The following is a 71,002-nucleotide window of genomic DNA, read 5'->3' on the forward strand; positions in this document are numbered from 1 at the left end:
GTTGTCTATTGGTGCTGTATTGGCTTTTCTGGTCCCACAGTGACTAATGCCCAGCATCCTGCTGCATGATGCTCACTGTCACACACAGCCAGCTTCATCTTTGCCTGTCTGAATCGCTTCTGATCCCTCTGCTTTTTCTCAGCTCCTTCTGATAGGCAGTTCACACAGTGGGAAATGAGTGGGTAGAAAAAAACACTCAAAAGCTAGACCTGTGCAAGGATCTCTGGTGAATTGGGAGGCATTCCACCTCACATGGCACTGCTTGAGTTTCTCTTCTGTGGAGAAAAGTGTTTCATCTTTCACAGATGATGGCTACATTCCTATTAGACTTGACAACCAAGGAAGAAACTAGACACTGACTTTCTAGATACTTTTATCTACATGTGAGATTAATTTTCCTATCCCAGTGAAAAGCTGAAGCTGCCATAGGAAAGAAAATGAGTGTTGTGTCACAGTACCAGGATTACAACAGCTTCAGAACCTGGGTTTTGATTTCTGATGGGAACAGGAAAAATTTAGGATGAGTTAAAAGATACAGAAACCAGAAATTAAATGAACTTAGGAAACACATATTGAATGAGATCTAGAGCTAAAAGGAAACCTCACAGTGGTTATTGGCATTCAAATTCAAATGCAGTCCAGAGTTTCTTTGGTCAATAACTACCAACCTTGATAGCTGCCTGCAAGAACATAGTGCTTTCATTTTGAATAGCAATACCTCCTACAGTCAAGGTTAGACTTCCACATGTGCACTGACACCTTCTGGTTTGAGGAGATGAGCATCTACTGTCCAAGGTTATTGATGTGTGTGTTGGAAGGTCACCCAAACCTGGGCATGCAGATTCATACACCAGCCTGATAGAGATGCTCATATCATGCCTAACTCATCGTCTCCTGGTTGTTTTCTCCCTTTCCTGAGGACTCCTCCATTCCTGACTTAGTAGTGGCCAAACTTCACAAGGAATCTAAGCTATGCACCAGCCTTCTTGGAGCTTGGTGATTAAGGTTATCTCTTCAGAATGGGATTTTCACTGCTTCTAGGAAAGAAAGCCCTTAGTCAAAACCCCCCAATTCCATATGTCCTAAACCATAGCAGTTGTATGAGAGCACTCCAGCCCCACGACACCCATGACCTGTAGATATTCTTTAAAGGATACTCCAGTGTATTTCGACACCTATTGCAAAAACCAGGGCTCTATTCTGTACTCTGGTCAGGGAGTGACCAAAGGTTTATGGGAGTTGTGATACATTCCTACACTTGGTACTTTCTGATAGCTTTCCCCAGGCAGTTCCCGCCTGAACACATCAGCATGGACCTACGTTCAGTCATTAGCAACATTCACTCTGAATTACCCTTTAGACTGCCTAAGGTTCCCCATTCCGTTCATCTTTATGCCCAAATCTTCCATAGAATTGCCCTGTTTGATTTTTTTAGGCACTGCAGGACCTGCATGAGAGTGCTCCGTGTGCCCATTTCACTGAAATGCCTCAGCTCCTCTGAAAATCTGGTCTGAGGGCTTTCAGTGTTCAGCATAACACAACCAAAAAAGATTAAAATCCTTGTCCTTTTGCCCATAGGCATGTTTTTTTCCTATCAGCTCTGCTCTTTATTTTCAGCAAGCTCTTTCTCTCTCTTGTAAATTGTCTTGCTGGTTTGGCCTTATCTTTGGCTAGAGGATAAGAAAATTCTTCTGTCTGATGTTGATCAGCCAGCAGGGAATGCTTATGGCATCAGCTAGCCAGCCTCTACTTTACCTCCTAAGAAAGAAAACAAGAAATTCTCCAAGCCAGCTTCCCACAGCAGGCAGGGCCTGGAATTTACAGTCTGTTTGAACTCTCCCAGATGGTAACACACCAGGCTGCTGCAATACCACAGTCCATGGTTTGTCCAAAGGCACTTCCTCAGACTGATTTATTTGTTCTCTCAGCGTCAACAAGATTTTGTGTTGTGTCTCTGCTCTCTGGTATTTTCCATCCCGTTTCAAAGGCTGGACAATTTATGCCACATGCCATTCTTGTCCACCCAGGAAAACACACAAAACCCGGGGAAAGAAAAAAAAAATGAAATCAGATATATTTGGCGTCTTGTCTTGACTAGTAATTAATGAATTTGCAAAATTTAGCCAGATCCAGTATGTGCAGAAAGCTTGCCTGGGGAACACTCTCTGTGCTGGTAGGTCTGTGAATAGCAAATTGACAATCTACAGGTAAAGGAATATATGTCTAAACCTGGGAATGTAACTTTGCAGTCCTTGCTTTCATGGGTTTTATTTAATTGTGATGTATGCAGCAGTCATAACAGCTTTGGCACAAAATCATTTGTGTCTAAATTAAATGAAACACACTGCTCAGAAATAACACAGATACAGAGTTTGGGAAACACTTCAGATACACTTTTAGCTCATAGGCTCAGCCTGACACTAAAAACAAAGGAGGCAGAGTGTGTGTGTGTATGTGTATATACATAAAAAAAACCCTATCATATCAGCCCTTGCCTGCACAGTTTCTGATAATTCCATCAGGTTTAATGTATTAGCAAAGAAAATGAGGAAGTGACTATCAAAGGGTGAAAGGATAAATGGCAGTGCTTTCAACTCAGTGAGACGTCAGGAAGCCCCATCATCTGCACAGTTTAGTTTTGCTTTGACGGTCTCCTGGGAGGCTCTTGAAGACACTGTGAAGTTGATACTAGCCTTATCACAAGGAACCAGGAAAACAGTTTGGAAGAACAAAAGCAAAGCCAGAATATATTTATGAAGGAAGACAATAAACTGAAAGGAAGCAAAAAGCTAAAAAGCTTTCAAAGAGGGCTTTTCAACCAAAAAAAAAAAAAAAAAAAAAAAAGACACACAGCCCCTCTGCATTACCTCATTGTAGTACACAATTTGACTCAGAATGCAAGATTCCATGTATCATGTGTTGCTGAATTCAAATATATTCTCTTATCTAATAATGGAATCAAGGACACAATGGCATAAAGGGAGGCAGAAATATAGAACAGAAATTTTCCAGATCTATCATGCTGGATTTACAGTCATTAAAGTCTGCTAAGAATGTTTCTAAAGCCAGTTCTCCATTTTGTGTCTCTGTTAGAAATTGGTGTGGGTGTGTGTGTGCAAAAGAGAGATAGCTAATTTACCTATTTCCTATGCCAGTCTACAAGAGTCCTTTTCCTTTTCTTCTTCCTTCTCTTTCACTTCTTCTGGTACTATATGACCAATTTAGATGCCACTGTCTCTGAAAATCCACCTGTGGGTACCAAAACCCATGAAATTAAAGGAACCTTTCAAATCTAATTGTGACTTCTAAACCCCTCAAAACATTTGTTAATCCATCTGAGAATTAAATCTCATTAATTCCTGTGTAAAACAGCCAAAAAATTATAATATTTTCAAGGCAGGGATTAGGAAAGAGACATAAAGTTGGTTTCTTTCATCAAGTATGAAACTGGACTGGTAACAAAACCAAAAGCTTGAGCATCACCATCTGGATCACTCAGCTGCTAAAAATTCACAGTACCACAAATCTACTTCTTGCCCCAAGATTCCTACCATTACTTACGTTTCTGTAATTTTCCAACACAGTTATTGTATGAGTTCTAGGTATTAATTGAAGTATTGTATGTCATATCTCAGATACTTTTAAGCAATTTTTTTAGCATTGTAGTACATTTTGTTTGTTTTTTTTTTTCTTGCCACATGATCTGCCTAAAGCTATTTCTTCTTTGTTGCTAAACATAAACTCTGAACAAAAGTTATTTTCTCTTCCAAAACACTAATTTCAAGACAGTTTCATTTTTGTATAAGAAAAAGCTGTGGGCGACTGTCCCCATGAACTTTGAATGTCTTTCAAATCTTGACTGAGAACAGCTCATACCACCTATAAATCTAGCTGCTATCCTGTCCGATTAAAAGCTGCACTTCTTAAATTAAACTCGTACGGTAGGCAGGCTGTAGAACATTTTAGTTTCTATATTTCTGTGCACTCTGTAAATCTCACTTCTCTTTTCCCTTCTTCAACAATTTGACAAGACATTTGTTCAGCATTTAAGCTGCATGTCTAATGAGAAATATTGGGATTTCCTAGTTGGACCAAACCCAAGACAACCTAGTCTGGTATTCTATCTCCAAAAGTGACCTTTTTCATGCAAATGGGAACAATATGCTAACCACACCAGAACTCTTCCTGCCTTCTATAAGACACTGGCTCAGACATTGACAAAATACATATTATGGTTTCCAATAAATTCATGTCAAGAGAATGAAAACTTTGGTAAATATTCTGCATTCTGTGAAGTAATTTTGTGGACCTGTGATGTTCTGTCACAGCCTCCTGTGTGAAAAAGTGTTGTTAATTTCTTTATTATCACATTAAGTGTCCCCATTGTTCTTGTGTTTTAGGACAGCAGAATTTCCTCATCTACCATCTTCAATCTACGTCTTATTGTCTGTATTCTATATTACCTACTATTATTATTTTATATTCTATTATTGCCTATATCTATACTTGCCTCTACAACTGTTTCCACATCTACTTATGCCACTTACTCATTTTGTGATATTCTAAGATAATTTATTGCAACTGCATTTACCCAAAGTAAACAAACGCACCCCCAAATAATTAATCAAGCCCAAAGATCTTTCATTACAGTTTTCCATGTCTGGAATAAAAGTACTAATTAATTGGGTAACATGTTAGGCTAGTAGCCTACTTGGATCTGCAGAAAAATTTATCAGCAAATGTGTGAAATACCATCAGACACCCACAAAAAAACCAAAAAAAACCAAAAAAAAAAACCAAAAAACCCAAACCAAACCAAACAAAAACAAAAAAAAAAAAAAAAAAAAAAAAAAAAAACAAACAAAAGAAACACAACAAACAACAACACCCAAAAAAACCCCCCCAAAAAAACCCTTGCCATATGAAGCCAATTTAAATCTTCCAAAAATTGTTAAAGATCAATTTAACATATTGGTAGGTTTTGTCTTTTTGGTTTGTTGGGGTTTTTTTGACCAGTGTTTAGAATTGAATTACTTCAGTAAATGCTTCTCTTTCTTTAATTCACTGCCTTAATAGGGTGCCTGAGAAATGGTTTTTATAAATATAATCACACATCACGCAGTATCTTCATCATTTCTTAGTATATATAGAGACTTTGGGGTGATTTGATTTCATAGGTAAAACTCAGTTAAATTCTAAAATGCTACACAGCAACCTTTTTCTGTTCAGTGTGCAGAGGTTCTTTCCAAGGACCATCTAAAATATTCTAGAGTATTTCCAGAAACTCAACAGATTTTACAATTGTGTTAGATATTATGATTTAAATGGACAATGAAAATAGAACACCTCTGCGTATTCTATACATTTAGTACATTATGTGCCTGTAGTAAACTAGGCATACAAAGCTTGGAAAGGTGTTTTTGTTGGGTTTTTTTGTCATAATGCATCAACCACAGGGATGTCATTTGCATCTTTACCTGAATGAAAAGTCAAAAAAAGCCCAAAGAAGTATTTTGGCTTAGGAACAGGATGAGTAGTCTGTGGTTGAATAGCACTAGTGTCATAGGTTTTACTTTCATTACAATGTCTTGACAACAGAAGCACTTAACTGCAAATTGATAGAGAAACTAGCAAAGCGCAGGAGAAAAGTGTGGGTCAGAGTGTCCCAGTACCTGAGTACAGATTTCATCTGACTGCAGGAGCTTGCCATTTTAATCAGCTTTTTTTTTCCTGTGGAATCTCAACACACAATCAGCTTTTGGTACTTCTACAGCATTGTCATTTAAAAATTTTGCGCTGTATGTGTGTTCCCTAAGGATATCCAGGAAGCATCCCTCCTAATAATCCCACAGGAATTTTCCTTCCTTCCTTCTTTCCTTCCTTCCTTCAGACTTAGCCTACCTATGGCTAATGAGAGAGGACTATCAGTATTTCAGGGCTTTACTAAATTTCTTTGTCATACAGGGTGCTCAGAGACCCAGAAAACTTGGAGGAAAAATGTGCTGTGTATAATTTAAATTCAGTTCAACATCAACTTGATGTGATAAAAAGATCACAGAAGACTGCATCAACAAGTTCCAGCAGCCAAGGAGGGAGAAATACACCCACTCTTAAGGAAATGTCTCTTAAATTAAAAGAAGTTTTAATAACACTGATTTTTTTTTCATTCTGCAGCATGTAAAATAAATGTAATTTCAAAATGCATTGCATATTCATGCAGCTGTATTGAGGTGTCCTGGGCAAAAAAAAAAAATACAGACTAGCCCAGGGACAGCTGTAGCACTGACACAAACACCGGAAGAAAGGTGGGAGTCATGTAACCCACCTCCTCTTCTGAATTCTTTTGCCATCATTTCTGACAGAGCTACCTCTCACCCGATCAGAAAAATTCCATGGGCAATTTAACTCATCCCAGAGCTTCACAGTGTTTATCCTAGGGATTCATCTCATCTGCCACAGTTACACCCTCACTTCTGACCTATCCATCATGGAAAAAAAGAACGATATTTCTTACAATAATACAATACAATGGTACAATAGTTCTTTTTCCTTATTTCATGTTTATTTTAGGTGTGGTTCCACCTTGGGGTTCTCTCATGGTGTGATCTTGAGCTTCTCATGTCCAGCTTGTACTGACATATATATTCCTAGTATCCTGATTTTATCATGCAACTGCATCGCCCTTTGTTTCAATACCCTGCTATCCTGAGTTTTTCTGGAACACCTCACTCCTGGATCTCTGATATTCACCTGGACAGTCCTGCTAAGGGCTTTGCCTCACACAGCACTTCCTTAGAGACCCCAGTTTTGTTACCCTCCCAACACACAGACTACTGCAGTTCCCACTCCTTTTCTTTTGTACACTTCTGCACAGCAACAATAAATTAGTCATTTATTATTAATGTTCTTTTGGGCATTTTTGGCAGAAATAATTCTACAGTGTTATGTGGCTTCAAAGATGAAAATCCTTGCTGTAAACAAAATGTTCAGTGTGGGAATAGAAGGGTTTACCTCACTGTAGGGAATATTTTGCGCCTCGTGTAGACCTCTCTGTTTAAATATCTAATTGTTCATATTTACTCTCAGAAAATTAAAGATATCTAAATTATGGGAGAAGTTGATAAGGGGGTTTTGGTGGTGTTTTTTTGGTTTTGTTTTGGTTTTGTTTTTTTTAAATAGGATTTCTTTAAAATAGAAAGTGGGAAAGGGTTTGAAAATACAGGTATTGGTGGGAAGGTATTACTGTGTCTATAAACTTCATTAAAATGTCAGTGAATTTAAAGGGCATCTCCTCTTTGACAGGGTAAAAGAATAGATGCCTTCTGAGAAAAAATTCTGGTTGTTCTATGATACTGGACAGAATATTTCCTCCTATATGACCAGGACACCAAGAAAATGGAAAAATAAGATATTTTAAGATGGGGAAAAGAAAAATAACAAAAAAAGACAATATCTCTCTTGATTTTATTGACTGTCATTCCATGATCATGAATTGAGATTCGATATTCTGAGCTATTTTAACTAGTTTTTGTTATTAATTTCCCAATGCAACTGGCTAGAGCCACAAAATCAGCATCACGTTATCCAGCTCTTCCTCCTGGAAGTGCAGGAGGATTGTTTTTCTCCTTCTGAGCATCCAGTTATCCACTGTTACAAATGGTTCCAGGAAAATTCAGCACATATAAGAGTTACCCACTCTTTTGAGAGAAAAAAAGAGTGAGAAAGCAGCAACTCCCATTGCTTGCAAAGTAGGGATGCTGCCAGGGGATATTCCTGTGGTGCTGGAGAAGGTTCTCCCTTGGCTGAAAACTCCATCAGCTTTTAGCACAGTTCTGCAAGAAGCTGTGGCACCTCAAAGTGTTTTAACCCCCTTGAACTAAGCCCCGTGCTTCAGGGAACTGTTCTTATCAACAGCCTGGCTGTGTCTGGTCACAAAGACACTCCAAGAAATTGCAGTGTTTGAGTCAACGCTGGCTTTCAGAAACTGTTTATGCTCTGGATTTGAAGCAGACAGTGGAGCTGTGGGTGGTTTTCTTCCTTAGGGCACAGTGGCATCTAGTGGTCCTACACGGAGTGGATGAGGGAAATAAAAAGTATATAAAAAATAGGTGCTTTTTTGTCCTTTTCTTTTTTTTTTTAGAAATTATTTTTAGGAACATAATTCTTGCAACTGTATGGGTTTGTGAATACATTCATAATGTGTTCAATTGCTTTCTTCACTAGAGATATGAGCAAGTGCTCCAGGAAAGGGAATTTGAGCACTTATGCTGTTCAGTTACTTAATTTTAACTCCACTACATCACGTATTTTTAAGTTGACTGGAACGGGACTATTATATTTACACAGAAAACTGAGTTTGGGGTTTGGCTAATGCTCATAATTAGAGTGAATGGAAGTTTTAAGTAGTAATAAATTTGAGAAATTTGGCACTTAAGTTATACATATTTTTATGATATCTTCAACTTGTTAAAATTTCACACACCAAAAATATTCCTATTCTCTTTCCAGGGATTCTTGCCCGCATTTTTCATGAGGGTGAGTGATAAAGAGCATTTCCACTACTGGAGCTAAAAAAAGAGAGTGAGCCAAGCAAGTGTTTTGAGATTATTACTTCAGAGACATTTAGTTGGAGAAATGGTCTGTAACTAAATATATCTAACCCTCTGAGAAGGAATTATACTCCAAAGTTATCCATTTTGTCTTAAGGATATGATGCAATATATCCTTACACAGTTGTTTTTATGCAGAGTCTGATCCAGCTGAAAAGCAAAATACTTCAGTTTCATTTTGAGATCAGTTTGCTAATTAGGATCCTGTTTATTTTCATTATTACGATGAAGATCTAGGCAACGTCCATGGGCATCTTTCTGGTTCTGATAGTTTGCTTAGCTAGTGCCTGGCAGAAAAAAATAAAAACAACTGCTATAATGAGATTGGCACTGCACACTTGGTGGCTTTAAAATGAATGTCATTGGGAAGCAATTGGATGCCATTCACATTAGCATTAATGTGACTTAAGTGAGCACAGCCATGGGAGAAAACACGTCCATATGTAAATGAAGGGAGGTTCTACACTTTATCATGTAAATAATAATGAGGAAATCACAATAAACCAATACCAAGTGGTTTTGTGGCTGATGGAAGTAGTACCATGGGTCCCATCAGTTTCAGACAATTTTTTGACTTGCTGTATTTATGATTCTATATGTTAGGTGAAAGAAAAAAACCCAAACCCTTACTGCTGTAGGAAATACCATAAAAACAATGCCTTGATAAGGCATTTTTAAAAAATCCACTAAAACAAGCTATGAGAATTAGAATAAGGACCTGACAGAAACCTGAATGCTATAGGACACAATGCACTTACTGAGTCAAAATAGAAGCTGGAAAATTAACTATTCCTATAGGGCTGAAGAAGAAATGGCTGTACTTAGAACATTCTTTCTTTCTCAAAACTACATAGATCTTAAATGTGAGCAAATTGATCGTTGGCAAATACCTATTTCCATAACAATTATTGTTGAAGATGTGCAGTTAAAGACAGAGTCACAAAATGTTACTTCTTGCCAGAAACACAAGTTCTCCAGCTGTGAAAGGGAGGAGCAGCTACAGGGTGTGCTGAATGGAGAGCAATAAACCGCCCTCAACTTTAACTAGAATGTTCCCTTTTTAAGGTTCTCTGAAAAAATTAAGGCAAGCGAAAAGAGCGTATGTAAGTCTGGATACTTTCAGTTAAAAAAAAAAAAAGAGTTTTAAAGTAAATTAGATATCATCATGGCTAGGCTTCACGAATGAAGATTTGGGAAGGACTCTACCCACATTTGCTACAAGCGCGCTGGTGGCTAAAGAGACCAATGCGAGATAGACAAGTCCAGTTGCAAAAGGCACAGCAGAAGGACTCCTTGGATGGTATCAGCAAGACACAATTCTTTCTGCATTGTCTTTTCTCCTCGAGAGTGATCCTGCGTGTGTTCTCAAAGGAAGCAGCAGCATTACAGATAGTTTGTCTCCAGGTCTGAGTTCCAGACCAGGAAGGGCATTGCTCATTTCTACTCTCCTGGTGTCTGTGATACCTGACAGCAACTCCAGGACTGCAGTCATCAAATCAGTCTTCAGGATTGGGTGAGAACATGGTAGCACCAAGCAGCTTGTGTCATAACCAAAAAGAAGACATTTACTGCTAATATCTAATGGGGTTCTTTGCAAGAAACCTTCCTCAATCCCTTCGTTTTTCTATTACATACATAGATATATATGTATAAATATATATATGTGTACCGTTGGACTGTAATATACAAATCCTTCATACATATTTATCTTTGATATGGGCTGATACTCTGACTTGACAATGAAGGAGAATAAAAATTGGGTTTGGAAAGTCTAAATCACAGAATCACAGAACGGTTTGGGCTGGAAGGGACATTAAAGCTCATCTCATTCCAACTCCCCGCCACAGGCAAGGACACCCTCCACTAGACCAGGTTGATCCAAGCTTCATCCAACCAGGCCTTGAACACTTCCAGGATGGAATATAACTTCACTTACGAGCTGGACTGTATTGCAACTCCTATTCTCCTAGCCATCTAGAGACATTGAATGTTTGAAGAGATTTATACCTTCTGCTTGGCTCTTCTTCCCATGCAGATGGTGCCCAGTGTGCATCCACTCTTCTCCCAGAGATGGGCTGAACAACAATCAGGATGGCTTGTGTGATGGTTCCTTCTTTCTTCATTATCTTCATGGTAATAAATTTGGATCTGGTAGCCTGAAATCCATGGGAATAAAGATCATTCAAAGATACTGGAGAATATGTTTCAGTAAGCTTCATTCTTAACCTTTTTAGCTTTTTCCTGTTAAGACATTTTCAAGGCTGCTCTTTGTCAATAGGCAGACTTATGTATTCTGAGCAAACTCAAACTAAAGCAGGTCCAAATTTATTTCTAGATTGATTAATAGGAAAAAAAATCAGAGAGAAAATAAAAAGGAAAAAAACCAAATAAGCTAACATTCTGATCATATCATGTGTTTTCTATCCTCCAACAGCCTGCAAAATCTCGAGCCTTCCTATACTTCTTTCTTAATCTCTAATCTTCCCAAAGAACTGGGAATTAAAAATATCTAGTTGATCATTGAAGTTCTACAAATGTGGCTAAACCACGTGCACCAAGGGAAGGTGCTTTCTTCCCAAAAGCAGCAGGGAAGCCCTACCCTCCCAAATCTGAACTAATCAACTTTTGAGATGAAGAAAGGAGACAAGCAAAATGAATAAATGGATTGTGTGCTTATGAGGTCTTCAACCTGGTAAAAATTCATGTGGGAAAATAGTCTAGACTTCACAATACTCCTGCCTGTTGAAGTTGTGTGCCATTCCAATAATAAATTCTGTGGTATATTAATCATAATATTCTGTTAAGGGAAACAAAGCTTTAATTGTCACTGTGACTTCACACATTATGCCAGGAATCCCTAAAAGTCCCCTCGGTTTTGGGTGATACTCATATATGGTACAACATCTAGCAGAATGTTTTCAATAACAGCATGTGGATAATTTGGAATTCCTTGCTTCAACAGGTGAACAATTTTGTGAAATATTTAAGCTCCTGTGTAAACCATTGCTTACAAGGTTTTTCCTGAACAAGGCTCAGCTGCCCATGACTTTTTCCTCACTCCACAATTACCAGTTCACAACAGGCACTTTCAACAGAGAAATGGGATTAGAACATAGCTGGGATGAGGCTTGCTCTCAGCAACAAGTATGCTTCTCCAGCACCCAGAAAGCATCACAATGAATACAAAGAATTTATGGTTCTTTTTAATCTACTGTCTTCCCCTTCTTCCCAAATTCCTCATCCTGCCAAAGTACATTACAGCTTTCTTTGGACAGGAACTAACTTTCAGATGAGATCTTTTGCCTAATTTAAGTTTATTCCCTGCTGGGATATTAAATGCAGAAATATGTATTTTCCAATGACAAATATACCTAATTAAAAAAAAAAAGGAAAAAAATGTTACGTGGCCATTAACACTTTATACAGGACTGATATACTGGGAATTTATGAAAACAGAAAAGTTATGTAGTTATGAGCAGAAGACAAACATTTCCACAATTGATAATCTATGAAAATCTTAATTAAATTATAGCATATCATACTTTTCCTCACCAATTAGCAACTATATTTTCAAAAACTGTCAGTATTAATGAGTATAATCACAAAACAATGCAGAAAACAAATTAATAGTCACAATTTTCTTGAGAAGAAATCTGAAGATGTGCTGCGTAAACTCTATTATCTTCTGGGACATTTTATTAATAAGATGAATTATTAATCTCTGAGTATAACATTGAAATAATATAGCTTAACAATCTCCAAACAACATTGACTATGTGTCATCTCCACTCTGTTAGTTGTGCTCCCAAAAAGGACTGAAACAAAGAGTTGTGCCCAACATCTTGAAAGCACACTATGAGCAGAAACACCATTTGAATTCTCTGCCCATGTCATCCAATGAGCCTGCCTATGCCCTATAGGTCTTCTCCAAAGATCTCGGGCAGATTTTACTGAGAGAGTGTGGGTGTTGCCTGAAGTCAGCTCAATCCTTAGAGACAAGGCACTTGCAGTTTGATTTTGAAGAAGCCAGTTGTGGTTGAACTAAATTTCAGTTATGTGGAAATAAAATCTGCTGGGCACATGAGGCTTACACTGAGATAGTCAGTTCCACATAAAACCTACCTTTCACACGAGGCTTTAGCATTCCTGTCACCACTTTCTTGCTGAAACACAGAAAAATAGAAGTGTCCATTCATTTGCCTCAGTCAATGTTGGCACGCAGCTAAACTCTTGAAAACCTCAAGCTTACTAAATTATATAGTCTGGAATAGAATATATTTATCTGCTAAACCTTCACACCATCTAAGAGTTTTCCTTTTCTGACACATAGCTTATGTTTTTCTTCTTGAAGTTAAACCTTCTAGTCCTCTTCAAATGGAAAATCGGCAAAAAGAATTTATCCTTCTCTCCTCTGATATCTTAAATCTAGTCAGCACTTTTCAATGCTATTCTTTCTACAGCATTCTCTTTTATAGACTCACTAATCCATATTTTCCAGTATTTTCTTGGAAGAAAAAGGAATTTACCAGTTAAACTAATGAAACTGTTGTTTTGTTTCATATACATTTCATATTTTTAAGGGTGCAAAGCTGATTAAACAATTAATGTGTGTGAATTAGAAATACAATTTGACTTTCTTTTGAAATTTAGAATTCCATTTACTGCTTTTCAGAGTTTCAGTTTTAGAGTTTTAATTAAAAGTTATATAGGACTGAAGGTTCTATACAGATGTTTTCAAAGATACTTCAAATATTAGTTGCATGTCCTGGCTAAGAAGACAAAACACAAAAGTTATAATTATACAATCTTATATTTTATGACTACTAAAATTACACTTGCACTGTTGGTGGTCCAGAAGACTGACCCAGCAGGTAACTGATCCTAATTACTGTTCTTAACTTGGATTGATTTTTGCAATGGGAGGGCTTTTTCCCATTTTGATTTAGTGTCATAGTTTGAAAATTGCCCCCCCCGGGAGCCAGGGGGCCTAGAGGTGATTGGATGCCAGGGCAGTCTCTCCTGAAGAGCCAATCACCGCTCGTCTTGTTCGTTCCTGTGAAAAATCATATATACACAACTGCGGGAGTTGTTGGCAATCGGTCTGTCTGTCTGCTGCTGTGTGGGTGTGAGAAGGCCCAGGGGTGGCAGGGCCCCCTTCTTTCCCCTCCGGGGGGAAGGTGGGCCCTGCGGCCCTCAGCTCTGGCTAAGCCAGGGTTGGAGGCAGCATTGGAGTGAGCGTCTGTTGTGAGGGAAGAGACTCACAGCACCTGAAGGTAAGCAGGAGGGAGGAGCCAAGCCCTCTTCCCCTTCCCCCCATTTGCAGCTAGACTGCAGAGGGGGCTTCTTTTCCCTCTCACTGTAAAGTGGAGGGGAGGCTTGGCATTGGAGCGAAGCCAAGTGGACAGGCGGAATGCAGCCCGGTGCCAGGCAGATAACGCCAGGCGAAATTGGAGACGGACCAGAGAAAGGCCCGGAGGATGTCCTTGCAGTGATTTAAACAGAGGACAGCCGAAAACTCGGAGGAAGAATGAAGATTCCAAGACACATATGTGTGATAAGCTAAACTGATCTACAGCAGCACAGAACCGAGGTATGAGAGAGAGAATCACACAGCAGAGACTGACATGGAACCAAGGAGGATGGACTCAGAGCTATCTTCTTGGACTTCGTAAGGAAGAAAAGACTTCAGCAAACAGCTGGAGGTTGGTGGGGAGAGTGAACCCTTTTCCCTGAACACTCCCACGAGAGAAAGACTGGTTACCTATCAACCTGAAGGGCTTTTCCTGGACTGAATTAAGGGAGAAGCTTAAAGGGACTGATAGAAGTGTGTAATATTATATATATAGTTGCTTTTAGCTTGTACAATATTTATTTGTATAGTAATAAATGTATATACTTCCCTTGCCCCTCCATAGAGGTGTCTGCCTGAAAGTTTCTCTTCGGTGCTGAGATAAAATTGTGGGAAGGGGTGGGGAAACCTGGAAATTGGATTTTGGATTTCTGTGGTGGCTCAAACCACCACATTTAGTATCAGCTTTGCACTAAACTGGTCTACTTTAGCCTGACATAAATATATATTTTTGCATGGGTCAAAGGCCAAAGATCAATCTTTTGGATCTGAGAACCTATTTAAGTGCTGATTTTGCTACCTCTGTTGCTGCCACTCCCTTACCAACTCACAGTATCCAGAACTCAGTTGCCTTTTGGTCAAACAGCAGTGAAATATTAATTTATGAGACAATATGCATAGAAGGGGACATAAAAAGCTCACAAATACAATGGATCAAAACCTACTCTTTTTATCAACATTTTATCAACATTATCAACATTTATCAACATTTATCAAAATTTCAGTTTCTGATGAATCATAGAGTAATACAGAAAAAATACATTTATGTCCACACTGCATTTGAAACACGAATATATTTTCAATTAGCAACTGTTTTCAATTAGTAACCAGAATACAAATTCTTATAAGTAGACAGAAATTCCTTAAAAAACCAATATTTTTCAACCATGGAATTGTTGAATAATACAGCGTGCCCATAAAAAAACATCTCTGAAAGTTTGTGGTAAGAGCTAGCACTGGTATTTAGAATAAGAAGCTGCACCTGACATCTTAGGAAATGTAAAACATAAAACAAAAGAAATATTTACTTTCTTATGCAACACAGAGAATCAGAATGAACACAGAGTAAAAAGAATAATCTAATTCTCAATGCTGTAAAATGTAAGAAATAGAAAACATGGTATTTAGCTGACCTCTAATAAAAGTAAAACCACTCTTCTAATAGAGCAAATTAAAAGATCATTGTGACAATTAAAAGATCACAATCACAATCAATTAGAAAACGTAAGAAATGGAACTGTTCTCTTGAATTGGAAACCAAAGAAATTAAGAAGATAGGTGGCTGGTAAAATAGGGGACAATATAAAAGACATAAAAAAGACTGGAAGAACCGCTGAAATCTCACATTCCTCCCTTTGGTCTTCTTTAGATGAGAATTGTGGCACTTTATTGTGGCTTTATTAATATAATAAATAAACGACATGACCAAGTTGGTTGGATTCCCAACAACCAAATCTGTTTACTGGAAGCAAACAGCATCTTTTATATGCACTTCAAAACAACATGTGATTCTCTTAGCCAACCCCATGGGACTTGCCACTGCCTATGTGTATTAGAGTATATTTTGGGGACTATATCTTCCAGAATGCTTCGTCTAGCATCCTCAAAACACATTCCCCACATCTCCCCCGGCTTTCATCATGGCTAGGCTTTGTGAACGAAGATTTAGGAAGGCTCTCTCCACATTTGTTACAGGCACGCTGGTGGCTTATGAGGCCAATACCAGATAGACATATCTGATTGTAAAAGGCACAGCAGAAAGACTCCTTAGGTGGTATATTCTGCAAGGCACGATTCTTTCTGCGTTGTCTTTTCTCCTCAAGAGTGATCCTGCGTGCGTTCTCAAAGGAAGCAGCAGCGTTATAGATGGTGTGTCTCCAGGCCTCCCGATTGGAGGCCAGAGTAGACCAGTTATGTTGATCAATGTGGCCAAGGCTGAGATGTTGTTTCAAGTAGTCCTTGTATCTTTTCTTCGGGGCTCCTCTCTTGCGGCAGCCAGTGGCAAGTTCACCATAAAGCAAGATCTTAGGGAGGCAGTGGTCCTTCATCCTGGAGATGTGCCCTACCCATCACAGCTGTGTTCTCAGCAACATGGCCTCAATACTCGTAACTGCTACTCGTTCTACAACAGATGTATTGGTCACAAAATCTGACCAGTGGATGTTTAGGATTGTACGGAGGCAGCGCTGATGGAAGTGTTCTAGGAGACGCAGGTGGTAGCGGTAGATGACCCATGATTCAGATCCATATAAGAGAGTAGACAGCACTATGGCTCTGTAAACACTGATCTTTGTACTTTTCTTCAGGTGTTTATTTCGCCAAACTCTTTTGTGGAGTTTTCCAAAAGCACTGTATGCCTTTGCTAACCTGTTGTCGATCTCTCCGCCAATTTTACCATCCGAGAAGATGAGGTTACCTAGGTAATTAAACTGCTTGACTGATTTGAGGTCTGATTGGCCAATGGTGATGTGGGGATGATGGGGGACTTCCTGAGGCGCAGGTTGATGGAGAACTTCTTTAAACTGACTTCCAGCCCAAAGAGCTCAGCAGCCTCTGCAAAGCAGGATGTTAAACACTGCAGTGCTGCTTCTGTGTGGGTAACAAGGGCGGCATCATCAGTATAGAGCAGCTCCCGGACAAGATGGTTTAAGGTCTTAGTGTGGGCCTTCAGTCGCCTTAGATTGAATAGGCTTCCATCAGTACGGTATTGAATGTAGATACCGTCCTGATCATCGAGGTCTGCCGTGGCCCTTTGGAGCTAAAAAAAGACTGCGAATAGGGTAGGAGCGAGAACGCAGCCTTCTTTCACACCATTCTTAATTAATCTGCCCTGGAAGATGAACCTTAGGATTAAAGGGTGGGTTCAGTTCCGCACATACTGCATCGCACCTAAAAAATCCATCGCACAGGCTTGAAGGCTTTTCCCCCGGCTTTATTATTCAGACAAATCATAGAACAGTGCAAATAATAGAACAGTACATTTTTAACCTTGTAAACCCTTTAACAATTACCATTGTATCACAGTGACCCAGCTCACTGCTTTACCTTGGTTCTTCAACAAACCTACTTATTTGAACTTTTATCTCTAACCTTTTGAATTTGCTTGATATAAACTTGAACATTTATTTTCTTAAGGGTCTGTGTGTAACTAGGATGAACAACAACTTTGTTAACTTGAGGGTTCTAGCATAACTGGGTAGAACATTGATTTTTACGTTTCTAAGGGTTTGCATATAATTGGTAGAAGCATCAGCTTTATTTTTCTGAGGGTTTTTTATAAAACTGGGTGGTACTTATATAACTGGGAGAAACAAGAAACATCAACCTTTATTTGTCTAAGGGTTTGTGTAGAACAGGGAAAATTCAACTTTATTTCAACAATAGGGTTTACTGGGGGGTAAACATCATGAACTGAATTCTTCTCATGTGACCATGTGGCTGAGGTAACGTTACCTTTTTAAGATTTAGCGTTTAAAGTGCTTGTACACTCACATAATTTTCTTGCATTCACTCACACACATTCATACGGGTGGCCACCACTCTCTTTCTTCACATGCACACTTAAGGTTTTTAATAAGATTCTGTATTTTTGCCACATTGGTCATTTTCAGTAGTAAATATCAGTTCTGTGTCTTCAATTATCACTCTAGTTCTTGCTGCTGCTGTGAAGGTATACCTATGTAGGATTTGACACACCTGGAGGGAATCCGTTTTATTTCTTTACCTGTAGATATACATGCATACCCCCTTCCCCAAGTCACGAGGTCCACCAGTCCCATCCATTGCCCCGATACTAAGTCTTTTATCATGACCAGTGGTTTGGGAAGGAAAATGCCTGAGGTCTGTATTGTCTCTCATACCCACTTTTCTCTGCACTGTCATGATTTAAAAAATTTATGACATATGTTGTTTTCCACAGACGTTCCTGTGGGCTACAGATGGACTCCCCCTTTCTTTGTCTTTTTAGCATATCTTTTAGGGTACGGTGTGTTCTCTCTACCATGGCCTGTCCCGTGGGTGAGTGCGGTATGCCTGTGGAATGAGATATTCCCCAGTCTGTTAGGAAAGTTTTGATCTTCGCTGAAATGTATGCTGGGTCGTTGTCAGTTTTGATCTTTTTTGAGGTGACTACTGTTGCAAAGCAGTTAAGCCAGTGCCTTATGACATCTTTTGCCTTTTCCCCAGTGTGTGTGGTGGCAGTTATGTATCTGGAGTGCGTGTTGACTGTAACATGAACATATTTTAGCCAACCAAACTCTGGTATGTGTGTGATATCTGTCTGCCACACCTCATTAGCTATTAGTCCCCTGGGGTTAACTCCTTTCTGGGATGGCATTAGAGTAATTTGTTGGCAGTTTGGACATGACATGACTGTGTCTCGAGCCTGATTAAGGGTGATTTGAAATTGTCTCTTCAGAGAACGTGTTTTCTGGTGGAAAAAGAAATGAGACAATTTAGCTTGCTCCAGCGTCCTAGGCACTGCAGTGAACACAGCTGCTGCATCGGCTCTTTGGTTTCCTTCTGCTATAGGCCCCGGCATTTCTGTGTGTGATGTAACATGCATTAGGTAGAAATCAAACCTTCTGTGGTTAACAAGAAGCCGTACAGTGCGTATTTCAGCAAGTAGGTGTGGATTAGCAACATCTCAAAGGAAGGAAGCCTCAAGACGTGAAACCAAACCTGCTGCATAACATGAATCAGTAACGATGTTAATTGGTTGATCTGAAAACAGTTCAAAGGCAATGCGAATAGCTGCAAGTTCTAGGACCTGTACCGAACCATGGCTTATGGTCTGTACTTCCTTTTCCCACTGTCCTGTGGCAGGGTTTACCCACGTCAATGCAGTCTTTTTGGACCATCCTGATGCATCAGTAAAAACCATGAGGCCTTTTACTGGCTGGTGTTGGCATCTGCGTGTGGCTTTCAAGGGTAGGTTACACATTTCTGCTCAAAGTCTGTGCTTAGGATAGTGAGTGGAAATGTCACTGTCATAGCTTGCCAAGGCTGCCTGGAATCCAGCATCTTCAGTCAGTAGCCGGTCGAGGTTGTCCTTTGTCGCTGGGATGTGGATGGTCGCTGGATCTCGTCTGTCCAATTCCTGTAGACATTCCCTGCCTATAATGACAAGCTTGACAAACATTTCATTAATTGTCCACGCAATCTTTGGTGGTGAGTGGGGCAGAAACAGTCACTCCAGGACCCTCAGTGGATCTGATTCAGCCTGGTTCCACTGAAACAAAACTGCAAGTGGCCAGAACCTGCTAGGAACAAGTGCAAGGCAGGTGTGAAGTTCAGGATTTCTCCTTCTGCCTTGTCTGCTATCGATTGCCTGAGAACATGTCTAACGCTTGCTTTGCCTCTGTGGTCCGAGATCGACTAGATGTCAAGTCTGGATCACCTTTCAGAAGCTCAAAGAGGGGGCGCAGTTCCTCTGTGGTCAAGCCTAAAATAGGCCTTAACCAGTTGATGGCTCCCAAAAGTTTCTGTAAGTCGTTTAACGTTAAAGTGTCCTTTACCTTAATTCTCAGTGGCTGGGCTGAGATCTCCTGCTGCGCGATCCTCCATCCAAGGTAGGTCCAGGGTTGAGATCGCTGGATCTTCTCTGGAGCGACCTGCAACCCTACTTCTTGGACAGCATTAGTCAGAGCAGTTATAACAGTTTGTAACTCAGTCTCTTTGGCCGTGGTGACCAAGATGTCATCCATGTAATGGTAAATGATTGCTGAGGGGTGAAGCTTTCTGACAGGGTGGATAACCTTTACCACAACAGTCTGACAAATTGTGGGGCTATTTCTCGTCGTCTGAGGCAAAACAACCCAGAGGTACCTCTGCATGGACTGTGCATGGTTTAGAGCGGGGAAGGAGAAAGCAAATTGTGGCACATTGTCGGGGTGTAGAAAAATGGCAAAAAACCTGTCCTTTAAATCAATTACCACTAAAGGCCATCCTGCTGGAAGCACAGCAGGTGAGGGAAGTCCTGGATGTAATGCCCCCATGGGTTCTATGACTGAGTTAACTGCTCTTAAGTCATGCGGCATCCTCCACTTGCCACTTTTCTTTGGTATGCAGAACACCGGAGTGTTCCACAGACTGGAGGTTGGCACTATATGTCCTGCATCTAGTTGCACTTGGACTAGGTCTCTTAGGTGAGCAAGCCATTCCCTTTTCATGAGCCACTGATTTACCCATATAGGGTCATGAGTTTTCCATGTCAGCTTAATTTGTCCTTGGAACGGCTGGTCAATGGCCCTCACTGAAAATTTTGAGCATCTCTAGTTGCAATTTGCATAACAGTGCCAAATAGGCCAAGCACATCCCTTCCCCACAAGGTGCATGGAATAGGAGCAACAAAGGGAGCTATCTTGGTAACCTGCCCCTCTGGCCCCAACACCGTGCAGATTTGTGCACTCTGCCTAGGCCTCTGCATGCCTCCAGCTCCCTGGATAGTCGAAGCAGGAAAAACAGTGGGCCAGTCAGCTGGCCAGTCAGTATCCTTAACAATTGTAACATCTGCTCCTGTGTCCACTGTATCAGGGGTTAATTACGCTGATACTTTTGGTCTGTGTTTGGCCCCACCACCTGTGAAAGTTTTACTCTTTCCCTGCCAAGTTATGGGAAAACAAACACTGATAAACGGGAAGGTTTTCCTTGAAGAGAGTTTCTTGTATAAACTGTTTTAATTGGTGTTCTGTGATTGGCTAATTGTCCTCCAAGGTCGCTTGAAGGAGAGATTGAGGAGGAGGAGGATGAAGTAGCGCCCCCAGACTCAATTAAGAAAGACCCCCAAAGCATACTGCACGTGCATTAGGGGATTTCCAAAGTTCTCACGCATGTGCAGAAGATGCACTTACATAACTGGGAGGAGGCTGAGGGCCTCTGGCTGGGCAGTGCTGGCCACACCTGGGAGGTTGTGGTCACTCAGTTAATTGTATAGAAGTAGATAGTGCTTTCTCGGAAGAGAGCTAACTTCACAAGGACAACGTTGCCTTTGGCAGGGACGCCTGCCAGTTTGTAAACTTACTGACTCTCCAAGGATGCAGCTTCTCCTATGGATAATTATAGGCATGCTAGGTGGGTGTGGGAGGCATGTCCAAGGAACAGGGTACATGCCGGGGCAGAGGAGCCCAGGAGAGCATGCGCCGACATATAGGTAACCTCATTGGTCAAAGAAGTCACATGGTGTTAAAGGATAAAACAGCGCTGATTTTAAAATAAAGGCTCTTTGTTCACCATCACACAAGGAGGTGTTTTTCCTTATTATATAAGGCATACGCCAACTCTACAGGTCGGTAAGATAACTTTAGGGGCAACAGCTGGGTAACTGGGGAGGTCATGCTGGGGGCTTATTTCTCTCCTCCTTCCTCTCTTTTGGGTTTGTTCGTTTTGTTGGCCACCTCTTAGTAATAAATATTGGGTTTTGTTAAGCTTTTAACGGTGTCATGGTTTCAAGATTCGGTATGGTTTGAACCCTCCCTAACACAGTCCACCAAGCCTTTGAATCTGCATCCGTCTATCTGACAAGTCATTAGTGGCTGTGCCACAGAAATGGTTTTTGCCCAGAATATTTGAGGCTCGCCTGTGCTCCCAAAAGCCCCTGAGCGCCTTTCCCCCTCCCCCACATGCTGTAAAAGGGGATTAGCTGGGCAAGCTGTTGTCCCTCAGGTATGTAACAGGGAGGCACTGGGGTCCATGCCATGATTTGTATCTCGCTGTGAGAATCTATCACTCCAGGTAAGACAAACAAACCCATCCTGGCAGTTGACGATCGTCCGATTAGAAGGGCAGGGACTCCTGGGCCTAGGGGTCCCCAAACCCCTGTGGGGATCAAGACTAAAGCGGTAGATGTTAAAGTTATTGGCTTTCTGGAGGCCAAGTCCAATCCAGTGCCGCCTGAGGTGGTGGTGAGCAAATCACTAACCTGTTTTCTTGGGCCATATTTATTTGCTGAAGCGGGGCGTGCGGTTTCGCACTCTGTCTGCAGTTTCCCTGATGGGAAGGGTTTCTCCTCAGGGCGACTCAACCTCAACCTTCATTAAGACCCCCGCTTCTCATGGTGACCTTTTTGGCATACTGTCGAGGGGGGTTTCTTTGGGCAGTCCTTATAAAAATGATCAGTAGCGCCACATAAGTAGCAGCTGCTTCTCCCTCTTGCCCCGTCCTGTAATCTCAGCTGGGCACTTAAGGCTGCTGCTAGAGAGGCTGTGTGATGCTCAATCGATCCAACACCCTGACACGCTCGGACCATTTCGGCTATTATGCAGGTTTCCCTTTTAGGGATAGTCTGCAAGGCTCACTTACAATCCAGGTTCGAATTCTCATAAGCAAGCTGCCTAAAAAGTATCTCTTTAGCATCTTCATGTTCTATTTGCCTGCTTAAAGCCGCCTGTAGCCCATTGAGGAACTGGGAGAAAAATTCAGTTGATCCCTGAAGGACCTTTTTGAAGGACAAATTGCTATCCCTGTCCGTGCTAGGGAGCTTTATCATCGCCCTTAAAGCCATTTTTGCTATCACCTCATATATCTCCTGGGGGTAGCCTGTCTGGGAATCAGCTACCGTGTAAGCCCTCTCTCCTGCCAAATGATTGCAAGTCATGCCTGCTTGTGAACCACCTGGGTCACTTGCATACGCTGCGCAATTCTCCCGATAGCCTGTTAACCAGACGCTGTATCAAGCTGTAGTTAAAACCATCTTCAACAGCGTCTTCCAATCATGAGGTATAAATACACAGGTGGTACTCAATGTCTCCAAATATGACAACATTTGAGACAAGGAAATACCACCTTCTTTAACAATTTGCCTCAATTCCTTGGTCACCTCATAGGGCAAGCTTTGGAACTGAGGGGTTTGGCGCAGCTGGTACATAACTGGGCACGCACTAATAACTTTCCAGTCTCCTGTCCGCATTGCCTCCTTGTGGCATTTTTCCCATCAGTTAACTGACACCCCCACACCTGTACGCTCGCCCTCACCTGGAGGAACCACCGTTGATTCCTCCTCAGCATCCTCTGATGCCTCACTATCCATGGTTCTGAAACACTCGACTTCTGGCAGCGGTATGCCAGAGGATGGCTGCCGTGAAAGGAAGGCACCACCCCCCATCACATGGTCAGGACAAGATGGCTGCGGGGCCGGAAGAGACAGCTCAAGTTCCAGTCCATTTCGCGTGCAAGATGGCTGTGCCCAGGTAACATTTCTTTCAGCACATAGCCATGAGTCATCAGCAACAAGAGAGGGTAAGTTGTCTGGATTCCCTTCCCCACGCCGCGGTGGGAACCTACAAACTGCACCTGTGTACTGGATTCATGATTTAAAATTCCTGCCCTTTCTCTGCAGCTCACATGCGCACTAAAATCAGGACCCTTGCCGTAGCTCATATTGCACCCCCCCTGCTCCTGCCCACGTGAAACCCAACCCAAGTCCATTGTTAGGTTCTCCCAGGTAGCATGCTGTTCCCCCCCACCCCTGTGTCTGTTCCCAGTGTCTGGGGAATGGCTACGCCTAGCAGCATTCATGGGGGGTGCAGGAAAATGTGTGTTTGAGTCTCTGGGGGGGTTCTGCTTTCTTTGAGCGATCTGCAGAGCATTCATGACTTGCATCCAGGCAGGAAGGCATCTAGAGGCTTCTGTATCGCCTAACGTAGACCTTTTTCTCATGGTCCTGCCAATTTTTTGCCAGGTGTGTAGTGGTTTGAACCTTGTTTTCCCCAGAGACTAAGAGAAGTGGTAGACCCCAAGGGGTGGAAACCCCTGGAAGTTTTGAAGTTCTGCCCAATGGGCGCTCCTGCAGAAATGTAAACATATCACAACCAGACCGGAAAAGAAGAGTTGTAGTTTGGTGGTTGAAGGAGAGGTGGCCATGTTGTAGAGCCACGAGGAAGGGGCTCTGAGCCCCTTGGGGCCTCTGGGGCCTCCCAGCCCCTGGCTGGGGGCTGCAGGGACCTGGAACAGCATAAAGCTGGGCTAGGTGCCTGTAGTATGCCGGGAGATGTTTTCTCCATGGGCACAGAGCAGCAGCCGACGCTGACCAGAGAAACAGTGGCAGAGAGCCAGAGATAAGAACCTGAACTGAAGAAGCAGCAGAAGCAACATGCAGCACTGCAGAGGAGACTCCTGGAAGGAGAGTCGAGGAAAGGAGAGCCAGCAGCTGAGAGCTACAGAGTTCTTGGGGGTAAGACTGATACCAGATCCCCAAAACTCCTTTGAGACCTCCTGGAAGGAGGAAGATGATGGACTCTTACTTGAAAGAGCCTTGAAGTGCGACATGCACTGTAGAAAGGAGCTAGAGAGCTCCGAGAGGAATGCAGGGGGAGTTGACCTTGGCTTCCCCCCCCTCGCACTGCTGCCACGGTGGCAGCCTGAGAGACAGGGCACAGAGGCCCTGCAAGAGATACCAGACCGTCACGAAGACCCCCCTGTGTCTTCGTGATATGACGTGGTGAAACGACCTTGTCTGGGGTTACGAAGCCCACGGAAGACCCCCCGGTTGTGAGGCGATGGGGCCGGGGGAGCTTGAATACCTCCCTCGTGGACGCTGGCAGAAAGCCAGCTATCAGCTGCTGCATGAGATGAGAAGAAACCTGCTGCCTTAGAAGATGCTGCTGTTTAAGGACTGGCAGGGATCTGTCCTTCTTTCCCTCCTGGACTTTTATTTGGAGGGGAGAAGAGATCTGATCCATTGTAAATACTATATGTCATGGTAGAGATAGTTATGATCATGTGCATAATGTGATATGGTATTTATTTGTACAGTCATTGTAATATATTTCCCTTTCCCCCACTTTGGAGTCTGGTGTGTTTTGTCTGGAAAAACCTCTCTCACATTAGGTTGAGATGTGGGAGGGGGGATGGAGCTAGGGAATTGGATGTTGGGACTATCTCAAACCATGACAGGTGTTTATATTTAAATTTCCTACGAGCGGCAGTCCTGGTGCAATGATTTTTATCCACTTCAAGAGTTCTGTTACTTCTGCACGTGTGATCTCAGTGGGATATTGTCTTAGCAAGAGACACATGGCTTCTGCATCCCTTTCTGTGTCCTGGGAAACCGAATTCCCCATGCTTTACCTTTTTTCTTTGCCACTTTCCTCTCGCGTGCGTTTTCTTGCTTCTTTCGGTTCTTGCCGCTTTCGATTTTCGCTGCTTTGGGTTTCGGTGCTTTCGGTCTCCGCAGCTTTCAGCTTTCACCAGTTCTGTTTCCCGCCGCTTCTCGGCTTTTGTTCTCCACATCACTTCTCTTTGCGTGTGAACTTTCAATTTTTTCAAGCTCTGTTCAGTATTGCATCCTCCAGCCGCGTTCTGCGCTGAAGTCTCGACACTTTTATCGGCATCTGGCTTTTTTTCTGGGATGCGTTCCTGAGCTTTAGAACAAGCTAGTGTGAATGCTACTGCGATCTTCTTTGCTGCAAGGCAGTCTGATTATCCCTGTTACAGGAAATGCCCCCCATTCAGGGCGCCATATGTGGCTTTATTAATATAATAAATAAACCACATGACCCAGCTGGTTGGATTCCCAACAACCAAATCCATTTATTGGAAGTGAACAGCACCCTTTTACGTGCACTTCAAAATGACATCTGATTCTCTTAGCCAACCCCATGGGACTTGCCACTGCCCATGTGTATTAGAGTATATTTTAGGGACTACATCTCCCAGGATGCCTCGTCCAGCATCCCTAAAACACATTCCCCACACTTTACTGCTACAGAAACACCCCTTGAGGTGGAAACGTAATTTCTGAGGTTGGGTGTTTTTTCTGGACAGGTAGTCACATCTGCTTTAATACGGGGGCTTTTTCTGCATAACTACATAGCTATGTGTATATACACATGTACCAATTTCATTTAGGTATTTTGGGAGTACATTCAGTTTTACCTGGTGGCCAAAGAACTGAAGAAGAACGATGCCTGAAACAGTGTTGGTGGAGGAGGAACCCAGTGAGCCTAAAGCAAGTCTTAAGTTTTCTGAAACAAAAAAAGCTCTGGGACAGCAAGTGTCACTCCCACCATGCTGGCAGAGCCAAAATCCTGGCAAGCTGAAAGACACCTTGATAAATGGATTAGTCCATCTGGGTGCTGGCAGATGGACAGAGGAGCCTAAGCACCCTTCAGGTCCACTCAGCCTGTGGCTCTCCCTGTGGAGATGGGAATGTCCTGGGTGACAAGGAGATGGTCAGGAAGAGGGGCTGCTCTGGGCACCTGGGGAGGGTCTGAGCCAAACACATGGGCTTGTGCTCTCTCCAGCTGGCAGAGGACAGACTCCAGGCTGGGGGAGTCCCCAAAATCCTGTGTGTCCTCTGCTGAGATAGGGGCACCCCAGGATCCTACTACCCATCAGCTATAGGGCTGGTTTGGAGTGGTAACATCTTGGAGACAACCTGGGGTCCCCTCCCAGTGCAGGGGCCAGATCCCTAAGCTCAGACAGATGCTGGGATGTCTCATCCTCAAGGCATTTGAGGAAGGCAAGCCCAGCACTGTGGCTCAGGCTTTTCTGTGTCCTCCTCAAATTCCTCTACCAGACAAAAAGTGAGAGAAGCTGTGGAGGGCTGCATTCCCCACCTGTGGTTAATTTGGGTCAGCTGGTCTGGTTGTGTCCCCTTGGTTGTGGAGGAGGAATACTGAGACACAGTGCTGATGCTGTGCCAGCCCTGCTCAGCAGTAGCCAAAACAATGGTGTTACCAGTGGTAACAAAGGTGTTACCAACACCTTTCCAGCTCCCAGTGCAAAGTACAGCACTGGGAGGGCTTCTATGGAAAAATTAACTCCATCTCAGCCAGACCCAATACACTCCCCAAGAATGAATGCAACACATCAGGTTTTAATTCAGAAAACAGAGACAACAATAATCAACTGGGAAACTTTTTTATTTAAGCAACAAGGTAGAAGTAAAACCTAGTCTATCAAGCGGGGTTTTAAAACATTTTGCAGCAAAAATCAAACGGACAGTTGGAAAAGTAGTAGAATTTAGGAAAATTGTATCAAGTGAGAGTCTTCTCCAAACCTGCTTTCAAATTGTGTAAATAACTGCAAAACCAGCAACTAAGAAATGCTCAGTAATATGCCAGTATCCAGTGAAAACCAGTTTTAGTTAATTACAGTCATTCCCCAACACTCAAAATGCACACTAGGAATCATGCATCTCTGTCTCACCTACCTGGTAAGCTTGCACAGAAGTACACTACCAGCCTATATCAGAAAGAGGACAATTTTAGTATTAACATCTTCCAGGTAAAAGCAATAGTCTGCAGAACTACTGTGAAAAACTCCTGACACTGGTGAAGTGCTCGTCTTTGAGTTACACATTAACTTCCTTTGGTTTCAGGTCTCTTATCACAAGAGCTACAACATGCAGTGGGGACTGGCATGTAAAAATTTAGGAAATGAAGATCCCACTGCTTTCTGGGTTACCCACAGATGTAGTGGGCTTAGAGGTGGCTGATCATCCCCTTCTTAATCTATTTGAGTCTCTAGGAGACCCTCACAGATAATGTAGAGTAAACAATGTCTTGTTCACTCCGAGTCTGCATTAGAACTCTCATTATCACAGATGCACAAATAGCACAGTATCAACATTGGGCACATTCACGATCCCAGGTAAGTGTGATTTACTGATCTTTGTGACAGAATAAGGTACATAAATTGTCATTGATAAATATACTGATAAGAGAAAGCACAAGCAATGGTATTCCCACAAAATAAGCAATGGTATTTCCATGAAATAAGGGGGAGCAGAGGGGTACAGGCCACTGGTCATTCCAGGATACAAAGGGGGAGTCTACTCTGACTTCCTTCCCCCCTTAAGATTTTTTTTTTTCTTTGAGGTGGGGAAAAGACAACGTTCCAGTTGATGTCATCTCATGATAAGGTGCAGTTTGAGTGACTATACTCATACATGTAAAGCATGTACAGGTTTTACTTCATTAGCACATGCAGGGTGTTAAAAGTAATATGTATTTTCAAGTCAACGAAACAGAAGTTCAGCTTTTGGTCACTGGTTTGGCCAATCCTCTGGCTCAGTTCCCATTAGCTGCGTTGTTTTAAACAGGGCATGACCACAACACCTCTGTGCCGCTCCATCCCTTTTCCCACTCCTTTCTTAGGGCAGCACACCAAACTCTCTCAGTGTCCCTGCTCCCAATACATGTAGAGTTTGTTTCTGGTGAACTGCCAACACAGACACTTCTCTTTGCTCAGCTTTGTCTTTTAGCATTTCTCCCCAGGGACTGAAGAAAAATGTCAGCTTATGGCATCTGTACTCTAAAGCTACAGAAAATATATGTGAGGCCTCTACCATGGCCAGATGGCATTGTTCCTTGGGAAATTACAACAGCCAAAAACTACCTCTTCTGTTTGCAGTAGTGAGAGAATACACCCTCACAGGACATGAGGGTGTACATGCAAAGTGTCTTACCTGAAAAGATCTTTAAGAATGCACACTACTGGAAAAAGCACAATCCAAAAAAACCAAAACTAGTACTGGTGAAAACAAAACTGCTGTGGATAAAAGCCGACTGACCAGAAAGCACAGAATAGCCTACACAGATTCCAGGAGGCACAAAAATTTCACACCACTTTATCACAGAACAGTATCCATCCAATAGAATCACTTTAGCAAACCATTGGAGGTCTTCCAAGACCTCTCGACACAATCCTGATTACATTCTCTATGGGCTCCTGCCTAAGCAGGGAGCTTGGACCAGGTGACATTCAGTGATCCCTTCCAACCTTATCCATTTTCACAGAATGTGAAAATGAACAGCAAGTCCAAATCCCTTCTCACAGTTCCCATTAAATTTTTTATCCTGTTGACTTTCAGACTATGTTGTTAATATTGCTCTCATGCACACAACTGGACATGAAAAGCTGAAAGGGTCTGAGCAATCTATCCTAAAGGGGGGAAGACACAGCAAAAAGCAATGAGCACTTCTTCTAGCCATCTCCTCAGTGTTCATTTCTACTGCCTTGCATAGTCTCAAGCACACAATGCTTTTTGGACACTGAGACTTTTATTCACTCTGCAAATGAATAAACTCTGTCCGTAGATATTTCCCTCCTAAAGTTACTCCCAACTATCCTACAAGGGGATGTCTGTTACGCTTGTTATTCAGCAGGACTCACTGATTGTAGATCTTCAGCTGAACAACAAGGTGAGGGGTCTCACAGGATTTTTTTAACATTACTACTCCTGTAGCTGCACCAACAAGTGTGGGGTTTTCCAAACAACCTGGGAGGTATTTGGCCTAAGTAGCAAGTCACTTTACAAGGTTTCTCATAATGTTTAAAGAAGACCCTCTGTATCCTGAACCAAAATGGTTCCAATGGTTCATGTAGTGAAACAGTTGATAAAGCTTCAGGCGTTTCTCAAACCCTGCAGCTTTGGGAATTTTACTGTGATAAGCAGAATAAAAAGAACTGCTGAAGCCACCAAACATCCCAGCTATTGCAAGCTCATACTCTGAATGGCCGTAGAAAGAAGCTGGATCAAAGATAATTGGACCAGAATCATCCTCAGCTACGTTTCCTCCCCATAGATCTCCATGGAGGAGAGCAGGAACAATTTCTACATCACAGAACAAACTGGGTATTTTCAGCTGCAGAAGGAAAAAACAAGACATATAAATACATTTTAAAGTGAATGATTGTAGAGTTTTATCTGCATAAACAGCACAGGACAAGTAAACAAAGACACTGAGCAAATCCAGAGGATTACTATTTTTCATAAAGTCAGCAGCAAAAGAATAGCCATCCAAACCCTTTTTAGCAAAAAATTAAATATTTAAAACTGTATTTGGTGCTGGAATATTGACCAGGTTTAAGAACAACCACTATCACCACTTCATCATTAGAAGGCTCATGGATTTCTCACCAACCCTGAGGAATTTCCACAAAGTAGTACCCAAGGAGCTAATACTGCAGTCACTTAATTAGATGCAAACAGTAAATGAACAGACAATGTGCTTATGTACATTTCTCATCATGAACATGTTACAGGGAATGAGAAATATGAACTCCATCTAGTATTTCCCAAACAGTAAGGCAAGGTGTTATCTGTCACTCTGGAATTCACTTTGGAATACTAGCATAGGGTGATGTAGCAAAAGCCCTTACACCTTAAAATAAAGGACCTCTTAAGACCTAAAAACTGGAGTTTCTTAACAGAACCAGGGCCAAACCAAAAAACAGCAACTTTGTTTTAAGAAAATAAAATCTGAATAACTGATACCCAGCTATCACTATAACGAGAACTGAGAGAATTGCTCCTACCTGAAGTTGTGCCCAAAGTTCTCTTGCTTCCCTGTCTCCTGAATTCTTTTCGATCATGTCCATCTGGGGCTGGATTCTTTGTTTGGCAAAGAAGGTCACCCAGTCACTCTGCCAGTCATTCACCTGAAGGACAGGACTGACATGTCAGTTCTACACCACATGAAAGGCTTATTTTCTTCATTTTCAAATAAACATTTTAAGGATTATTTGGTACCTTTGTGCTGGTACCAAATACAACAGTAAATGCTACCATTTAACTGGACATTATCTTAAAACATTAAATTAGGGGAGTAAAGTTTTCTTTAGTGATTAAAACCCAAGAAATGGAAGAGCTATGAATGTCCAGTGCAGTAAGAAGTGCTATCCAAAGCACTTTCCTTAGAAGACTGGAAAATGTTTTTTCTTTTCACTGTTCCACAAAAAATAATTTATTATGATAATTTTGACCCTTTCTGTCATTGAAGAGAAAAAAAGATAAACTTAAAAAAAGATAAACTTAAAATGATAAACTTCTGATGATGTGCAACCTACCTGTGGAAGATAGCCACAGCAGGTAATTGTATGAAAGCCAAACTGATCCACAAACTGGACTTCCGTTTGCCCTTGCCCCTTACCTTTCAAACCAAAAACAAAAATTCAACACTAATGACAAAATATTAAGCAGCCACAATGGAAATGAACCTTAAAAACTATACAAAAGTACAATGCTGCTTCTACTGAGAATAAAAAAAAAATTGCTCTTTTTTTTACAATGGTTGTTGCTGTTGTTTTTTAAGTTTAAAGCTCAATGTAAAGCAGCCATATTCTACTTTTCATAATCACATTTTGAGGTATTGTATCTCCTGTGATGTCATGTCCTCCTAGAAACTGTGGTTTGGACTCCTGAGAGTGCCAAGTTGAGTGTGTGTTTTGCTCACAGAGATCCAAACAGAGCAAACAAAAGCAAAAAGAAGCCCTCCTACCTGGGTGCTTCATCCAACTCATACTATCTTTAGTGGAAGGAGACAAACTTGTCCTGAAGCGGCAAAAGCTATTTCAACTCTTCTGCAGATTATTATTAATTAGGTTAAATTTGCAAACAGTACTGTACCAACTGTGCTCTCTTCCTTCTTCAGCTTCTCTGCAAGTTGCCGGTTATGAAGGTGAAGATCAGCCAGTTGTGTTCCAAGAAGAGCTGAATGTCTATGAAACAAAAATATTCTTAGCAACACTGACACACGAACGAATTCACATCTTGATAACCAAGGAATTACTTCAAAAGATTTATCAAGTAAGTAAAAGAAGTCTGCACCTCTAACAAAATAATTTTTTACAAGATTCCAGTTAAAAATGCCTCCTTTTTCTATCAATATTGCACACAGTCAAAATGTACTTATGTGGTTGTTTCTGATGTGACTGTTAAAAAAAATGAGGAACTATCAATTCTAATTTCTGTGCGATATCACTCCAGAAGAACTTCCAGTAAGATATCTGTGAGAAAGCACAACATGTTATGCCTTTTTTTTTTATGACAAAAAGTCTTTGGAAATAGAGCCAAACAAGGCTCTCTTCTCTGTATCTTTGTCTCTAGCTTCTTTTCTCTAAAAGGTCTAGAAAATGTGGCAGTCAAGTAGGCCTTGTTTATTATCTACTTTTAATAAGAGCTCATCCTCTACACATTGCAAAAAAGTCTTGCAGCAATTACAAACAACTCTTACAGCCAGTTGCCTCCCACATTAATAACAGTACATTCCTTTTCCTGTCTTTGATGTTTCTCTACTTTCCCTGTTCTCAAGGCACTGTCACTTAAGGAAAATTTATTTCTTCATTTTGTTCCTGTTAACACAGGTGGTAATTATCCCCATATATCTGCACGACAAAGGAAGAGTTTGCAATCCAAAACAAGATCTTTGCCCTTTCTCTGGGGGCTCACTGAGGGTTCTTCATGAATTAGAAACTCTCCCAGGGAGCAGAATGAGGGATGACTTTAAACTGGCTGCAGAAGTTCTGAGAATGAGGTGAGAAACTGGTCATGACCACCTCCCTAATGAAATCAGACACATGGATTCAACATATAAGTGCTTGTCAGAGAGAAGGGTCGAAAGTTTGAAACTATCAAAATGAAAGTAAGAGTTCTAAAACTATTGAAATTAATTCATTTGGGGAAGTGCTTCTGCATACTCAAGGCAAGCAACAAAGCACTGGCTCTTATATCAAAGGCAAGTACACAGAACAGGTGATCAGGTCATTTTCCTTACTATAAAAAGGAAGCTTACTTTTATCACTAATTACCCTAAACAAACAAATCCAAAATTAACCAAAACTCAGACTCATTTCTTGATGTATGGCCAATTTTCTAGGTGAGGCATTATGAGGTATTTTATACAGTTCTCTGCTGTATAACTTTCTGTATGTCTCCTGACTTGCTCTGTAAAAATTTAAACAAGTTTCCCCTCTGAAAACAAGTGACATAACTGTCATAACAACCAAAATTTCTGGTTAAAGGAGGCAAAGATAACACTGTGTTTTACCTGTTTAAGCCTCTCATTTCCAAATGTTCCATCACAAACGCAGTGCTGCCCCCAGGCAGGTCTATAACTTTGATGGGTTTAGGCACTTTTATCGCCCGCGTTTTCAGGAGGGCTTCCAAACTTGCCATTTCTCCCTCAAACATTCTTCTGGCCTGCCAGACATTAGAGAAAAGCATCAGTCTCCACGAAAATCAGTCACTGGTAAACCAGGCACTTTCACAAAACAGCACTTTCACAAAACCAATCAAGGCTGTAAAAGTTAAATGCTTCTACTTTAGAAGAGTCAGGCAGACATTGCAGAAGAGCATGTGGGAAATCTAACAAATGTGGTTGAAAATAAAAGTAGGAACTATAATAAATAAAACAGAAGCCACAACAAATAAAACAGAATGCTACCCCTTTAGTACTGATACATGAAACACTGCCAAAGGACAATTTGCAACAGACATCAAATAAAAATTCCAAAGTCTACAGGACATCATAGAAATGACAGAACAGTTTGGGTCTGAATGGACCTTAAATTTCATCTTGTTTCACTCCCTGCCATGGGCAGGGACACCTTCCACTGGACCAGGTTGCTCTAAGATGCATCCAATCTGGCCTTGAACACTTCCAGGGATGGAGCAGCCACAGCTTCTCTGGGCAACTTGTGCCAGGGCCTCACCACCCTCACAGAGAAGAATTTCTTCCCAGCATTCCATCCCAACCTATTTTTTGTCAATTTGAACCCATTCCCCCTTGTCCTGTCACTGCCTGCTCTTGTAAAAAAGACATCTTTCCTGTCTGCCCCTTCAGGTGCTGGAAGACCACAATTAGGTCTCCCCCCAGCCTTCTCTTTCCCAGGCTGGATAATCCCAGTTCTCTCAGCCTTTCCTCATAGGAGAGGTGCTCCATCTCTCTGACCGTCTCTGTAGCCCTCTTTTTGACTCACGAGTGAAGAACTGCTGAGCTACTGAGCCATGAGTTAGCTCTGTTCAGACGAAATCAGTTAATACTGTATCTCTGTCTAAAGCATCATACTAGGTTAAAGCCTGCTGCTAAAATACAGTAAAAACTGCTGATGCACAGCTGCTGCTGTACACACAGCACAGCATTTACAATAGACTTGAGCAAAGTTCACTTTCATCAGCGCTCAGGATCCACACACAGGCAAAAGCACTGAAAAGGAAACAGCTGGATAGAAAATAAACCGAGATCTTTTTTTCCCCAAGCGTGATCTTGCAGCTAGCTGGCTGCTGTGTATTTAGCTAGTTAAATACACAATTATCAAAGGCATAGGAAGGACCCATTCAAAATACCTATCTGTATTTCAAACAACCGATGCTACCAATTCAAGCTCTTTTCTGTAAAGCTGGATAACCTTCCTATATTATCCCATGTTACCGCCTCTGTGCATCCATCTAGCTCCCCAATATGAACAGAAAACATAGAGAAATTTGGAAAAAATATAGTGGCATACATACTTCCAAACACATTTGTTTGCTATGAAAGGCAAACACAAGGTCTGACTTCTGTTCTGCCATTGAAACTTTTTACTTGATAGACACAACTATAAGGTATCTTTAAAGGAAATTCCACCTGAGCTCTGCTTTTCCTGCTGTAGAGCTATGTTGCATTGTACTTACGTCTATCAAATGCTGACATCTACCTTCAACAGCAGGCAGTTCCAGGTATTGAAAGCAGAAAATCTTGAGGAATTGTGGCAAAATATCACTTACTGAGAAGAGCTCCTTCTCACACGCAGGGAATTAATTAGTGGTTTACTTACAACCACGAAAGGTGCAGACAATTTTACACCTGCCGGTTTGCCTTAGACACTATTACAGCACTCGCAGACACAGTTACACCACTGTCGCCCCCCCACAAATGACAACAACATGTCAGTACTGCATGCCCTGGACGAACAACACTGATACCACAACACAATCCCACCACAGAAATCATTTAGGTTGGAAAACACCTCCAAGATCATTGAGTCCAACCTTTGACCCATCATCACTTTGTAAACCAACCCAGAGCACTGATGCCACATCACCGTTTCTCAAACACCTCCAGGGATGGGGACTCCAACCCCTCTCTGGGCACCCCCTTCCAATGCTTAACAACCCTTTCCATGATGAAATTCCTCCTGATGGCGAGCCTGAACCTCCTTTGCCACAGCTTGACGCCGTTTCCCCTTTTCCTAACCTTGTTCCCTAAGAGCAGAGCCCGAACCCGCCCTGGCTCCACCCTCCTCTCAGTGAGTTGCAGACAGCGAGAAGGTGCCCCCCCCAGCCTCTTTTTCTCCGGGTTGAGCCACCCCAGCTCCCTCAGCCGCTCCTGGTGCTCCAGACCCTTCCCCAGCTCAGTTCCCTTCCTGGTCACGCTCCAGCCCTTCAATGTCTTTCTTGTCCTGAGGGGCCCAGAACTGCCCCCAGCACTCGAGGTGTGGCCCCAGCAGTGCCCAACACAGGAACAGTCACTGCCCCGGTCCTGCTGCCACACTAGTGCTGACCCGAGCCAGGAATGCTACTTCCGACAGCGCCGCCTGCCCACCTCCCTCGCTCCCGCTCCCCCCACCACACCTCCGCCTGGGGGTTGCTCTTGACGAACACCCGGCCGCGGTCCGTGTCGTAGCTCTGGCCCTGGCTGATACAGCCGCCGCCGGTGTGCCCGGTGGGCCGCAGCAGCACCGTGCCGAGCTCCCGCCTCAGCGCGTCCTCCATGGCGCCCGCGGGGTCGCTGCGGCTGCGCGGGGAGCTGAGCGGGGCACGGGGCGGGCATGGGGGCGGGAGGAGGTGGCTCAGGGCTTTCGCTCCTCCTGGCCCGCAGATTCAGTTTTGTTCTTACTATTTTCACAGAATCACGGAATATACCGAGTTGCAAGGGACCCACAAGGGTCGAGTCCAACCCTCAGACCTGCACAGGACCATCCCCAAGAGTCACACCGTGTGCCCCGGAGTATCAGCCAAACGCTGCTTGAGCTCTGTCAGCCTTGGTGCTGTGACCACTGCCCCGGTGAGCCTGTTCAGTGCCCGACCGCCCTCTGGGGGAAGAACTTTTTCCTAATATCCAACCTAAACCTCTCCTGACACAATTTCAGGCCGTTCCTTCTGGTTTGAGTTCTGTCTCTGGTCCCTACAGAGCAGAGATAAATGCCTGCCCCTTCTACCACTTAAAGTGAAGAGTTTGCATTAACGAGAGAGGACAGAAAACAGCCTTGAAGTATTTCAATTTCCTACACTATTTTTAATTCAAATATGCACAACTTCACAGTAAAGGTACCGTGTCTTGAGTATCTACTGATAAGTTTATTTCAATGTAAAAACCTAAGTCCTGAAGAAAGGAAAAGACAAGAAAAAAGCAGCTTCAAATATGATATAAGCAACAGGAACAACAAAAGTAGTTAACAATACTGAAACCTAATGCACAAGTTTGATATGCTACAGTTCAGTAACAACATACATAATCTTAACTTTCAAATAAACAAGCTATAGTTCCTAGACGTGTCCTGGCTGACACAGCTGGTGCCAGAACTCCACCTGCTGTTTTGTCAAATCCGATATTAGTCTCTTAATGTGAGACATCTTATTGTGCAGATACTGGCATCTGTTCTTCAGAGTAGCTGGGGCTAGACTGCAAAGGAAAAATAAGAAAATCTGGGCATGCAAACATGTCCTTTCCGTTAAAATAGCCTTGAGCCAGGCTTAGTGGTTACCACCTCCTACAGACTGTTTTTTCTTCTCATACTCTGTTAAGACCTTTCTTAAGAAGCATCTTCAAGGAAAGAATAAACAAGCATAAAGCCAATATGAAGAACATTTCACTATTAACAGAAAATACAAACAGATGTACACCATTAAAAATATGCTGTTTGACTCAAGATTCTGTGAGCCTTCACTGTCCTGCTTTGCAAAAATAAACACCAAGCCCCCATATCACCCAAGATCTGCAAGTAAACCTGTCAACTAGCAACAAAATCAGTACCTGGTCCAATACTCCCTTTGGCACATGCCTCATGCTGCCATGCATCCACGAACGGCTCAGACAAGTGCAGTCTGAGGGCTGGACAACTTTTTTTGGCTGGGTTTTGCGAAAAAATCAGTGCCAGCCCACACAGCACCTCAGCAAGTATGCCAGTCACTTGAGAGGATTTACAATAATACTCCTTCGCAAAATACCCGAGTTCTGATATTGAAGATGTGGAATTTGCACATATCCCTATCAGATATGGATATGTGTCCATATCAGAACCGTCCGTGCTGAACACCCAACGCACATCAGGGCATCTCTGCGCGGCCATTGTGACCTCGCTGATGAGAGGGGCTCTGCAAAGTTCTGGCGTCACAAAGGGGGTCCCCGGCTCCCCAATAAAAGCGGGTGAGCCGCACGCCCCGCACACCACCATGGCCCGCTACCGCCGGCGCTCCCGCAGGAGCCGCAGCCGAAGCCGCAGCCGTCGCCGCTCCCGCCGCCGGGGCGCGCGGAGAAGGCGGCGGGCTGGATCCCGCCGCTCGAGATACCGCCGGCGCCGCCGGGGCGGCAGGAGGCGCAGACGCCGCTGAGCGGGCACCGGGCAGCGCGGACCAGGCCCCGTACGGACACACGGCGGGCCTGACAATAAATTAGCACGGCAAACGTCACATGGGTGTGCTTGTCTCTGCTTCGCCCCCCTCATAGCGCCTCACGCCTCAGGGCTCCCCTGTGGGTCGCGCTGCTCGGAACTCGCGCCCGCATTCCACGTGTTCCATCTGCTGCTGCTGCTGTGTTTCCAGCTCCGCTGTTCGACAACAGCACTCCCAAACTCTGTCCGTCCCCGTTTTTCTGTGCCCTGTTCATGTCCATCCCAAAGCTGAATCAAGAAGGAATGTGAATTGCAGACCTTTTCAGAGGTCCCCTACCTCTGATATTCGTGCTGTATAGGAATATATTTGCATCAGTTAATCAAATTTATTTACATCAAATGGTGAATTTTTTTACATAACTATTCCTTATTTGCACAAATTCATCAAGTGATGAGTTTCTTACATAAATGATGCCCCTTATTTACATAAATTCATCTTCACAGCTGGCAAAGCTTCAGTCTGTCACCAGCAATTTTCTGCCGTGGACATGGTCCTGGGGCTCCCGGGCCCGTGGCTGTATCCCCCAGCACGTGGGCCGGTGAGGCGGCCTCTTGCTGGGCGGAGGGCAATCCTGCGGGCTGGGGACCCTCCTCTGGGGGGGTGCTGGGACGCCCCGGGCAAGCGGTTCCTGCCCCGTCTGAGAGCGGAGGGGCCGCGGCTGCTGCCCTGGGCAGAGGGACCCGCCCCCTCTGCCTGCTGCTCCTGCTCTGCGGAGTCAGGCACAGCTCGGGGGCAGCTGGGACTGCCAGGAGGGGTGGCCGCCGATGTATCGGCTTCCTCCACTTTGGAGCCTGCGGGGCTGCTGGTGGGAGTCCCCTCCTGGGAGCAGCGGGACTTGGGGCTGCTGGAGCTTCTGGTGCTGCTGGACCTGCATCTAGAGCCGGCCACAGGGCCGTTGTTCTCGTCCCTGGCAGCAGCAGAGCCCAGCAATCGCTGTGCCTCCTCGCTGCACCGTCCCACGATGACACTGCTGACGCTGTGGATCAGTGGCCAGCCACCACTGGTCCCAGTATATTCCCTCCAGCCTCTGGCGCAGGCAGGGCCACACGCGGTCCAGGAGATGCTGCTGTCGACGGAACAGTCCTGCCCACACCTCGGGCAGGATGCCGTCCCTGGGCTGTGGCCCTGCAGTCCCCTGCCCAGCTGGGGACAGTGTTCCGGGTGGGGGAGGTGGAGTGGGCACCACAGGGTGATGGGGGCTGTTTCCGGGCAGGTGGGAGGGAGCTCTCCCTGCTCAACTCCTGGTCTCCGGTAACTCCTCGGGGGCTGTGATGGCCATCTCTATATAATCATGTTCTTCATGGCCAGGAAACCTGACAGTCTTTACTGTCCTGCTGCAGAGTGGGCACGCTGGATTTCTCCTTGTCCACCGCGGGATGCAAACCCTGCAGAACTTGTGGTGACAGGGAAGAGAGGCAGCCACGTCATTTTGATGTCCTGGCACATGGGGCAGCCCCACTGTGTCTCCGTGGCCATTCTGTGCTCTGCGTGGGGCTGGAGAGAGCTGAGGACCAGGAGCTGCTCCCCCTCGCCGGCACGCTCGGCAGGAGTCAAGGCTTGGACCAGCCTGGCCCAGGCTCTGCTGGTGCCCAAACATGAGCAGCGAGGGACGTGGCATCGCAGTTTGACCAGCAATGTCAAAATGGGAGGTTCCCCCCTGCAGGTGCTGGAGCTGGAGCTGGAGGAACTGGAGCTGGCTCTGGCCACAGGGCCGTTGTTCTCGTCCCTGACTGCACCAGAGCGCAGCAGCCTCTGGGCCTCCTCACTGCACTGGCCAACAATGATGTTGTGGGGTTTTTTTCCCACTTGTTTTCCAGTAAGCTGACAGTTGACTGAAACTCTACATTTTCCACCAGAAGTTTTAAAGTCTGCCTGCTGGAGATAAAACCCTGTCAGGCACTTCTTGCAGACTAGTTTACTGAAACACATGGATCCGGCATCAATGATTTCGTTGTGGTTCATCAAACTCTGCCTTTCCATGGAAAGTCTAAAAGCTACATAACCTGGCCTCTGGAGTTCTGGGTTGAACTACGCGGTCAGCTCCTCTCCATCTCAGCTGCAGAATTTATTTCTTCTAAAGCTGTAGAAGTGGCACAGGCTCAAAATGACATTGGAAAGCTCAACAGAAATGCACAATGAACACTGGATTTCTTATCACAGGAACACACCCAGTAAGGCAGAGTTCAGTCTGGGTGTTGTCTTGTTTTAGAGACTGGACTCGCAAATTAGAAATCGCGTTTAGCCTGGAGGCCTCTTTAGAGTGTGCAGCTGCCTCTTGGAAGTGCAGGTGTGCTTGCAGAGACGGGTGCTTTAGGATGGTCTTTCCACATCTACCCTGGACATACGCACAATGCCCACAAGCCTTGGGATTGCTTTGGAAGTATTTGTGCTTGAATCCTTCTTTGAGCATCCTTCTTCAGGAGCCAGTACGAAAATTCTGAACAGCTGGAGAAAGACAAGTCTGTACTGTGGTTCAAGACTTGAGGAAACAAAATGGAGAAATGAAATGTCTTTTTCCCCCTCTCCCATTTCTCGCCCTCCCCCCCCCCTCCCCCCCCCGTTTTCTGCCCTTTTCTCCGATCACGCTCTCCTCTTTTCAGTCACGTTTCTTGCCCTTCCTTTTCCCCTCATATTTCTTGCCCTTTCCCCCTCACAGTTCAGTCCCTTTTTTCACTCGTTTCCCTCCCCTTTTTCACTCACTTTTCCTGCCTTTTCCCTCCTCACGTTTCCCACCCTTTCCTCCTCACATTTCTCACTTTTCCCCCTCATGTTTCCTGCCCTTGTCCCATCATGTTTTCTGCCCTTTTCTCCCCTCACGTTTCTGTGCTTTTTCCAGTCACAGTTTTCACACTTTCCCCCTCATGTTTTCCACCTGTTTCCCCTCCCGTTTCTCATGTTTCCCCCTCATGTTTCCCCCCCTTTCCCCCTCACATTTCCCTCCTTTTATCACCTCCCGTTTCTCACACTTTCTCCATCACATTTCCTGCCCTTTCCCCCTCACATTTCCTGCATTTTTTCACCCTCTCAGTGTCTGTTTCTCTTTAGTGGTGTTTGGCCTTCTCTTCTTTTTATTTTTTTTCCTGCAATGCCCTACTCAAGTAATGCTTCCTTGAGCAGCAGCCTGAAAAGCCCTAGCCTGTGAGTCTGTGTGTTGCTGAACAGAAGGTCGTGCTGAACCAGAAGAATCTCATTAGGGAAAAACAAACCAGAGTGGACTTCCTGGTGGAATTTTGGTGTTTGGGGTTTTTGTTTGTTTGTTTGTTTGTTTTTTCCCCAAACTCTACATAGTCTTCTTAGTGTTCTAAAACAAATAGGTAGCCTTAGGCATACATATCTCAGAGAAGCACCCACTGCACAATGGACTTCAAGCAGATCCCATCTCCTTCTTAAGAATCACCTCAGAGTCACTATGACTCCTGTCTGAAAGAAACCTGCCCTGATGGCTCTTTAGGTTAAAGGAAGTCCATCGGGACAAGAAGTGCTTTTGGCCCTTTGTTGGCTCCATATAACTTTAAAAGGTGCAAACCACGGAGTTTCTTCCCATTTTCACCTATTTGGACTGACTTGACATCCGATGAAAGCACTGAGAGCCGAGGTTACAAACTGGCTCCTGGATCTCTGCGTGTAGAGACCAAAGATGCAAAACTGGATCGATCAGCCCGTTGTTCATTACTGTCCATCTAAACAGGGGGCTGAAAGTGGGGGCTCCGCCTGCCCTCTGCTGCTCCGGGGCCAGGGCTGGGGAGGGAGAGACCAGGGATGGCCCTGGGAGGCGCCTCCAGCTCCAGGCACCATCTTGTGTGTGGCTGCAGTCCCGGCTGCCATCTTGTGCAGTCTCTTGTGCCTCCAGGGGTGGGCGCCGGTCTTTTTCTCTCCCACACTGGGATTTGGAAACGGTTCTTTTTTCCTGTTTCTTCCTTGTACATGCCCAAGTCGTTGTCTTGCTCATTTTACTCTAAGAATGGAAATAAGAGGGCTCAGATAAGCATCCATCCAAATGTTCTCTGACTACTGCAGCTTCAGCCAGCAGTCACCTGCCTCTGCTTTGCTCCTCCAGCATTCTCTCTACCACAGCAACACACATCATTCAGCTTTCAAAGCTTTCCACAGGATGTCGTCCTCTGCCATTTCCTGTTCATTAGGATCTGGTTCCTGCCTCCAAACACCCCACGAGGCTGGCTTCTCTATGCGAGCTCCTAGGCACACACTTCTGTGCTTTCTTTTCATTTGGAGAGGACCGGCCGAACATTACAAGATAAGGATAATTCTCCACGTGTGATTAGTACAGGTTTATGTATTTTCTGTAGCCTTTTACAACCACAGTTTGGAAGTGCATTTTACAAAACTGTACGCGCTACAGAGCGTTTCAAAGACAGCTCTTTCAAATTTTCCTTTTCTTTCCTAAATAAAGGCAGATACCTGGTTTACAAAATCACATTTCCTAAGCTGAGTCCAAACTACAGACCTTCTGCTGGTGTCTGTCCATGCCCAGATCAAATCCAGGCTTTCTCTGCATGAGCGTGCCACTGGGAGCTATCATTTCACAGCTGTTCCGTGTCTTTTGTGGAAGGAGTGGGTGATATCAGTCCAGTTCCTAGTCAAGGCTTCCGTATCTCAGAATCTCCTGCCTTAATTAGCACTAACTGGCATCCTTCTTGGAAGCATCAGGAGAAAGGCCAAGCATGAAGAATGAAGTAGTCTCTCTCTCCTGGAGGTGAACCCCCCAGGACACACACAAGGCACCAGGCTTAATGGTATGAGGGCTGAATATGAAGTTTATTCTTATTAGATTAACTAAAGGCTATTCTCATCCTTAAAATACACCAAAAAAATAGCACAAGTGTGTAGTGGCCAGAAAACAACAGGAAAAGGGAAATGGGAGCAGAGTGGGAGCAGGCTGTGTGCTCAGGAGCTGATCTGCCCTGTCAGGCACCAGCCTAGAACTGGGCCTTGCCCGCAGCCCAGGTGAAATGGCCCCGGGCAGGTGGAAATTCAGAGCTCAAAACCAGGTGATGCCAGCTGAGGAGAATGGGTGGGAGCAAATTTGGGTCACAGGGGGAGCAAAATGCTGTTACATTTTCTTGGAACGGGTGTGGGAAGACGGGCACATGGCACCACCCTTTGCACACCCCGGGAAAGGGGGACACTGTGGAGATGTGGGGACAGAGCCACTGCATGGACTTGGAGTGGTTTTGGGGGGGTTGGCAACCAAAGTCCTGCTCCTGAGTGGGGTGCAGGGATACGGAGGTCATCAGAGATGCAGGGCACAATGAGGGACATGGGGGACAGGAGGCCATAATGGGCTGGGCTAGATCTGCACAAGAGTGACTGGCAGTGAAGGCATTTCCTTGCTAGCTGCAGTCACTGTACTTCCCACTTTACATCTGCAAGAACAATCGCCCTACAGGCTTGGCCCAACATCACTGTGATGATCAGTCAGCCTCCACCCTCTCTGGCTGGAACCTCGGCCGGGGGCAGCAGTCAGCAGTGTTTATGCAGGTTTGTCCGCTTTTTCTGCTGTGAATCCAGGAAGCGATTTGCTTTTTCAGGGCAAGAGCAGAAGCTCTGGCCCAAGCAGACTGATCGGTGAATATCCATCTGTAAGCTTTAATCTCACCGCACACACAAGTATCCACAGCTACGGTTAAAGGAAGCAGACAGATACGATATTCACGGGCGACAATGGGAGCCCTTTCTTCCCCATCACGCATGCAGTTTGCACTTTTCTTTCGCTGGAAAGGCAAGCTGTTGCAATGGCATAGTTATCCCAAAGTCCATACAACAGTGCACCAAAGCATTAGACCCTTCATTCTTCGGTACCTTCTTACTGATGCTGGCTAATTAGGTTCTACTGAATTCCAACCAGGGATCACCCCCATAATATCAGGGGGCTGTTCTTCCTTTGAGTAATAATGGCTCAGCTGTCTCTTGAGGACAATATTGCTGACTGAAGGCCAGTCTCTCCCATATCCCTTGTAGAAGGAGTTTACCTTCGATCCCCAAATTTTGCATGCATGCAAAAAGACCACCAGCAAACCAACAAAAAAATCCGCAACAGAAACTTTCAGGAGGACCAAGGCATAAAAGCAGATTCTGCTTATCAAACCCAGAGCAATTGCATTAAAATGTCTATGAATCTTTCTTTGGCATTTTCTTAATTATGGCTGTAGAGTCATTTTTGAGAGATGAATATGCCCCCCCTAATAAGCCCAGATTACACAGTGACAGGAGCAATTAGTCATCCATACAGTATTCCAGGAATTGTGTAGCATTTTATTCAGATAACTGGGCCCTGGACATTGCAAGTGGCTTCTGATTTACGTTTCACCACTTCTTTTCCACATTCTGAGCCAAGAGTGTCCCAGACGGCCAGGGGAGTGGGGCTGTGCAGGGAGGAGAAAAGGCTCCATGTGCCTGCGCAGCAGGGGGAAGGCGCTGCTGCCCATCTGTGAGTGAGGGAGTGGGACAGGCACAGGGAACTGGGTGCTGTGTCCGTGGTTCGGTCTGCACATGCCATAAGGGTGCAGCTCCTGTGCCTGCACAGGGTGCTTGGAGGAGGGTGAGGAGGGTGCCGCTCTGGGGAGTAAGAGCTCCAAGCTGGGGTTGGTTTGTACCCTCAAGGGTGTCGGATCCCTTGCTTTGTTTAAGTTTCTTGATAAATTTTAGCCATATGGGCCAAACTGAAAGTCCATGAGAGGAAAGGAAAGAAAAATTGAAAGCTTTTAGGGCAGGGTTTTTGTTTTTTCTGGCGGAGGATGGAGATGATGCATGAAAGCCGTAACACTCCTTCCAGCAACTTCCAAGGTCTGATAGCATTGAGGGGTACAAGGGTCAGTTAAAACGGGGCTAATTAGGACTAGGATTTTAATCCAGACGATAAGATATAGGTTATTCACGGGTTATAGGTTATAAGATATAGGTTATTCATTTTCTGCTTCTTTCCTTGTCAAGGTCTGGTATGACATGTATTTCCACTGCTCAGTACCTGAGGGGTTGCAACCCACAGTGGAGCAGAGGTCTTCTTGGTGGCAAATACAGGGGTCAATCCAGTCTTGCCCTTGATTTTTTTGTACAGATTATTTTTTAAAGGTTAACTTCAGAGGGTTACTTCCCTGTGCCACTGTCCACTCTGTGGGAGGAGGCTCCACTGGTCCCTTAACCCGGGATGCGTGTGACCACCCTTTTCTGCACTGCAGACTGCTGTCTCAGTTGTTAAGAGTACTTGGAAGGGACCTTCCCATGCCAGTGTTAAGGTTTCATCTTTCTGTGGGAAATGGGCAAAAAGAAGAAGAACAATACCGGAGATGGATCACAGTTTTGAAAGAATCGACAGAGGAAGAAGACCTTATTTAAGACCACGGACTTTACTTACAAACAAGGGACTTTATGAATTAAGTTAGAGTTTAACGTTAAAATAGGGTTGTCATGTTGTATTTCATAGTGTTTGTAAAGATTCTACCCTCTCTTATCCCTTTTTACTTGTTAATTCCCTTATAAGGTTCTTACTCCTCCCCTCTTGTCCATATACAATTGTAACCCCTCCCACGATCACCTATTTTATGCAAGCTCCTCCTCCTCTTATCTATTATATTCATAATGTTCCAGAAAGTTCTCCTCCTTCCCCTATATAAGGGGGAAGCCATCTTAATAAAGAGTTCACTCCTGTTCCACCTACAACCCTTTGAGTGAATTTCCCCATTTCCCTTAGCCGGGCTGTGTTACCTTTCCAAGATATTACTAGAACCCAATCTCCTGGCTTTACCTGATGTGTGTTAAAGTCCAGGGGTGAAGGTTTGGGGCAACAACCCTTTTCTTCTAAGCTTTGCAAGAGAGAATGCAATCGCCTGCAAGTAATTTTTGAGAGACAGGTAATTTGTTTCAGGAACTGGCAACCCTTCCTCCCTTCCCAGAGAAGGTAGGCCAAACAGCATTTCATAAGGAGTATCCTTCCTTGGAGCAGTTGTAATTCACAGTAGTGCTAAAGGCAAACATTTAGCCCTAGTTTCAATTATTAATGAATATCTAGTTTCAATTATTAATTTAGTAATACGGGTTTTAAGAGTATCATTCATCCTCTCAACACGTCCTGAACTTTGAGCATGCCAGGAAGTATGAAAACTCCAAGTGATGTCCAATGCAGCACACACAGCCTGTAAAATTTTTGAAGTGAAGTGAGTCCCTTTATCAGATCACTCTGTATCTGGGAATGATTTGTTCTAATTGAATTTTAGCCACATTTGAGGTTGTAGAGGTTGCAGTAGGAAAAGCCTCTACCCAGTGAGTAAGATGATCAGCTATAGCCAGGAGGTATTTCCATCTCTGCACCGTGGAGAATTCAGTATAATCTACCTGTATACTTTGAACAGGTGTAGCGGTTAGGTGCCGCGGTCCGGGGTTGGCGTTGCGACGACGACAGCAATAAAGGGCTCTTTACAAGGTGGAAGGTCTGAGGCTATTGCAAGTTTATTGAAGGAGGGTGCCTGCTTTTATAGGGTTCAGGGGGAAGGTACTGGAAAGATAGGTGGAGCATGGGATTGACAGGTGAGAGAACAAAACAGAGGACAAGCCAGTGAAGGTAGGAGGGAAAATGAAACAACCGGGGACCAATAACAAGTCACTCCACACTGCAGCAAATCCTAGCCAATCAGAGGGAGGAACAGGGGAACAAGGGGTGAACAAGTCTGAACATGTCTGGGCAATAGGAATGAATGGGGTACATCAGTGTATGCATGCATTAACAGTTTTATAAACATTCTAAAGTCCTTGAAGTCAACTCAGCAATGTCGTCTCAACTTCCATAAACTTCTCTCCACTTTTGGAACCTTTCCCACTCTGATTTCTCTTCCTCCGCTGTTAGATACGGTTCTTCCTCCACTAGGGGCTTTTCTCATCACTTTCTTATGTACCCTTGGGCAAACCAAACCTCGTTCAGTCACTTGTTTTGCTAGTGAACATACTCCTACCCAGCCATAGGTTCTTAGAAATGGGTCACGTAATGCTTGGGTTCCCCAGGGTGTTTCTTGGTGTAACTTAATTAATATTTCTCTAGTAATTGCTTTGTTCAGTATTTGCCTTCCGTCTGGTAAAAACCACCTGCCTTCCTGGGTTTTCACACCTCCCATTTTTTGTAAGAGTTCTTCTTCTTCCTTCATAAACAATGGAAGTTTTACATTCCCTGTTTTGCTGCTACGTATCAAGGCCAGCATTTTGGTTTCTTCCTCCCTTGCAGCCTCCTTAGCTAGTTTATCAGCCAAATGATTTTCCCTTATTTCCAGAGTCTCTCCTTTCTGATGTCCCATTACAGGGACTACAGAAACAGTCTCAGGTAGATCAAGAGCTTCCAAAACTTCCAGGACTACCTGCTCATGTACTGATTCCTTCCCTCTAGAGGAAATTAATGCCTGTTCCTTCCATATTTTCCCAAAAGCGTGTACTACTCCAAAAACACACTTAGAATCGGCAGAAATTGTTCCTCTCTCTCCTCTAAGTAACTCCAAGGCTCACTTTAATGCATATAATTCACATGTCTGGGCCGACCAGCTGTTGGGCTCCCCAGTGGCATAACCATTATGTCGCTTCCCATTTATACATCGGGACGACCTGTCACTACAAATTCTCTTTCCATCAACTAAGGGGGTTTCCTGTAAATCCTCTCTGACTCTAGTTTGGTATTCTAGAATGTCTAGTTTGGTATTCTAGAATGTCTAGACAGTCATGTTCAGGGATTTCTGATTCTGCCCTCCCACACAGGAACTGAGAGGGATTTACCTTCTTATCTCTAGCTAATACTAAGTTGTCCTTTTTCATTAAAATGGTCTCATATTTCAGGGCTCTTAAGTCTGTCAACCACCTCCCAGACTTCTGACTCAGACTGTTCTAATTGCACGTGGAGTGGACACAATTAAAGCACCTCCAAAAGTTAATTTTCTGCTTTCTTCCACTAGTAAGGCTGTAGCAGCTACTGCCTGGACACAGGTCAGCCATCCCCGCAATACCGGGTCTAACATTTTCAAAAGGTAAGCTATGGGTCTTTTCTGGCCTCCCCATATCCGAGTCAAGACTCCTTAAGCCATTCCTTCTTCCACATTGATATACAAGTGGAAGAGTTTCTCCAAGAAGGGGAGTGCCAGAACAGGTGCTTGGATCAGTTTCTCCTTTATATCCTCAAACTGTTGCTGCTGATCTCTAGTCCACTGAAGTTTTTCTCCCTCTTCTTGTAATTTTTCATATAGGAACTTAGCATGCTGGGTAAAGTTCTCCATCCATAATCGACAATATCCAAGCAAGCCGAAGAACTTTCTTGTTTCTCATTTGGTTCTAGGAAGGTGCATGGCAACAATGCCAGAAATGCATTCTGGGGTTATCCTCTTTCACCCTTCACTTGTTAAATGCCGGAGATATTTTACTTCTTTTTCCACAAACTGTAATTTAGTGTTAGAGACCCTTAGTCCTTTCCCTCCCAGGAAGTTTAATGACCGGACAGTGGCATCGCAAACTTCTTCTTTTCCCTCCCCTGATACCAGTAAATCATCTACATATTTTAGTAACCTAACCCCTGGGGGTGTTCTGAATTCCTCAAGAACTTTTTCTAGGATTTGTCCAAACAATCTGGAGACTCTGTAAACCCCTGGCGTAAGGAAGTCCAGCTGCTTCCTTCCTGCTGCTTCCTTCCTGTGATAGGATTTTCTTCTCAAAAGCAAATATATCCCTACTGTTCTCTGCTAAAAGACAGGCCCAGAAGGCATCTTTAAGGTCCACTACACTAAACACACATGATTGTGGGGGATTTTACTCAATAGGGTATAAGGATTTGGGACAGCTAGATGACATACCTGGATGAGCTTATTCAAGTCTCTTAAATCTTGAAGTAATCTGTAAGTCTCATCTGACTTTCTGATTGGTAAAATAGGAGTATTGTAGGGAGACATGCAAGGTTCCAACAACTCATCTCTCAAGAATCTTTCGATTGCCAGTTGTAACCATCATAGCTGAAGCTACTTTTTTTCTGGTCCTTTCTTTTCTTGAATACTTAAGCTGCCACTTGCTGACATTCCCTCTCACCCCAGCCCCCTTTCTGCCTCCGGAAGGCTTTGAACAGAAAGGCCACTGGAAGTTCAGCTCTGCACATGCTGAACTGGCAGAAACGTGTCCCGCGTGTCACTCTTGGCACAGGTGAAGACAAAGCTTTGGAGTGGTCTGGGTCCCAAGGGATGCACTCACAGCATAGGGTCCCGGTTGTGAGAGGCCCGATCCCCAGCGGAGCACTCCCGAGTGGGGTCCAGGGGGCTCTCCCGAGCCAGGGACAGCCCGGGCGAGCAGAGACGCGGGCCCGGGCACACCCTGAGTGAGTCGCTGCCGGCGCAAAGGGACACCAGGGACCATTGACACCCTCATCTGATGGGAGCTTGCTGTGCTTTATTGGCAGAGCCAGGCCCGCGTCAGGGCCGCGCTCTGGTTGCTCTGGCTCTGTAAGGCCGAGGCCCTGAGCTCGGCTCAGCGGCGTCTGCGCCTCCTGCCGCCCCGGCGGCGCCGGCGGTATCTCGAGCGGCGGGATCCAGCCCGCCGCCTCCTCCGCGCACCCCGACGGCGGGAGCGGCGGCGGCTCCGGCTGCGGCTCCTGCGGGAACGCCGGCGGTAGCGGGCCATGGTGGTTCTGGCTGAGGGCTGGGGGCGGCTGCCCGGCTTTTATAGGAGAGCCGCGCAAGAGCCCTTTGTGACACCAGCACTTATTAGAGCCAACATCACCAGCGAGGTCATAATGAGGGCCACACCCAGACCCTGCAGAATCCATGGCACCTGAATCCAGAGGATAATTCTTTCAGTCTGAAGGAACATTTCTTTAAAGACATTCAGAAGGTTGGCCTGCTTACAGTGAAATAGATGGAGTTTGGAGATAATACTTTCTAGGTAAGTTCAGGCTGTAGGACTGGGATCAGGCACATTGCAGATGGCTGGTGCTGGGTGCATTCTGAGAGGATGCTGATTTTCTCTAAGGATGACCCAGCATTTCACATTACAAGCCAGAAACATCTATTTGTCCTAGTTCTTTCTTTAGAGGGAAGAGAGACCTTCATTTCCCTGAAGTTTTCCGAAATGGCTCTTGTCCCTCCCCTACAGGGATTCTGCAGGGTCTGGGTGTGGCCCTCATTATGACCTCGCTGGTGATGTTGGCTCTAATAAGTGCTGGTGTCACAAAGGGCTCTTGCGCGGCTCTCCTATAAAAGCCGGGCAGCCGCCCCCAGCCCTCAGCCAGAACCACCATGGCCCGCTACCGCCGGCGCTCCCGCAGGAGCCGCAGCCGGAGCCGCAGCCGCCGCCGCTCCCGCCGTCGGGGTGCGCGGAGGAGGCGGCGGGCTGGATCCCGCCGCTCGAGATACCGCCGGCGCCGCCGGGGCGGCAGGAGGCGCAGACGCCGCTGAGCCGAGCTCAGGGCCTCGGCCTTACAGAGCCAGAGCAACCAGAGCGCGGCCCTGACGCGGGCCTGGCTCTGCCAATAAAGCACAGCAAGCTCCATCAGATGAGGGTGTCAATGGTCCCTGGTGTCCCTTTGCGCCGGCAGCGACTCACTCAGGGTGTGCCCGGGCCCGCGTCTCTGCTCGCCCGGGCTGTCCCTGGCTCGGGAGAGCCCCCTGGACCCCACTCGGGAGTGCTCCGCTGGGGATCGGGCCTCTCACAACCGGGACCCTATGCTGTGCGTGCATCCCTTGGGACCCAGACCACTCCAAAGCTTTGTCTTCACCTGTGCCAAGAGTGACACGCGGGACACGTTTCTGCCAGTTCAGCATGTGCAGAGCTGAACTTCCAGTGGCCTTTCTGTTCAAAGCCTTCCGGAGGCAGAAAGGGGGCTGGGGTGAGAGGGAATGTCAGCAAGTGGCAGCTTAAGTATTCAAGAAAAGAAAGGACCAGAAAAAAAGTAGCTTCAGCTATGATGGTTACAACTGGCAATCGAAAGATTCTTGAGAGATGAGTTGTTGGAACCTTGCATGTCTCCCTACAATACTCCTATTTTACCAATCAGAAAGTCAGATGAGACTTACAGATTACTTCAAGATTTAAGAGACTTGAATAAGCTCATCCAGGTATGTCATCTAGCTGTCCCAAATCCTTATACCCTATTGAGTAAAATCCCCCACAATCATGTGTGTTTAGTGTAGTGGACCTTAAAGATGCCTTCTGGGCCTGTCTTTTAGCAGAGAACAGTAGGGATATATTTGCTTTTGAGAAGAAAATCCTATCACAGGAAGGAAGCAGCAGGAAGGAAGCAGCTGGACTTCCTTACGCCAGGGGTTTACAGAGTCTCCAGATTGTTTGGACAAATCCTAGAAAAAGTTCTTGAGGAATTCAGAACACCCCCAGGGGTTAGGTTACTAAAATATGTAGATGATTTACTGGTATCAGGGGAGGGAAAAGAAGAAGTTTGCGATGCCACTGTCCGGTCATTAAACTTCCTGGGAGGGAAAGGACTAAGGGTCTCTAACACTAAATTACAGTTTGTGGAAAAAGAAGTAAAATATCTCCGGCATTTAACAAGTGAAGGGTGAAAGAGGATAACCCCAGAATGCATTTCTGGCATTGTTGCCATGCACCTTCCTAGAACCAAATGAGAAACAAGAAAGTTCTTCGGCTTGCTTGGATATTGTCGATTATGGATGGAGAACTTTACCCAGCATGCTAAGTTCCTATATGAAAAATTACAAGAAGAGGGAGAAAAACTTCAGTGGACTAGAGATCAGCAGCAACAGTTTGAGGATATAAAGGAGAAACTGATCCAAGCACCTGTTCTGGCACTCCCCTTCTTGGAGAAACTCTTCCACTTGTATATCAATGTGGAAGAAGGAATGGCTTACGGAGTCTTGACTCGGATATGGGGAGGCCAGAAAAGACCCATAGCTTACCTTTTGAAAATGTTAGACCCGTGTCTCAGTCTGAAGAGACTGGACTGCTTGCTAAAGAGGATGAGTTGTGAGGTAGACCAAACTCCTCTCTCTCTGCAATTGTAATGTCAATTTAAGGGGCTTTACTCGAGGAAAATGTGGAAAAAAACAGGAGAAATAACAACCCTTTATTAAGAAATATATAAATGTTGGTACAAAAGAGAAAGAAAAAAAGAAAAAAAAAAGAAGAAAAAAAAAAAGTAACACAAAACACAACAACACCAGCAACAACAACCACAACAACAAGTCTAAAAGAATACTCCTCTGTCCTTTAACACGGTCCTAATTGCGGTCGGCAGGGGGCGCTGTTGGGCCGCTGAAGCTGTAGGACCTGCAGTACCCGGTTGTGGTCGGCAGGGGGCGCTGTTGGGCCGCTGGAAGGTGCAGGACCTGCAGTACCCGGTTGTGGTCGGCAGGGGGCGCTGTTGGGCCGCTGGAAGGTGCAGGACCTGCAGTACCCGGTCGTGGTCGGCAGGGGCGCTGTGGGCTCCGGCAGTCACCCGCGGGAAAAAGGGGACCGGAGGGGTGGTCCCGGGCCGCGTGGGGGAAGCCGAGGAGATGGGGGGTCCTCGTCTCCGTGGGGACAAATAGGAAGGCAGGCCGCCCACTCCCACGGGAACTCACCGCTGTCTCGAGTGGCAAGAACTCACTGCAGTCTCAAGCGGTGGTGTCTCCAAAACTCCTCTCCCGCGGGCAAGCAAAACTCTCCGATGAAACACAGCAGCTCCGGCGGGCGGGACAGTCAGGCAGGTCAAAGCCGACAGGACAAGAGGTCGAACTCCCCAGGATTAACAGCCAAAAGGGAACTAAACCTCCAGTCCCCCTCCCCAACAAACTGCCTGTCTGCACCCAGCGAGACAGCCACACACCACCCCTCTCACCTTCCCGGCCAGGGCTCCCCCTGCTCCGCTTCCCCGCCCAGCCTTTTCTTTCTCCTAAGTGGGCAATCAACCCAGGCTAGCTACATCTTTAGTAATGCTAATAACCTCCCTTCCCCCCGCTCACTGTTTCTTTACCTTGGAGTGGGGCAGGGGGAAGGAAAATTCCCCTGATTTCCTAATCTACAACATTATCCACCCCTAATTTTTCTTCCCCATGCTGCCACACTTCACCAGGTTAAATCTTCGATCCTTATACGTACATGCAGTATTCCAACTGTATACACGTCCACTAATAGGTAGATACACATACAGATACAGGTGCAGGGTTACATACAGATACAAGTATACAGTTACAGCCAACTCACCCCAGAGTAAGGTTTCCCTGAGGTATGCACCGAGTTTCTCCATCTTCCTGCATCACCCACCAGGTGCAGCCGGGCCCTTGGGCAAAAACAATCCCACGAATGGGTTTGTCTTTGCTCGAGGTAGGGTCAACCCAAACCTTTTTCCCTAACACACCCCTCGCGTGAATCACGGGGACCTTATCTCCATCCACGTGTGGAGGGACTCTGACTGGGCAGGACCGGCTCGGTTGATGGAACCTCTGGTGTTAACTAGCCATGTAGCCTTTGCTAGATGCTGGTCCCAGTTCTTGTCTGTCCCTCCACCCAACGCCTTCAGGGTGGTTTTCAACAGTCCATTATGTCGTTCAACTTTCCCTGCGGCTGCTGCGTGGTATGGGATGTGGTACACCCACTTGATGCCATGTTCCCCTGCCCAGGTGGCAACTAAGCTGTTTTTGAAATGAGTTCCATTATCTGATTCAATGCGCTCTGGGGTACCATGTCGCCACAGGACTTGCTTTTCGAGGCCCAGGATGGTATTCCGGGCAGTAGCGTGAGGCATCGGATACGTCTCCAGCCATCCAGTGGTGGCTTCCACCATAGTAAGCACATAGCGCTTACCTTGGCGGGTTCGTGGCAGTGTGATGTAATCGACTTGCCAGGCCTCCCCATACCTGTACTTACTCCAACGTCCACCATACCATAGGGGCTTGAGTCTCTTAGCCTGTTTAATGGCAGCGCAGGTCTCACAGTCATGAATAACCTGGGAAATAATGTCCTTGGTTAAGTCCACCCCTCGGTCTCGTGCCCATCTATGGGTGGCATCTCTGCCCTGATGGCCTGAGGCATCATGGGCCCACCGTGCTAGGAACAACTCTCCTTTGTGCTGCCAGTCTAAGTCCACCTGTGACACCTTGACTCGTGCAGCTCGGTCTGCTTGTTCATTGTTGCGATGCTCCTCATTGGCTCGGCCTTTGCGCACATGGGCGTCTACGTGGCGGACCCTCACAGTGAGCTTCTCTGTTCGGGTAGCGATGTCTTGCCACATATCAGCAGCCCAGATGTGTTTTCCCCCGCGTTTCCAATTGGCCTTCTTCCATCTGTCCAACCATCCCCACAGAGCATTGGCTACCATCCACGAGTCAGTGTAGATGTAAAGCTTTGGCCACTTCTCCCGTTCAGCAATGTCCAATGCCAGCTGGACAGCTTTGAGCTCTGCGAATTGACTCGATTCTCCTTCCCCTTCAGTAGCTTCTGAAACTTGTCGGGTGGGACTCCATACAGCTGCTTTCCATTTGCGCTTCGTTCCTACAAGGCGACAGGAACCGTCAGTGAAGAGGGCGTAGTGTGCTTCTTCTTTCGGTAGTTTATCGAATTCTGGAGCTTCTTCAGCCCGTACCGCCTGCTCTTCTGCTTCCTCATCTGCTAGACCAAAACTCTCGCCTTCCGGCCAATTTGTGATGACTTCTAGGATCCCAGGGCGATTCAGATTTCCAATATGGGCGCGCTGTGTGAGCAGAGCGATCCACTTACTCCATGTGGCATCAGTGGCATGATGCGTGGTGGGTGCCTTTCCCTTAAACATCCAGTTCAGCACTGGTAGTCGAGGTGCCAAGAGCAGCTGTTCTTCTGTGCCAATCACCTCAGAGGCAGCTTGTACTCCTTCATAAGCCGCTAGGATCTCCTTCTCTGTTGGGGTGCAATTGGCTTCAGACCCTCTGTAGCTTCGGCTCCAGAACCCAAGTGGGCGGCCTCGAGTCTCACCAGGCACCTTTTGCCAGAGGCTCCAGGAGAGACCTCTATTCCCAGCTGCAGAATAGAGTACATTTTTCACATCTGTCCCTGTCCTGACTGGCCCAAGGGCTACAGCATGTGCAATCTCTCGTTTAATCTGTTCGAATGCCTGTTGCTGTTCAGGGCCCCACTGGAAATCATTCTTTTTTCGGGTAACTAGATAGAGAGGGCTTACGATTTGACTGTACTCCGGGATATGCATCCTCCAGAAACCTATGGCACCCAGAAAAGCTTGTGTTTCCTTCTTGCTGGTTGGTGGGGCCATGGCTGTGATCTTATCGATGACTTCTGTCGGGATCTGACGACGCCCATCTTGCCATTTCACCCCCAGGAACTGGATTTCTCAGGTAGGTCCCTTAACTTTACTCTTCTTTATGGCGAAACCAGCTCCCAGGAGGATCTGGATGATTTTCTTCCCTTTCTTGGAAACCTCCTCTGCTGTGTCCCCCCATATGATGATGTCATCAATGTATTGCAGGTGTTCTGGAGCCTCACCCTTCTCTAATGTGGCCTGGATCAGTCCATGGCAGATGGTGGGGCTGTGTTTTCACCCCTGGGGCAGTCGGTTCCAAGTGTACTGCACGCCCCTCCAGGTGAAAGCGAACTGCGGCCTACACTCTGCTGCTAAGGGAATGGAGAAGAATGCGTTTGCGATGTCAATAGTGGCATACCACTTCGCTGTCTTGGACTCCAGCTCATACTGGAGTTCCAACATGTCTGGAACAGCAGCGCTCAGCGGTGGGGTGACTTCATTCAGGCCACGGTAGTCCACAGTCAATCTCCATTCTCCGTTAGACTTACGCACAGGCCAGATGGGACTGTTGAAAGGTGAATGGGTCTTGCTGACCACCCCTTCGCTCTCCAGCTCACGGATCATCTTATGGATGGGGATCACAGAGTCTCGGTTCGTCCGGTACTGCCGGCGATGCACTATTGTAGTGGCGGTTGGCACTTGCTGTTCCTCGACTTTCAGCAACCCTACAGCCGAAGGGCTCTCCGAGAGGCCGGGCAGCGAGTTCAACTGTTTAGCCGCCTCGGTCTCCACAGCAGCTATTCCAAAAGCCCATCTATGTCCCTTGGGGTCCTTGAAGTACCCGTTCTTGAGATAGTCAATGCCCAGGATACATGGGGCATCTGGACCAGTCACAATGGGGTGTTTCTGCCAGTCTTTCCCAGTCAAGCTCACTTCAGCTTCCACTATGGTCAACTCTTGAGATCCTCCAGTCACCCCAGAAATGGAAATAGTCTCTGGTCCCACATGTCCCGAGGGCATTAACGTACACTGAGCGCCAGTATCAACCAAAGCCTGATATTTCTGTGGGTCTGACGTGCCAGGCCATCTGATCCACACAGTCCAATAGACACGGTTGTCCCGTGCCTCTACCTGGCTAGAGGCAGGGCCCCCCTAACATTCGTCTCCATCCTGCCAGTCATTGTTTCCCTCTTGCGAATGTCGACGGGAGGTGCCCTCTAGCGAGTCAGATCCCTGCCCGCAGGATACTGGTACGGCACTCACTTTCGCAGACTTCCCCTTTTCTTTCTCTTTCAACTCTTGTACTCGGGCTGCTAGGGCCCGAGTAGGTTTCCTGTCCCACCGGCTCATGTCTTCTCCATGGTCACTTAGGAAGTACCACAACTCGGTTCGTGAAGTCTGTCTGCTCTCTCTAGCTGGGGGGCGTCTGGTTCTCACTGGGGCCGTATGGAGATTGTTTCTCTCAATCCTCTCTTTCAACCCTGTAGTTAATTCCTTGAGTTCATTAACTATTGTCTCTACAGAGGAGATGCGGGCCTGTATCGGTCCTTCGATCATACTGTCGTACAACCGAAGTTTATTTATTACAGACATCACTGGTTCCCGCTTCTCCCCAGCCTCTAATGATGTCAGGTAACCTTTATGTATAGACGGCCCCATACGTGTAAAGCTCCACCACATCTGTGGTGTACACTTAACCTTGTCAGGGTCGTTGGTAGGTTGCCCATCCCCCCCAAACAGTACTTCTAGCAATGCCATCTCTCTCAGCCGTAGGATTCCTTCTTCGATGGTCTTCCAACTCTTGGTGTAATGATCTGCCTGCAAGGAATCTCTGTAAATGAACATCTCTCTCACACCATCCACGAGCCGTGCCCAGAGAGACAGGGGTTTCGATTCCCTCACAAACACCTCCTCAATACCCACATCTTGGGCAATGGATCTCAGGAACCTCGCTTCACCGCCATCAAGGTTTACTGCATCACCTGTAGAGTCCCAAACTCGGATCATCCAGGCCAGAATGGGCTCACTCGGACGACGAGCAACGTCTGCCCGTAAATTCCGGAGGTTATTATACGATAAAGACTCAGTGATGATTTCTGGCTCTGGAGCAGCCGCTTGTGAGGACCCTGCCTCTCCATCATCGTCAACTGGGCGAGCTGATTTGGCTTTACATTTCTTCCTGTGGATAGTGGCAACCTCCGTTGGTTTAGTCTGCCCCTTAGTTTCTGCCTTATCCTGAGTCGCCTTGGTATTAGGCGTCTTATCCTTATCTTTTCCTTTCCCCTGGGAATGCTGCACCATACCAAGCAACTTCCTGTAGGCAATGGCTAAGGCCCCACATGCAGCTACCACCTGCTTCTCCATGGATCCATCACAACACCTCTCCCTCACAGCTTTCATTATTTTTATAGGGTTCAGGAGTTGTTCAAGGGTAAGCTTCCATGTCATGGGAGCTGAGCAACTTTCTAGGAATTTACCCATGTCCTCCCATAACCCACGCCATTCGAGGTTTTCCACCCCTGGGTCAGGCTCCTGAACGCCTTCTCGGTAACTCTTGGCCTTGGCTTGGTATATCAGGTATGCTATAGTGGCACAATTTAGGATGAAAAGCCCAACCATTGAAATGTCTCGGATATCTAAAAATGATTTAAACTTCCCAGAGACCATTGTATTGTATCCAAAAGAGAACTGAATAAAGGGTTGGGCGCGTGCATTCCCCTGTGTGTCCCCATAAGAATGGGTACTATTATCCTCAAAACCCCAGAGAAAACAGCTTAGGCTAGAGCAGTAGCGCATCCTTGAGGATATGTTCCGGATGAAAACCACAGGTGCTGAGTTTGCCGTGTCATATACCAAATGCACAATCTCAAAGGTACTTATTGCAATGTAAGTACTAGTATCCGAACTGAAACACGTTGACAGGTGGGACAGGTATCTTGGCATGGTTATATGCCAGAGGAAAGCAACAACCCCTAACATCATGGTGCCTACAAGTTCAAAAAACGCGTGTCAATCACACGAGCGCGTAACTCACACAAAGGGTAGTTATTCTTTTTCCACCTTTCCTCTTTCCAGGCCCCACGTTGGGCGCCAAAAATGTCTCAGTCTGAAGAGACTGGACTGCTTGCTAAAGAGGATGAGTTGTGAGGTAGACCAAACTCCTCTCTCTCTGCAATTGTAATGTCAATTTAAGGGGCTTTACTCGAGGAAAATGTGGAAAAAAACAGGAGAAATAACAACCCTTTATTAAGAAATATATAAATGTTGGTACAAAAGAGAAAGAAAAAAAGAAAAAAAAAAGAAGAAAAAAAAAAAGTAACACAAAACACAACAACACCAGCAACAACAACCACAACAACAAGTCTAAAAGAATACTCCTCTGTCCTTTAACACGGTCCTAATTGCGGTCGGCAGGGGGCGCTGTCGGGCCGCTGAAGCTGTAGGACCTGCAGTACCCGGTTGTGGTCGGCAGGGGGCGCTGTTGGGCCGCTGGAAGGTGCAGGACCTGCAGTACCCGGTTGTGGTCGGCAGGGGGCGCTGTTGGGCCGCTGGAAGGTGCAGGACCTGCAGTACCCGGTCGTGGTCGGCAGGGGCACTGTGGGCTCCGGCAGTCACCCGCGGGAAAAAGGGGACCGGAGGGGTGGTCCCGGGCCGCGTGGGGGAAGCCGAGGAGATGGGGGGTCCTCGTCTCCGTGGGGACAAATAGGAAGGCAGGCCGCCCACTCCCACGGGAACTCACCGCTGTCTCGAGTGGCAAGAACTCACTGCAGTCTCAAGCGGTGGTGTCTCCAAAACTCCTCTCCCGCGGGCAAGCAAAACTCTCCGATGAAACACAGCAGCTCCGGCGGGCGGGACAGTCAGGCAGGTCAAAGCCGACAGGACAAGAGGTCGAACTCCCCAGGATTAACAGCCAAAAGGGAACTAAACCTCCAGTCCCCCTCCCCAACAAACTGCCTGTCTGCACCCAGCGAGACAGCCACACACCACACCTCTCACCTTCCCGGCCAGGGCTCCCCCTGCTCCGCTTCCCCGCCCAGCCTTTTCTTTCTCCTAAGTGGGCAATCGACCCAGGCTAGCTACATCTTTAGTAATGCTAATAACCTCCCTTCCCCCCCGCTCACTGTTTCTTTACCTTGGAGTGGGGCAGGGGGAAGGAAAATTCCCCTGATTTCCTAATCTACAACAACCCGGTATTGCGGGGATGGCTGACCTGTGTCCAGGCAGTAGCTGCTACAGCCTTACTAGTGGAAGAAAGCAGAAAATTAACTTTTGGAGGTGCTTTAATTGTGTCCACTCCACATGCAATTAGAACAGTCTGAGTCAGAAGTCTGGGAGGTGGTTGACAGACTTAAGAGCCCTGAAATATGAGACCATTTTAATGAAAAAGGACAACTTAGTATTAGCTAGAGATAAGAAGGTAAATCCCTCTCAGTTCCTGTGTGGGAGGGCAGAATCAGAAATCCCTGAACATGACTGTCTAGACATTCTAGAATACCAAACTAGACATTCTAGAATACCAAACTAGAGTCAGAGAGGATTTACAGGAAACCCCCTTAGTTGATGGAAAGAGAATTTGTAGTGACAGGTCGTCCCGATGTATAAATGGGAAGCGACATAATGGTTATGCCACTGGGGAGCCCAACAGCTGGTCGGCCCAGACATGTGAATTATATGCATTAAAGTGAGCCTTGGAGTTACTTAGAGGAGAGAGAGGAACAATTTCTGCCGATTCTAAGTGTGTTTTTGGAGTAGTACACGCTTTTGGGAAAATATGGAAGGAACAGGCATTAATTTCCTCTAGAGGGAAGGAATCAGTACATGAGCAGGTAGTCCTGGAAGTTTTGGAAGCTCTTGATCTACCTGAGACTGTTTCTGTAGTCCCTGTAATGGGACATCAGAAAGGAGAGACTCTGGAAATAAGGGAAAATCATTTGGCTGATAAACTAGCTAAGGAGGCTGCAAGGGAGGAAGAAACCAAAATGCTGGCCTTGATACGTAGCAGCAAAACAGGGAATGTAAAACTTCCATTGTTTATGAAGGAAGAAGAAGAACTCTTACAAAAAATGGGAGGTGTGAAAACCCAGGAAGGCAGGTGGTTTTTACCAGACGGAAGGCAAATACTGAACAAAGCAATTACTAGAGAAATATTAATTAAGTTACACCAAGAAACACCCTGGGGAACCCAAGCATTACGTGACCCATTTCTAAGAACCTATGGCTGGGTAGGAGTATGTTCACTAGCAAAACAAGTGACTGAACGAGGTTTGGTTTGCCCAAGGGTACATAAGAAAGTGATGAGAAAAGCCCCTAGTGGAGGAAGAACCGTATCTAACAGCGGAGGAAGAGAAATCAGAGTGGGAAAGGTTCCAAAAGTGGAGAGAAGTTTATGGAAGTTGAGACGACATTGCTGAGTTGACTTCAAGGACTTTAGAATGTTTATAAAACTGTTAATGCATGCATACACTGATGTACCCCATTCATTCCTATTGCCCAGACATGTTCAGACTTGTTCACCCCTTGTTCCCCTGTTCCTCCCTCTGATTGGCTAGGATTTGCTGCAGTGTGGAGTGACTTGTTATTGGTCCCCGGTTGTTTCATTTTCCCTCCTACCTTCACTGGCTTGTCCTCTGTTTTGTTCTCTCACCTGTCAATCCCATGCTCCACCTATCTTTCCAGTACCTTCCCCCTGAACCCTATAAAAGCAGGCACCCTCCTTCAATAAACTTGCAATAGCCTCAGACCTTCCACCTTGTAAAGAGCCCTTTATTGCTGTCGTCGTCGCAACGCCAACCCCGGACCGCGGCACCTAACCGCTACACCTGTTCAAAGTATACAGGTAGATTATACTGAATTCTCCACGGTGCAGAGATGGAAATACCTCCTGGCTATAGCTGATCATCTTACTCACTGGGTAGAGGCTTTTCCTACTGCAACCTCTACAACCTCAAATGTGGCTAAAATTCAATTAGAACAAATCATTCCCAGATACAGAGTGATCTGATAAAGGGACTCACTTCACTTCAAAAATTTTACAGGCTGTGTGTGCTGCATTGGACATCACTTGGAGTTTTCATACTTCCTGGCATGCTCAAAGTTCAGGACGTGTTGAGAGGATGAATGATACTCTTAAAACCCGTATTACTAAATTAATAATTGAAACTAGATATTCATTAATAATTGAAACTAGGGCTAAATGTTTGCCTTTAGCACTACTGTGAATTACAACTGCTCCAAGGAAGGATACTCCTTATGAAATGCTGTTTGGCCTACCTTCTCTGGGAAGGGAGGAAGGGTTGCCAGTTCCTGAAACAAATTACCTGTCTCTCAAAAATTACTTGCAGGCGATTGCATTCTCTCTTGCAAAGCTTAGAAGAAAAGGGTTGTTGCCCCAAACCTTCACCCCTGGACTTTAACACACATCAGGTAAAGCCAGGAGATTGGGTTCTAGTAATATCTTGGAAAGGTAACACAGCCCGGCTAAGGGAAATGGGGAAATTCACTCAAAGGGTTGTAGGTGGAACAGGAGTGAACTCTTTATTAAGATGGCTTCCCCCTTATATAGGGGAAGGAGGAGAACTTTCTGGAACATTATGAATATAATAGATAAGAGGAGGAGGAGCTTGCATAAAATAGGTGATCGTGGGAGGGGTTACAATTGTATATGGACAAGAGGGGAGGAGTAAGAACCTTATAAGGGAATTAACAAGTAAAAAGGGATAAGAGAGGGTAGAATCTTTACAAACACTATGAAATACAACATGACAACCCTATTTTAACGTTAAACTCTAACTTAATTCATAAAGTCCCTTGTTTGTAAGTAAAGTCCGTGGTCTTAAATAAGGTCTTCTTCCTCTGTCGATTCTTTCAAAACTGTGATCCATCTCCGGTATTGTTCTTCTTCTTTTTGCCCATTTCCCACAGAAAGATGAAACCTTAACACTGGCATGGGAAGGTCCCTTCCAAGTACTCTTAACAACTGAGACAGCAGTCTGCAGTGCAGAAAAGGGTGGTCACACGCATCCCGGGTTAAGGGACCAGTGGAGCCTCCTCCCACAGAGTGGACAGTGGCACAGGGAAGTAACCCTCTGAAGTTAACCTTTAAAAAATAATCTGTACAAAAAAATCAAGGGCAAGACTGGATTGACCCCTGTATTTGCCACCAAGAAGACCTCTGCTCCACTGTGGGTTGCAACCCCTCAGGTACTGAGCAGTGGAAATACATGTCATACCAGACCTTGACAAGGAAAGAAGCAGAAAATGAATAACCTATATCTTATAACCTATAACCCGTGAATAACCTATATCTTATCGTCTGGATTAAAATCCTAGTCCTAATTAGCCCCGTTTTAACTGACCCTTGTACCCCTCAATGCTATCAGACCTTGGAAGTTGCTGGAAGGAGTGTTACGGCTTTCATGCATCATCTCCATCCTCCGCCAGAAAAAACAAAAACCCTGCCCTAAAAGCTTTCAATTTTTCTTTCCTTTCCTCTCATGGACTTTCAGTTTGGCCCATATGGCTAAAATTTATCAAGAAACTTAAACAAAGCAAGGGATCCGACACCCTTGAGGGTACAAACCAACCCCAGCTTGGAGCTCTTACTCCCCAGAGCGGCACCCTCCTCACCCTCCTCCAAGCACCCTGTGCAGGCACAGGAGCTGCACCCTTATGGCATGTGCAGACCGAACCACGGACACAGCACCCAGTTCCCTGTGCCTGTCCCACTCCCTCACTCACAGATGGGCAGCAGCGCCTTCCCCTTGCTGCGCAGGCACATGGAGCCTTTTCTCCTCCCTGCACAGCCCCACTCCCCTGGCCGTCTGGGACACTCTTGGCTCAGAATGTGGAAAAGAAGTGGTGAAACGTAAATCAGAAGCCACTTGCAATGTCCAGGGCCCAGTTATCTGAATAAAATGCTACACAATTCCTGGAATACTGTATGGATGACTAATTGCTCCTGTCACTGTGTAATCTGGGCTTATTAGGGGCGGCATATTCATCTCTCAAAAATGACTCTACAGCCATAATTAAGAAAATGCCAAAGAAAGATTCATAGACATTTTAATGCAATTGCTCTGGGTTTGATAAGCAGAATCTGCTTTTATGCCTTGGTCCTCCTGAAAGTTTCTGTTGCGGATTTTTTGTTGGTTTGCTGGTGGTCTTTTTGCATGCATGCAAAATTTGGGGATCGAAGGTAAACTCCTTCTACAAGGGATATGGGAGAGACTGGCCTTCAGTCAGCAATATTGTCCTCAAGAGACAGCTGAGCCATTATTACTCAAAGGAAGAACAGCCCCCTGATATTATGGGGGTGATCCCTGGTTGGAATTCAGTAGAACCTAATTAGCCAGCATCAGTAAGAAGGTACCGAAGAATGAAGGGTCTAATGCTTTGGTGCACTGTTGTATGGACTTTGGGATAACTATGCCATTGCAACAGCTTGCCTTTCCAGCGAAAGAAAAGTGCAAACTGCATGCGTGATGGGGAAGAAAGGGCTCCCATTGTCGCCCGTGAATATCGTATCTGTCTGCTTCCTTTAACCGTAGCTGTGGATACTTGTGTGTGCGGTGAGATTAAAGCTTACAGATGGATATTCACCGATCAGTCTGCTTGGGCCAGAGCTTCTGCTCTTGCCGTGAAAAAGCAAATCGCTTCCTGGATTCACAGCAGAAAAAGCGGACAAACCTGCATAAACACTGCTGACTGCTGCCCCCGGCCGAGGTTCCAGCCAGAGAGGGTGGAGGCTGACTGATCATCACAGTGATGTTGGGCCAAGCCTGTAGGGCGATTGTTCTTGCAGATGTAAAGTGGGAAGTACAGTGACTGCAGCTAGCAAGGAAATGCCTTCACTGCCAGTCACTCTTGTGCAGATCTAGCCCAGCCCATTATGGCCTCCTGTCCCCCATGTCCCTCATTGTGCCCTGCATCTCTGATGACCTCCGTATCCCTGCACCCCACTCAGGAGCAGGACTTTGGTTGCCAACCCCCCCAAAACCACTCCAAGTCCATGCAGTGGCTCTGTCCCCACATCTCCACAGTGTCCCCCTTTCCCGGGGTGTGCAAAGGGTGGTGCCATGTGCCCGTCTTCCCACACCCGTTCCAAGAAAATGTAACAGCATTTTGCTCCCCCTGTGACCCAAATTTGCTCCCACCCATTCTCCTCAGCTGGCATCACCTGGTTTTGAGCTCTGAATTTCCACCTGCCCGGGGCCATTTCACCTGGGCTGCGGGCAAGGCCCAGTTCTAGGCTGGTGCCTGACAGGGCAGATCAGCTCCTGAGCACACAGCCTGCTCCCACTCTGCTCCCATTTCCCTTTTCCTGTTGTTTTCTGGCCACTACACACTTGTGCTATTTTTTTGGTGTATTTTAAGGATGAGAATAGCCTTTAGTTAATCTAATAAGAATAAACTTCATATTCAGCCCTCATACCATTAAGCCTGGTGCCTTGTGTGTGTCCTGGGGGGTTCACCTCCAGGAGAGAGAGACTACTTCATTCTTCATGCTTGGCCTTTCTCCTGATGCTTCCAAGAAGGATGCCAGTTAGTGCTAATTAAGGCAGGAGATTCTGAGATACGGAAGCCTTGACTAGGAACTGGACTGATATCACCCACTCCTTCCACAAAAGACACGGAACAGCTGTGAAATGATAGCTCCCAGTGGCACGCTCATGCAGAGAAAGCCTGGATTTGATCTGGGCATGGACAGACACCAGCAGAAGGTCTGTAGTTTGGACTCAGCTTAGGGAATGTGATTTTGTAAACCAGGTATCTGCCTTTATTTAGGAAAGAAAAGGAAAATTTGAAAGAGCTGTCTTTGAAACGCTCTGTAGCGCGTACAGTTTTGTAAAATGCACTTCCAAACTGTGGTTGTAAAAGGCTACAGAAAATACATAAACCTGTACTAATCACACGTGGAGAATTATCCTTATCTTGTAATGTTCGGCCGGTCCTCTCCAAATGAAAAGAAAGCACAGAAGTGTGTGCCTAGGAGCTCGCATAGAGAAGCCAGCCTCGTGGGGTGTTTGGAGGCAGGAACCAGATCCTAATGAACAGGAAATGGCAGAGGACGACATCCTGTGGAAAGCTTTGAAAGCTGAATGATGTGTGTTGCTGTGGTAGAGAGAATGCTGGAGGAGCAAAGCAGAGGCAGGTGACTGCTGGCTGAAGCTGCAGTAGTCAGAGAACATTTGGATGGATGCTTATCTGAGCCCTCTTATTTCCATTCTTAGAGTAAAATGAGCAAGACAACGACTTGGGCATGTACAAGGAAGAAACAGGAAAAAAGAACCGTTTCCAAATCCCAGTGTGGGAGAGAAAAAGACCGGCGCCCACCCCTGGAGGCACAAGAGACTGCACAAGATGGCAGCCGGGACTGCAGCCACACACAAGATGGTGCCTGGAGCTGGAGGCGCCTCCCAGGGCCATCCCTGGTCTCTCCCTCCCCAGCCCTGGCCCCGGAGCAGCAGAGGGCAGGCGGAGCCCCCACTTTCAGCCCCCTGTTTAGATGGACAGTAATGAACAACGGGCTGATCGATCCAGTTTTGCATCTTTGGTCTCTACACGCAGAGATCCAGGAGCCAGTTTGTAACCTCGGCTCTCAGTGCTTTCATCGGATGTCAAGTCAGTCCAAATAGGTGAAAATGGGAAGAAACTCCGTGGTTTGCACCTTTTAAAGTTATATGGAGCCAACAAAGGGCCAAAAGCACTTCTTGTCCCGATGGACTTCCTTTAACCTAAAGAGCCATCAGGGCAGGTTTCTTTCAGACAGGAGTCATAGTGACTCTGAGGTGATTCTTAAGAAGGAGATGGGATCTGCTTGAAGTCCATTGTGCAGTGGGTGCTTCTCTGAGATATGTATGCCTAAGGCTACCTATTTGTTTTAGAACACTAAGAAGACTATGTAGAGTTTGGGGAAAAAACAAACAAACAAACAAACAAAAACCCCAAACACCAAAATTCCACCAGGAAGTCCACTCTGGTTTGTTTTTCCCTAATGAGATTCTTCTGGTTCAGCACGACCTTCTGTTCAGCAACACACAGACTCACAGGCTAGGGCTTTTCAGGCTGCTGCTCAAGGAAGCATTACTTGAGTAGGGCATTGCAGGAAAAAAAATAAAAAGAAGAGAAGGCCAAACACCACTAAAGAGAAACAGACACTGAGAGGGTGAAAAAATGCAGGAAATGTGAGGGGGAAAGGGCAGGAAATGTGATGGAGAAAGTGTGAGAAACGGGAGGTGATAAAAGGAGGGAAATGTGAGGGGGAAAGGGGGGGAAACATGAGGGGGAAACATGAGAAACGGGAGGGGAAACAGGTGGAAAACATGAGGGGGAAAGTGTGAAAACTGTGACTGGAAAAAGCACAGAAACGTGAGGGGAGAAAAGGGCAGAAAACATGATGGGACAAGGGCAGGAAACATGAGGGGGAAAAGTGAGAAATGTGAGGAGGAAAGGGTGGGAAACGTGAGGAGGGAAAAGGCAGGAAAAGTGAGTGAAAAAGGGGAGGGAAACGAGTGAAAAAAGGGACTGAACTGTGAGGGGGAAAGGGCAAGAAATATGAGGGGAAAAGGAAGGGCAAGAAACGTGACTGAAAAGAGGAGAGCGTGATCGGAGAAAAGGGCAGAAAACGGGGGGGGGAGGGGGGGGGGAGGGCGAGAAATGGGAGAGGGGGAAAAAGACATTTCATTTCTCCATTTTGTTTCCTCAAGTCTTGAACCACAGTACAGACTTGTCTTTCTCCAGCTGTTCAGAATTTTCGTACTGGCTCCTGAAGAAGGATGCTCAAAGAAGGATTCAAGCACAAATACTTCCAAAGCAATCCCAAGGCTTGTGGGCATTGTGCATATGTCCAGGGTAGATGTGGAAAGACCATCCTAAAGCACCCGTCTCTGCAAGCACACCTGCACTTCCAAGAGGCAGCTGCACACTCTAAAGAGGCCTCCAGGCTAAACGCGATTTCTAATTTGCGAGTCCAGTCTCTAAAACAAGACAACACCCAGACTGAACTCTGCCTTACTGGGTGTGTTCCTGTGATAAGAAATCCAGTGTTCATTGTGCATTTCTGTTGAGCTTTCCAATGTCATTTTGAGCCTGTGCCACTTCTACAGCTTTAGAAGAAATAAATTCTGCAGCTGAGATGGAGAGGAGCTGACCGCGTAGTTCAACCCAGAACTCCAGAGGCCAGGTTATGTAGCTTTTAGACTTTCCATGGAAAGGCAGAGTTTGATGAACCACAACGAAATCATTGATGCCGGATCCATGTGTTTCAGTAAACTAGTCTGCAAGAAGTGCCTGACAGGGTTTTATCTCCAGCAGGCAGACTTTAAAACTTCTGGTGGAAAATGTAGAGTTTCAGTCAACTGTCAGCTTACTGGAAAACAAGTGGGAAAAAAACCCCACAACATCATTGTTGGCCAGTGCAGTGAGGAGGCCCAGAGGCTGCTGCGCTCTGGTGCAGTCAGGGACGAGAACAACGGCCCTGTGGCCAGAGCCAGCTCCAGTTCCTCCAGCTCCAGCTCCAGCACCTGCAGGGGGGAACCTCCCATTTTGACATTGCTGGTCAAACTGCGATGCCACGTCCCTCGCTGCTCATGTTTGGGCACCAGCAGAGCCTGGGCCAGGCTGGTCCAAGCCTTGACTCCTGCCGAGCGTGCCGGCGAGGGGGAGCAGCTCCTGGTCCTCAGCTCTCTCCAGCCCCACGCAGAGCACAGAATGGCCACGGAGACACAGTGGGGCTGCCCCATGTGCCAGGACATCAAAATGACGTGGCTGCCTCTCTTCCCTGTCACCACAAGTTCTGCAGGGTTTGCATCCCGCGGTGGACAAGGAGAAATCCAGCGTGCCCACTCTGCAGCAGGACAGTAAAGACTGTCAGGTTTCCTGGCCATGAAGAACATGATTATATAGAGATGGCCATCACAGCCCCCGAGGAGTTACCGGAGACCAGGAGTTGAGCAGGGAGAGCTCCCTCCCACCTGCCCGGAAACAGCCCCCATCACCCTGTGGTGCCCACTCCACCTCCCCCACCCGGAACACTGTCCCCAGCTGGGCAGGGGACTGCAGGGCCACAGCCCAGGGACGGCATCCTGCCCGAGGTGTGGGCAGGACTGTTCCGTCGACAGCAGCATCTCCTGGACCGCGTGTGGCCCTGCCTGCGCCAGAGGCTGGAGGGAATATACTGGGACCAGTGGTGGCTGGCCACTGATCCACAGCGTCAGCAGTGTCATCGTGGGACGGTGCAGCGAGGAGGCACAGGGATTGCTGGGCTCTGCTGCTGCCAGGGACGAGAACAACGGCCCTGTGGCCGGCTCTAGATGCAGGTCCAGCAGCACCAGAAGCTCCAGCAGCCCCAAGTCCCGCTGCTCCCAGGAGGGGACTCCCACCAGCAGCCCCGCAGGCTCCAAAGTGGAGGAAGCCGATACATCGGCGGCCACCCCTCCTGGCAGTCCCAGCTGCCCCCGAGCTGTGCCTGACTCCGCAGAGCAGGAGCAGCAGGCAGAGGGGGCGGGTCCCTCTGCCCAGGGCAGCAGCCGCGGCCCCTCCGCTCTCAGACGGGGCAGGAACCGCTTGCCCGGGGCGTCCCAGCACCCCCCCAGAGGAGGGTCCCCAGCCCGCAGGATTGCCCTCCGCCCAGCAAGAGGCCGCCTCACCGGCCCACGTGCTGGGGGATACAGCCACGGGCCCGGGAGCCCCAGGACCATGTCCACGGCAGAAAATTGCTGGTGACAGACTGAAGCTTTGCCAGCTGTGAAGAGGAATTTATGTAAATAAGGGGCATCATTTATGTAAGAAACTCATCACTTGATGAATTTGTGCAAATAAGGAATAGTTATGTAAAAAAATTCACCATTTGATGTAAATAAATTTGATTAACTGATGCAAATATATTCCTATACAGCACGAATATCAGAGGTAGGGGACCTCTGAAAAGGTCTGCAATTCACATTCCTTCTTGATTCAGCTTTGGGATGGACATGAACAGGGCACAGAAAAACGGGGACGGACAGAGTTTGGGAGTGCTGTTGTCAAACAGCGGAGCTGGAAACACAGCAGCAGCAGCAGATGGAACACGTGGAATGCGGGCGCGAGTTCCGAGCAGCGCGACCCACAGGGGAGCCCTGAGGCGTGAGGCGCTATGAGGGGGGCGAAGCAGAGACAAGCACACCCATGTGACGTTTGCCGTGCTAATTTATTGTCAGGCCCGCCGTGTGTCCGTACGGGGCCTGGTCCGCGCTGCCCGGTGCCCGCTCAGCGGCGTCTGCGCCTCCTGCCGCCCCGGCGGCGCCGGCGGTATCTCGAGCGGCGGGATCCAGCCCGCCGCCTTCTCCGCGCGCCCCGGCGGCGGGAGCGGCGACGGCTGCGGCTTCGGCTGCGGCTCCTGCGGGAGCGCCGGCGGTAGCGGGCCATGGTGGTGTGCGGGGCGTGCGGCTCACCCGCTTTTATTGGGGAGCCGGGGACCCCCTTTGTGGCTCATCGGGTGCAGCCACTGTGACCTCGCTGGTGACGGTGACTCAGAAAGCTCTGGCGTCACAAAAGGCTCCCCCCGACTCCCCTGCAAAAGCGGCCTGAGGTGCCCACCCCTCGGTGCCTGCTCGTCCCGCACAGCACCATGGCTGGGAGGGAACGAGAAGGAAGGGCCATCAGAGCCCCTGAGGAGTCACCGGAGACCAACAGTTGGGCAGGGAGAGCTCCCTCCCACCTGCCCGGAAACAGCCCCCATCGCCCTGTGGTACCCACTCCACCTCCCCCACCCGGAACACTGTCCCCAGCTGGGCAGGGGACTGCAGGGCCACAGCCCAGGGACGGCATCCTGCCCGAGGTGTGGGCAGGACTGTTCCGTCGACAGCAGCATCTCCTGGACCGCGTGTGGCCCTGCCTGCGCCAGAGGCTGGAGGGAATATACTGGGACCAGTGGTGGCTGGTGGAGGATGTACAGAGCATCATCCTGTACAGCCTCTGCCTCTACGGACCAAATGTAGAGGTCTTGGTGGAGATCATGGAGCCTCTGCTCAACGAGCACGCGGCACCACTGATCCACAGCATCAGCAGTGTCATCGTGGGACGGTGCAGTGAGGAGGCACAGAGACTGCTGGGCTCTGCTGCTACCAGGGATGTAAACAATGGCCCTGTGGCCAGTTCTAGATTCAGATCCAGCAGCTCCAGCTCCAGCAGCTCTAGGTCCAGCAGCTGGCCTGCAGGCTCCAAAGTGGAGGAGGAAGCCAGTACATCAGCATCCGCCTCTCCTGGCAGTCCCAGGAAATGAGAGGATCTGTGTGTTGGAATAATAAAACATAACGGATCTGTGAAAATACATTCTGTTCTTCCTCCAAATGAATATTCTCATATTCAAAACATCATTGAAGATTGAAGCCAAAGTGTCGAGTAATTTTATTTCACTCAGCTGTGTTAAAACATTAATAAGACCATTATTGGCTTAACAAGCGTCTGAATGAACGATAAGCAGAAAATTTGCACATTCTGATAGCACAAGTATCACAAAATGTTACTTCCTCCAATAAGTCAGATTTTCCAGAGAATTCAACAAACAGTTTTTGGTTTGGTTTTTTTTATCTCTCTAAAAAAAGCCAAAAGAGCTCACACCTTTTCTTAGTCAGTTCAAGGCAAACAGGGAAATGCCTCTTTTATCAAGGCACCTTTTTTTGATGTCTGTTTTGTATTACAGCAGGAGGAGGCTTTCAGCAAAGCCTCTGTGAGTAGACAGATGCTACTGCTCACAGTCCAAGGTGTCTGTGAGTAGTCAGCTAAAGGAGGGAAATGTTATGAGCTCTTTCTAACCAGCTTTCTTTATCTGGATTTCAAGATACCACCTTGTGCTTATAGCTCTTTTACTGTGGATCATAGAGAACCTACAAACTTTCATATTTGCCATAAAAAACAAGCCCCATGCCCTCATCCCAAAACACTCTTATTATAAAGTGACAAAATTCTGTTTATTGTTCACTTTTTCAACTCGGTTATCCCATCACAATTGCCATAATTATGCATTGGAAGATTTAGGTAAATCCAATCAAGCACCTGCAGGAACACGCTAAGAGATCCAGCAGCATATTAAATATTCTCATAATTTTCTCAGTAAGCTGCTAAAAAGAATAAGTCCAAGGAAATACGAGTTTTGGCAGGGTGAAGGACTGTGGTCTTCTCACCTTCTTGAGTTTTATTGAAAAAAA

At 46.0% G+C, this 71,002-nt stretch overlaps 2 protein-coding genes, 1 long non-coding RNA gene and 2 pseudogenes across 4 annotated transcripts; 2 read left to right on the forward strand and 3 right to left on the reverse strand.

The window, feature by feature from the left end:
* Nucleotides 1–27,079: 27,079 nt before the first annotated feature.
* On the reverse strand, nt 27,080–37,259 carry LOC113983436 (ketosamine-3-kinase-like). Of its 2 annotated transcripts, none has more exons than XM_027712545.2 (6): nt 36,975–37,259; nt 33,009–33,160; nt 31,589–31,680; nt 31,030–31,112; nt 30,499–30,621; nt 27,080–29,825 (listed from the first exon to the last, which is right to left on the reverse strand). In XM_027712545.2, the coding sequence occupies exons 1-6, from the start codon at nt 37,017–37,019 to the stop codon at nt 29,487–29,489; spliced, it is 834 nt and encodes a 277-aa protein (XP_027568346.1). In that variant the 5' UTR covers nt 37,020–37,259; the 3' UTR covers nt 27,080–29,486. The 2 variants fall into 2 exon arrangements, with proteins under 2 accessions (XP_027568346.1, XP_027568345.1); XM_027712544.2 differs by lacking the exon at nt 36,975–37,259 and adding an exon at nt 35,573–35,729.
* Nucleotides 37,260–37,671: 412 nt separating this feature from the next.
* On the reverse strand, nt 37,672–39,218 carry LOC113983435 (annotated as a pseudogene).
* Nucleotides 39,219–46,052: 6,834 nt separating this feature from the next.
* Nucleotides 46,053–49,418, reverse strand: LOC120322913 (E3 ubiquitin-protein ligase DTX1-like). Its single transcript, XM_039379465.1, has 2 exons — nt 48,445–49,418; nt 46,053–48,333 (listed from the first exon to the last, which is right to left on the reverse strand). The coding sequence occupies exon 1, from the start codon at nt 49,401–49,403 to the stop codon at nt 48,642–48,644; it is 762 nt and encodes a 253-aa protein (XP_039235399.1). The 5' UTR covers nt 49,404–49,418; the 3' UTR covers nt 46,053–48,333; nt 48,445–48,641.
* Nucleotides 49,395–50,124, forward strand: LOC120322914. The gene is made up of 2 exons (XR_005562878.1): nt 49,395–49,519; nt 49,730–50,124. It is a non-coding gene; the product is annotated as an uncharacterized LOC120322914 (long non-coding RNA).
* A 17,272-nt stretch (nt 50,125–67,396) lies between these two features.
* LOC113983425 lies at nt 67,397–70,127 on the forward strand (annotated as a pseudogene).
* Nucleotides 70,128–71,002: the final 875 nt, after the last annotated feature.

The sequence above is a fragment of the Pipra filicauda genome, unplaced genomic scaffold, assembly GCF_003945595.2.
Source record: "Pipra filicauda isolate LSUMZ 115617 unplaced genomic scaffold, ASM394559v2 scaffold168_size1973030_pilon, whole genome shotgun sequence".
NCBI lineage: Eukaryota > Metazoa > Chordata > Aves > Passeriformes > Pipridae > Pipra > Pipra filicauda.

Excerpts from the sequence above, each read along its gene's own strand:
- LOC113983436 (XM_027712544.2), bottom strand. The coding sequence starts at position 35,713 with ATGGAGGACGCGCTGAGGCGGGAGCTCGGCACGGTGCTGCTGCGGCCC. Across the intron at positions 31,681-33,008 it reads GAAATGAGAGGCTTAAACAG|ACATTCAGCTCTTCTTGGAA; the intron begins GTAAAACACAGT and ends TTTGTTTCATAG. Across the intron at positions 29,826-30,498 it reads AACTTTGGGCACAACTTCAG|CTGAAAATACCCAGTTTGTT; the intron begins GTAGGAGCAATT and ends TTCCTTCTGCAG.
- LOC120322913 (XM_039379465.1), bottom strand. The coding sequence starts at position 49,403 with ATGGATTCTGCAGGGTCTGGGTGTGGCCCTCATTATGACCTCGCTGGT.